Source organism: Triticum dicoccoides, chromosome 2B, assembly GCF_002162155.2.
Source record: "Triticum dicoccoides isolate Atlit2015 ecotype Zavitan chromosome 2B, WEW_v2.0, whole genome shotgun sequence".
NCBI classification, from domain to species: Eukaryota; Viridiplantae; Streptophyta; class Magnoliopsida; order Poales; family Poaceae; genus Triticum; species Triticum dicoccoides.
Window position 1 is genome coordinate 264,672,129 of NC_041383.1, and position 72,089 is coordinate 264,744,217.

The window sequence follows — 72,089 nt, forward strand, 5'->3', positions numbered from 1 at the left end:
TCTATAGGATTCCTTTGCACTGACGAAGGGCCGTTTCCCGGTCAAGCACATACGCGCCCCGAATTTGGGTGAGCGCGGTGCCCCTAGGGGCTATATAGTAGCCCCACTGTCAAACTCCTATGGCTAAGTGAAAGTGATAAAGCATTATAGTTCGGTTGCCTAGTTTGTTGCGCTACCACCTCCTTTATAGGACCAAGACGTTGGATCAAGTGTGAAAATGCGCCTTTTGCAAACACCCCCACATTATATGCGTGGGGGCTGAAGCCGAAGACTGCCATCTTTCAGGTTATATATACATATACATTAGCGGCCGCATAGGAGGTATTTTAATTCTTGAAAGGCACAAGTATAAAAAGCTTTTATATTCCATCGATACATTGTTTCACAATAATATATGTTATTCGAACATAATATCCTTCGAGCACTGCGTCTCTATTAAACGAGCGCCCTGCAGAACTTCCTGAAAATAGTACTTGATAGGTACTCGGCTTCCGTCTGAATCTTGGGATGCAACATCGGTGGCCTTCATCTCTGCCCAGTATGTCTTGACACGGGAAAGAGCCATCTGCGCACCCTCTATGCATGCCGACCTCCTCATTGCATTGATATGCGGCACCACACCAAGGAACTATTGCACCAAGCCAAAATAACTCTTCGGCTCGGGCCTTCTCGGCCACAAAAGACTCACGACATCCTTCATGGCAAGTCCGGATAACCTATTCAGCTCCTCCCATTCGGCCAAGCGATCGGTTAATGGAAGTGGGCGCTCTGGATTATGGAACTGCGACCAAAAAACCTTTTCCATTTTGTGATCTTTTGATCTCGGAAGTGTTCAGCCGCATCCGCGGCACTTGCCGCCAAGTCCAGATAAGCATCCTTCGCACTCCACAGCCGGTCCAACTGAGCATATTTAGGATCCACGAATTTCCTCCACAGCAGAAAGGGCTTTCCAGCCGCGATATCTCCGGCCTGACGCAGCTCCTCCTTCATAGCTCTCATTGCAGCGAGCATCCTTGGCCTCGGTAGTGGCCTTCTTCAGGTCCTCTTGCACCGCTCGATCTTCTTTTTCAAGAAGCTTGCAGCGGTCGGCAGCATTCTTCAACTTCACAGCCATTTCGGCCATTTCCTTCTTGCTTCGGCAGTAGGCAGCCTGTTCGGCTTTTAGCTCTTGGGCCGCGTTTAAGGCAGCCGCATCACTCTTTCTGGCCTGCTCCTTGGCTCGGGCGAGCTCCGCCCGAAGGTTCTCCATGGCAGCGGCACCATCTGCATCAAGCATACATGTTGTAAGGCACGGACATCAAGCTCCCTTACCAGGTGTCCGCGGAGAAATTGCATACCTTGTGACTCGTCAAGTCGCTTATTAACAAGCGCGATGTTGGCATCCGCCACGTCAAGTTGCCGCTTTAGTTCGGCAAATTCATCAGTCCGGCTAGCCACCGGACCCTTCGCCACCTACATAGGAAATGCGACACATTATACCTGGGATTATGATCCTCGGCGCGCTGTCACTTTTGACAAGACACCGAGCCTCAGGGGCTACTATCTACACAGGGCGCATTTTATATGCGAAACTATCAGAAGGTACATCATTTTGCGTACCTCAAAACCTGTCATTAAACTTATGAAGGCTTCGTGCAATCCGCTCTCAGCGGATGAAATCCTTTCAATCACCGTACCCATTAACGCACGGTGATCTTCTTAGATAGACGCTCGCCCGAGCAGATCCTTCAGCTCCTCCGATCGTACACCAGGTGGTGCCGGACTCATCCGATGGCTTTTTCCGAAGGCCGAACGCGGAGGGCTTTGAGGGGACATACGACTGCCTTCCGGCCCCGCCGGACTCAGAGAAACCCTCCGCGACGACACTCAGGGTCGCCCGCCTCGCAAGATGGTACGGCAGGGGGAGGCGTTTCGCTCTCCATCATCTCCGGACAAAGATCCCCCAAAGATGAGCTCTGTTGAGAAGGGCTGAGATCCGAACTACAAGGTAAAATTTCAGTTATCTTCATTAGAAATAGGGCAGGGATATCCTTTATTTAAAAAAAAACTCCCCTTTTTACTTACGGCTCGGTGGAGGGCGGATCCCCTTGGGGGCACAATGTGGCCGAGGCATCTCTCGGCGCAGGACCCTCTAACGAAGATTTCTTCCCCCGCTTTGAGACCATGGTCTCCGGGTCTTCAGAGGCAGTCCTCTTCTTCCTTGGATGGAGAGATTCTCGATCCCTCCTTTCTTGACAGCCTCCTTCGCGGAGGCGGTAGCTTCCTTCTTCCCCCCTTCACCTTCTTCCAAAGGCGCAACCTCCAGCATCCTAGTTAACACGGGATCCGGTGTGGTCTTAGGGAGGGGGCCGGACACCTGATTAACTTTGCTTTCTCTATCCACTTCTGTTCAAGGAACATCTCTTTTAAAGGGCAAGTTCATGATAAATATGGGATAGCGTGTCCGGGTACAGGGCTACTTACTTGAGTATCCGGGCGATTGCAGCTCAGACCTGCGTCCTCGGTCAAGTCCGGACACATCGCTTGTGATCCGAAGAAAAGCTTGTACATCTCCACGGGCGTCGCACCCATAAAATGTTGGAGAACTCATGGTCCCTCCGGGTTAAATTCCCACAGGCGGAGGGGGCGACGTTTGCAGGGCAGGGTGCGACGAATCAGCATGACCTGCGCTACTACTACCAGAGTGATCTCTCTCTCTCTAGGAGGTCTTGAATGCGGCCCTGCAACAAGGGCACGTTGAGGGAGTCTTGGATTAGGGGGTGTCCGGATAGCCGAACTATCATCTTCGGCCGGACTCCTGGACTATGAAGATACAAGATTGAAGACTTCGTCCCGTGTCCGGATGGGACTTTCCTTGGCGTGGAAGGAAAGCTTGGCGATACGGATATGTAGATCTCCTACCATTGTAACCGACTCTGTGTAACCCTAACCCTCTTTAGTGCCTATATAAACCGGAGGGTTTTAGTCCGTAGGACGAACAACAATCATACCATAGGCTAGCTTCTAGGGTTTAGCCTCTCTAATCTTGTGGTAGATCTACTCTTGTACTACCCATATCATCAATATCAATCAAGCAGGAGTAGGGTTTTACCTCCATTGAGAGGGCCCGAACCTGGGTAAAAACATCGTGTCCCTTGTCTCCTGTTACCATCCGCCTAGACTCACAGTTCGGGACCCCCTACCCATGATCCGCCGGTTTTGACACCGACATTGATGCTTTCATTGAGAGTTCCTCTATGTCGTCATCTTTAGGCCCGACGACTCCTCCGATCATCAACAACGATACGGTCCAGGGCAAGACTTTTCTCCCCGGATAGATCTTCGTATTCGGCGGCTTTGCACTGCGGGCCAATTCGCTTGGCCATCTGGAGCAGATCGAAAGCTATGCCCCTGGCCATCAGGTCAGATTTGGAAGTTTGAACTACACGACTGACGTCCGCGGAGACTTGATCTTCGATGGGTTCGAGCCAGAGCCAAGCATGCCACACTGTCACAAAGGGCATGATCTAGCTCTGCCGCCGGACAATGCCCTGGAGGCCGCACCAACATCCGCTCCGACCCTTAGCTCAGAGCTGACTGCGCCGATCGAGGACAGGTGGCTGGACACCGCCTCGGGGGCTGCTATCTCTATGGTGATTGAGCCGAACACCAACCATGTCCTTTGCGAAGCTCGTGACTCCAAGGTGCCGGACTCCGAACCTCCCACGCCCCTGCCCATCGAATCCGATTGGGCGCCGGTCATGGAGTTCATCGCCGCGGACATCTTTCAGCACTCGCCATTTGGTGACATCCTAAACTCACTAAAGTCTCTCTCTTTATCAGGAGAGCCCTGGACGGACTATGGTCAGGAAGGTTGGGATGCGGACGAAGAAGAAATTCAAAACCCACCCACCACCCACTTCGTAGCCACTGTCGATGATTTAACCTACATGCTCGACTTCGACTCCGAAGACATCGATGGTATGGATGACGATGCAGGAGACGACCAAGAACCAGCACCTACAGGGCACTGGAAGGCCACCTCGTCATACGACATTTACATGGTGGACATCCCAAATGATGAGAATGGCGTTGGAACAACGGAGGATGACCCCTCCAAGAAACAGCCTAAGCATCGGCGTCAGCGGCGCCGCTCTAAATCCCGGCACAGCAAAAACGGAGATTCCGGCACCGGAGACAATAACACACCGGACAGTGCCGAAGACAACCCCCTCCAGCAGGATTCAGCACAGGAGGACGGAGAAGCTAGCCCTCATGAGAGAGCGGCAGGCAGAGAGGTAGAGGACGATAATTACATGCCTCCCTCCGAAGACGAGGCAAGCCTAGATGATGACAAATTTGTCGTGCCTGAGGATCCTGTCGTACAAGAGCGTTTCAAACGCAGGCTTACGACCACAACAAGCAGCCTCAAGAAAAAGCAGCAATAGCTTAGAGCTGACCAAGACTTGCTAGCCGACAGATGGACTGAAGTCCTCGCGGTCGAAGAGTATGAACTCGAACGCCCCTCCAAGAGCTAGCCAAAACGCAGGTTGCTACCCCGATTAGAGGAGGAAGCACCTAAACCTACATCACTAGCGCATAATACGGCCGACCGGCCACCTCATGGCTGCGACAAAGAGGCCTCTCGGCCATCCACTCAAGCCGCACCCCGGCGCCGCTCAAAAAATACCAAGACGCGGGAGAATGCGCCAGACCTGCGGGATATACTGGAGGGCAAGGCAAGGCAAACAAGATCGATCTATGGATCGCGTGGGCACCCCACAATACGTGATGATAACCGTCACACCGGATATGGCAATTACGGCCGGGCCGAACACAATAGACAAAGCTCATTTGAGCTACGTCGTGACATAGCCCAATACAGAGGCGCTGCACACCCACTATGCTTCATAGACGAAGTAATGGATCATCAAATCCCTGAGGGTTTCAAACCCGTAAACATTGAATCATACGATGGCACAACAGATCCTGCGGTCTGGATCGAGGACTATCTCCTTCATATCCACATGGCCCGCGGTGATGATCTACATGCCATCAAATACCTCCCACTCATGCTTAAAGGACCAACTCGGCATTGGCTTAATAGCTTGCTAGCAGAGTCAATTGGTTGTTGGGAAGACCTGGAAGCCGCATTCCTTGACAACTTCCAGGGCACCTATGTGCGACCACCAGACGCTGATGACCTAAGCCACATAATTCAGCAGCCAGAAGAATCGGCCAGACAATTCTGGACACGGTTCCTAACCAAGAGAAATCAAATCGTTGACTGTCCGGATGCAGAGGCCCTTGCAGCCTTCAAACATAACATCCGCGACGAGTGGCTTGCCCGGCACCTAGGACAGGAAAAGCCGAAATCCATGGCAGCCCTCACAACACTCATGACCCGCTTTTGCGCGGGAGAGGACAGCTGGCTAGCTTGTAGTAACAACATCACCAAGAGCCCTGGTAGTTCAGATACCAAGGACAGCAATGGCAGGTCGCGTCGCAACAAACACAAGCGCCGCATTAATGGCGATAATGCTGAAGATACGGCAGTCAATGCCGGATTCAGAGGCTCTAAACCCGGTCAACGGGAAAAGCAATTCAAAAGAAATACTCCGGGCCCGTCCAATTTGGACCGAATACTCGATCGCTCGTGCCAGATGCACGGCACCCCCGAGAAGCCAGCCATCACACCAACAGGGATTGTTGGGTGTTCAAGCAGGTAGGCAAGTTAACTACCGAAAACAATGACAAGGGGCTGCATAGCGATGACGAGGAGGAGACCCGGCCGCCGAACAATAGAGGACAGAAGGGTTTCACCCCACAAGTGCGGACGGTGAACATGATATACACAACCCACATACCCAAAAGGGAGTGGAAGCGTGCACTAAGGGACGTATATGCGATGGAGCCAGTCGCCCCAAAGTTCAATCCGTGGTCCTCCCGCCCGATCACTTTTGATCGAAGGGACCACCCCACTAGCATCCGCCATGGCGGATTCGCCACATTGGTTCTAGACCCAATCGTTGACGGATTTCACCTCACTAGAGTCTTGATGGACGGCGGCAGCAGCCTGAACCTGCTTTATCAGGATACAGCGCGCAAGATGGGCATAGACCCCTCAAGGATTAAACCCACAAAGACGACCTTTAAAGGCGTCATACCAGGTGTAGAGGCCAACTGTACAGGCTCAGTTACACTTGAAGTGGTCTTCGGATCCCCGGATAACTTCCGAAGCGAGGAGTTAATCTTCGACATAGTCTCGTTCCGCATCGGCTATCACGCACTGCTCGGACGAACCGCATTTGCAAAGTTCAATGCGGTACCGCACTACGCATACCTCAAGCTCAAGATGCCAGGCCCTTGAGGAGTCATTATGGTCAACGGAAACACCGAACGCTCTCTCCGAATGGAGGAGCATACAGTGGCTCTCGCGGCGGAAGTACAAAGCAGCCTCCTAAGGCAATTCTCGAGTCCGGCTATTAAACGTCCGGACACCGTCAAGCGCGCCCGGAGTAACCTACAACAAGACCGCCTGGCACGTTCCGAGCATGTGTAGCAATGTGGCTCCAACACCAGCCCTCGCGAAATTGTGAAACCAGTCCTACGTGTGCATAACTACGCTCTGGAGATACCATGGGCATTGGGGGAGGGGCACGACCACGGCAGGCCCAGAATGCGGCTCAACCGCACAAGGGGCTCCCAATTGTGTCATTCTTCTTTTTTCTCTTACTTTCAGGACTCCTTTTTCAAGAAGCCCTGTCCGGTAGTAGAATTGCCGAACACACGATGCAAGAACCAGTGAAGCGGAAAGCTACGTCGAGTGTACAGGTGGTCTCTATAACGAGCAGTATACTTGTTTTACATATCATCCCGCAGCACGCTCTTGGAGGGAGACATGTCAAATAGTCCCGTCCCTTGCTTATCGCACTATTTTTATCGTTCTGCTTTTACCGCAACTTTTTTAATAAACAATGCACAGCTTTTGCCTATTATTCCATTCCTTTTTCTTATCTATATATGTTCACTTATGACATGTTGCATCCGTACGCTTTGGTACGCCCAAATAAACCAGGGGCTTAAGTACCCCAAAATATGGCGTCATAAGTCCGAACACTTTCACAAGTGCGGCACCCCGAACTTATAGCATTATATGCATCGGCTCTGAATCATGTCTTGAGTCAATAGTTGGGTTTTCCCGGCTCCCATGTTTTGGTACCTTATGTCCCGCTATATCGGCTAAGGTAGCGCTGGGAGAACCACTGCGATTGTACCCCGGTTGAGCTGGGTTGAGCACCTCAGTGGAGAAAGCTAAAACTGGCCGTCATGATAGGGCGAGAGTCGGTCGCTATTCGAGAGGTTTTTCGAGTCCCCAAAGACTTATGCCGCTTAGAGCGAGGAGTCGGCTTTGTCTGGCCCAGGCGTGGATAGCGCCCCGAATTCGGTCTTCCGAATACTAGGGGCTTCGCCGAAATTTCAAATTAGAGAATTCTATGGCTAAGTGGGAGTGTTCAAGCATTATAGTCTGGTTACCTTGTTCGTTGTGTTGAGCGCCTCCCTCGAAGGACCCAAGAATGGGAAAAAGAGCGCTCAAGTTTATCCCGAACACCCCAGCACTCGTGGCATGGGGGCAGAAGCTGACGACTCGCCATCTCTCAAATTTAATAAACGGCCACACAGAAGGTAATATTTTAAATTCACAAGCGTTGCTTAGCGCATATGAACAAGTTTTCAAGCGTACAGGATAACAAATGCGAGTTTACTCAAAAATTACATCTTTGGAGCATTCACCCGCTATAAGGCGGGCACCCTTCAGGACGCCCTGATAATACATCTCGGGCATGCGATACTCCCTACCCGGGGGTGGAGCGTCCGTCACAAGCTTCTCAGCGTCCATCTTGCCCCCAGTGCACTTTAGCACGGGCAAGGGCCCTACGGGCACCCTCGATGCAGACGGAGCGCTTGACGACTTCAATCCATGGACAAGCGTCCACCAGCCGCCTCACCAGCCCGAAGTAGCTCCCAGGCATGGCCTCCTTCGGCCACAGCCGAACTATGAGGCTCTTCATGGGTTGTTCGGCCACCTTATGGAGCTCGGCCAGCTGCTTCAGCTGGTCGCTCAAGGGCACCGGGTGTCCGGCCTCATCATACTGAGACCAGAACACCTTCTCCATCGAGCTCCCTTCCTCGGCCCGGTAGAATGCGGCAGCGTCAGACACACTGCGGGGCAGATCTGCGAATGCTCCTTGAGAGCTCCGGATTCGGGTAAGTAACAAGTAATTCACTTTCACGTGCTTGCTTTGCATGAAGAATGCCTTACCCGCCGCTATCTTCTTTATCGCCTCAATTTCCTGGAGGGCTTTTTGGGCTTCGGCCTTAGCGGCTTTGGCGCTCTCAAGAGCCAAGGCGAGCTCGAACTCTCGAGTCTTCGAGTCACGCTCCAAACTCTCATGTTTTTCCACGAGAGCCTGGAGCTCTTGCTGCACCTCCGCCACCCGCGCCTCCTGCTTCTCTCGCTCGGTGCGTTCCGCGGACGCATTGCTTTCCGCCTTGGACACCGCTTCCTTCAGGGTCGCCACCTCGTTCGTGGCCCCTGCAATTCTCACTTATTCCTGTAATTTTTGGCAACCACATCTTTTATATACTTCCATAAGGTATTACTTACCTTCCTTGTCCTCGAGCTGCTTCTTGGAAAGGCCGAGCTCGTTCTCGGACCACTCAAGGCTCTGCTTCAATGCATTGACCTCCGCAGTCAGTGTGGCAAAGGTCAGCAGCGTAGCGCAGCCTGTATATCTTTTTAGATCCTCAGTTCGGCTTTTCTTTTTGAACACCAAACTGAGCATCAGGGGCTACTGTCTATGCGGTAATATTTTTACATATCTTAACTACATACCTCAAAGCCTATTAGAAGGCTGGCAGAGGCTTCAGTCAGCACGCTCTTGGCGGACTGAACTTTCTGGATCACCGCACTCATAACAGTGCGGATCTCCTCGTCGATGGAGGCGCCGTTAAGCGCCTCCAGCAAATTATCCGCCGCCTCCGGTTGGACGGAGGTCACCGGTGTCGCAGTCTCACCCTTCTTACGAAGGGACCGCCCGCCGGACTCTGGAACCACTGAAGGTTCCGGTGCAGAGTCTGGCCCAGGGCCGAACTCAGAACCCTTCGGGGTTTGATCCCCCTCATGCCCAAAGTCCGGGAGGTTGCCTTGCGGCACCTCCGGGACCTCCTCCTCCTGGCTGGGCCCCTTTTGGGACCCCACCTCGGCGTCATCCGCAGCGCGAGGAGAGGAGACGGCCGGAAGTGAAGTGCTATTCACGTCCGATGATGCCAGGGAGCCGCTCGTTGAAGTGTCGATCCCGTCCTTGGGCGGGCTGCAGGGTTATGGTCGGCGTTAGGAGATTCTATGCGACAAACGAAACGCCATGAGTTATTCTGGTATCCGGACACTTACGATGTCGCCAGGGGCTTAGTCCTCGGTGGGCACTCCTCTTCGCCGTTGTCGGCGTTGGTGGAGTAGTCCGGAGGGAGGGTCCTTCCCTTCTTGGACCCTTCGGCCTCCCCCGTCGGGGCGGCCTTCCTTTTATTCTCTCCCCCTGCTAGGGGAGATGCCTCTTTTTCCTCCTCCTCGCCTTCGCGGGAGGACTCCGCCTCGGAGTCGTCGGACGATGAGTCCGACAACACCTAGCACAGGGAACTCTTTTGAGTTCCTGTGGCCTTTTTCTTGGCCTTCTTCTATGGCACCACGTAAGGTGCCGGAACCAGCAGCCCTGACAATGGGCGTCCGCTGGGTTTTCTGGCAAGGGAGCCGGACAGTTAACCTGACCGGACTTCTTTTGCCAGGCCTGTTAAAGGTAAGGGAGTTTAGATCTTGCATAGAGTCAAACTATGGAAAATAAGTGTCCTATGAAGGGTAAAATAGCTTACCTTGCCGGCTTGACACTGGGAGCTGAATCCGCGATCTTCAGTAACGGATGCGGGAGCCTCGGCGCCCTTGAACAACACCTTCCAGGCATCTTCGTACATAGTGTCGAAGAGCCTGCTCAAGGTTTGGTGCTGTACCGGATCAAACTCCGACAAGCTGGAGGCCCGTTGTTGGCATGGGAGGATCTGGCGGATGAGCATGACCTGGACTACGTTGACGAGCCTGATCTTCTTGTTCACAAGGTTTTGGACGCAGGTGTGGAGTCCGGTCAGCTCTTCTGAATTGCCCCACGTCAGGCCCTTCTCTTTCTAGGAGGTGAGCCGTGTGGGGATGCCAGATCGGAACTCGGGGGCTGCTGCCCATTCAGGGTCACGCGGCTTGGTGATGTAAAACCACCCCGATTGCCACCCTTTGATGGTTTCCACGAAGGAGCCCTCGAGCCATGTAACGTTGGGCATCTTGCCCACCATGGCGCCTCCACACTCCGCTTGCTGGGCCCCCACTACCTTCGGCTTGACATTGAAGGTCTTCAGCCATAAGCCGAAGTGGGGCTTGATGCAGAGGAAGGCCTCGCACACGACGATGAACGCCAAGATGTTGAGGACGAAATTCGGGGCCAGATCGTGGAAATCCAGGCCGTAGTAGAACATGAGCCTCCGGACAAACGGGTGAAGTGGAAAACCTAGTCCACGGAGGAAGTGGGTGAGGAACACCACCCTCTCATGGGGCCCGGGGGTGGGGATGAGCTACCCCTTGTCGGGAAGCCGATGCGCGGTGTCGCTGGACAAGTATCCGGCCTTCCGCAGCCTTTTGATGTGCCCCTCCATGACGAAGGAGGCCATCCACTTGCCTCCCGCTCCGGACATGGCTGGGGAAGGTTGAGGCGAGATGTGCGGACTTGGGCGCTAGAGCTCGAGTGCGCGGAAATGGATAAGCAAAGGAGGAAGAAGGTATAGGTAAAAAGGTGGATCCTTATCCCCTTATATGGGCGGACGAAACTATGCATCCCCACCAGCCTGGTAAAACTCGCTTATCTCCCAAGCGCCGTAATTAATGGCGCGGTTGGGTTACCCACACCCGTATTGATGAGAATCTCGGAATAAGGGGACACGATCTCTGCTTTGACAAGACGTGCCAAGGAAACCGCCTCGCTAAACAAGCTGAGGTGGAACAGTAAAAACGATTCGAATAAAGGCTTGGCCGTAGTGTGATGTCACGCCATGAAATACGTCAGCAGATTGAACTTGTGTAAATATTATTCTCTCTACGGTGGTATGTGGAACTTATTTTGTAGAGCGGGACACTAACCTTGTGTTCAAAATCTTCTATGAAGTATTCAGAGGAGGAACCCGCCTTGCAATGCCGAAGACAATATGCGCGCCGGACTCGTTGTTATTGAAGCCTGGTTCAGGGGCTACCGAGGGAGTCCTGGATTAGGGGGTGTCCGTATAGCCGAACTATCATCTTCGGCCGGACTCCTGGACTATGAAGATACAAGATTGAAGACTTCGTCCCGTGTCCGGATGGGACTTTCCTTGGCGTGGAAGGCAAGCTTGGTGATACGGATATGTAGATCTCCTACCATTGTAACCGACTCTATGTAACCCTAACCCACTTTGGTGCCTATATAAACCGGAGGGTTTTAGTCCGTAGGACGAACAACAATCATACCATAGGCTAGCTTCTAGGGTTTAGCCTCTCTGATCTCATGGTAGATCTACTCTTGTACTACCCATATCATCAATATCAATCAAGCAGGAGTAGGGTATTACCTCCATCGAGAGGGCCCGAACCTAGGTAAAAACATCGTGTCCCTTGTCTCCTGTTACCATCCGCCTAGGCTCATAGTTCGGGACCCCCTACCCGAGATCCGCCGGTTTTGACACCGACACACGTCCTTGGACGGCCCCTAGTCAAGTCCTTTATTAACACATGATGCCAGCCGTGATGGAGGACCCAAGCGAAAGGCCTGTGGCGCCACCCATTTGGTGCCCCTGGGAGCTGTGATATAAAACCACTCTTGTTTCCATAGGCTGAGCTCCTCTTGAGAAGAGCCCTCGGGCCATGGAGCATCAGCATTCTTGCTTATAACAGCCCCTCCGCACTCTGCCTGCTGCCCCTTGATCATCTTCGGCTCCACTTTGAAGGTCTTGAGCCACAATCCGAAGTGAGGGGTAATGCGGAGGAAGGCTTCGCATACGACAATGAACGATGAGATGTGGAGGATGGACTCCGGATCCAAGTCATGAAATTCCAACCCATAGTAAAACATGAGCCCCCTCACGAAGGGGTCCGTCGGGAATCCTAGCCCCCGAAGAAAGTGAGACGCGAACACCACACTTTCACCAGGCTTGGGAGTGGGAATAACCTGCCCTTGGGCAGGCAGCCTATGCGAAATTTCGCCGGTTAGATACCTGGCATCTCTTAGCTTTAGCACGTCTTCTTCCGTAACGGAGGAAGGCATCCACCGGCCTTGCAAGTCTGAGCCGGACATCATCGAAGGTCCAAAGCGCCTGAATCTAGAGCTTTGGGTGTTGGAACTCAAGGCGAGGGGCGGATTCGATTGAGATTGAAAGAAAGGAGTGGAGCCTTGGTCTCTTTATAAAGAGGTTGAATACCAAGAGCCTTACCCGTGACCGTTCAGGAGTCGCCTTCGATAGAGAAGACGTGCCAACGGGCACGACTGGGTTACCCATGCCCGTATTAATGAGAATCCCGGAATAAGGGGACACGATCTCTGCTTTGACAAGACATGCCAAGGAAACCGCCTCGCTAAACGCGCTGAGGTGGGATAGTAAAACGATTCGAATAAAGGCTTGGCCGTGGTGTGATGTCACGCCACGGAATACGTCAGCAGATTGAATTTGTGTAAATAATATTCTCTCTATGGTGGTATGTGGAACTTATTTTGCAGAGCCGGACACTATCCTTGTGTTCAAAATCTTCTATGAAGTATTCGGAGGAGGAACCCGCCTTGCAATGCCGAAGAAAATATGCACACCGGACTCGTCGTCATTGAAGCCTGGTTCAGGGGCTACTGAGGGAGTCCTGGATTAGGAGGTGTCCGGATAGCCGAACTATCACCTTTGGCCGGACTCCTAGACTATGAAGATACAAGATTGAAGACTTCGTCCCGTGTTCGGATGGGACTTTCCTTGGCGTGGAAGGCAAGCTTGGCGATACGGATATGTAGATCCCCTACCATTGTAACCGACTCTGTGTAACCCTAACCCTCTTCGGTGCCTATATAAACTGGAGGGTTTTAGTCCGTAGGACGAACAACAATCATACCATAGGCTAGCTTCTAGGGTTTAGCCTCTCTGATCTCGTGGTAGATCTACTCTTGCACTACCCATATCATCAATATTAATCAAGCAGGAGTAGGGTTTTACCTCCATCGAGAGGGCCCGAACCTGGGTAAAAACATCGTGTCCCTTGTCTTCTGTTACCATCCGCCTAGATGCACAGTTCGGGACCCCCTACCCGAGATCCGCCGGTTTTGACACCGACAGTCGCACTGGTGGCGCGGAGAGAGGCCGATGAAGAGGCAGCGGCAGCGGCGGAGTCAACAGATGGTGAACCGGAACCCTCCCCTGCAGGGCTCGTTCCCGGCAAGACTGAGTCCTCGGCGGACACTAACGCCAGTGTCATAGGGCCCGCGCGACTGGGTGAAGTGGCACAGAAGAAGAAAATGATGCAGCTCCCAGTTTACTTCGTTAGCTCCCTCTTGCAGGGGGCTAGTTCGAGGTACTCAGGTGTGCAAAAATTGCTCTTCGGCCTCCGTATGGCCTTGAGGAAGCTGCATCATTACTTCCAAGTGCACGAGATCACCATGGTTACCCGCCTCCTGTTGCAACGGATATTGCATAACCTAGGTTCAACGAGGAGGATCGTGGAATGGGCCCTGGAGCTGTCAAGTTTCGGTTTAAAGTTCGAAAGCACCTCGACGATTCAGAGCAGAGTCTTGGCGGAGTTCGTTGCAGAATGGACCTCGACGCCTGACGAAGAGGTACATGAGACCACTCTCCCCGGCAAGGAAACAAGCCGCAACTGGATCATGTACTTTGATGGCGCTTTTTCGCTGCAAGGCACCGGTGCTGGTGTGCTGCTTGTCGCACCCACCGGAGAGCACCTCGAGTATGTCATCCAAATGCACTTTCCCCGGGAGATGTCAATTAACAACACCGCCGAGTATGAGGGTTTGCTTTTCGGTCCAAGGATCGCGGTGGACCTCGGAGTCAAAAAGCTCATCGTCAGGGGTGATTCACAGCTCGTCGTCAAGCAGATCAACAAAGATTATCAAAGCTCGTTGATGGAAGCTTACATGGATGAAGTGAGGAAACTGGAGGAGCGCTTTGACGGTATACAAGAAGAGCATGTCCCCCGGACGGAAAACGACATTGCCGACTACCTGTCAAAGCTTGCTGCCCTCAAGCTACCTGTGGAACCAGGTACTTTTGTGCTTCAGTTAACTCAATCATCCGTCGAACCATCAACCGGGCAGAACAAGCAGAGGAAGCTAGGCCCGGCAAGTACTTCCCCACCGATCTCCCCGGAGCCGCTGGCAAAGATGTTGCCGTGGATGTCGATCCTGCCGCGGGGCAACCAACTCCGGCAGGGCCTCAGTCCATGGCCGTAGAGACGGCCGCTCCCGTGGCGGAAGAGATGCCTTTGGTCCTTGTCATCAAGCCACGGGCTCCGGCATGGGCACAACACACCGTCTGATTCCTCCAAAAAGGAGAGCTTCCTGAGGAGCAGGAAGAGGCAGAGAGAGTAGCCCGCCGGTCCGCTCTGTACCAATTCGTTGACAACGTCTTGTACAGAAAAAGACCGAATGGGGTGAAATTGAAGTGCATCTCCTGGGAGGAAGGACTAGAGCTGTTGGCAGAGATACATGGAGGCCTATGTGGGTCCCACATAGGGTCAAGGGCCCTTGCCGGCAAGGCTTTCCGGCAAGGTTTCTTCTGGCCCACTGCCCTCCAGGATGCGACGACACTAGTAACCAAGTGTGAAGCATGCTAGTTCCATTCAAAGAATCTTCATCAACCAGCTCAAGCCCTTCAAACCATCCCTCTCTCCTGGCCCTTCACGATCTGGGGGCTTGACATATTGGGCCCTTTCCCTCGTGTCGTCGGGGGCTTTGAGTACTTGTACGTTGCAATCGACATGTTCACAAAGTGGCCAGAGGTGGAAGCAATGAGGAAGGTGACAGCGCAGTCAGCCATCAAGTTCTTCAAGGGACTAGTTTGCCGTTTTGGTGTACCCAACAGGATCATCACCGACAACGGCACACAGTTCACAAGCCATGCCTTCATGCAATACATTGAGGATCTCGGTAGCAAGGTTTGTTTTGCTTCCATGGCACACCCACGGAGCAACGGCCAAGCAGAGAGAGCAAACGCTGAAGTTCTGTGAGGCTTAAGAACGAAGACTTTTGACAGGCTGGGCAAGAGTGGAAGGCACTGGATTGACGAGTTGTCGGTGGTTCTTTGGTCGATCAGAATGACGCCAAATCGAGCCACTGGCCAGACACCCTTTGCCCTAGTCTATGAGGCAGAAGCAGTTCTCCCAATGGAACTCATATATGGGTCACCTCGAGTGCTCGCTTATGATGAGCTTGAGCAAGAGCGATTGCGGCAAGATGATGCAACGCTCCTTCAGTAAGATCGTCTCTGGGCGGCTGTGAGAGCAGCATGCTACCAGCAAGCCTTGTGCCGCTACCATAGCCGCCAGGTTCATGCCTGAAGCTTTGAGGAAGGTGACCTCGTTCTTCGGCATGTTCAGTCGGCCAAGAATTCCAACAAGTTGACGCCGAAGAGGGAAGGCCCTTATCGGACAACATGAGTCACCAGGCCCGGCGCAGTCCGCCTGGAGACCAAAGATGCCATTCCAGTGAGCAACTCCTGGAACATCGAGCATCTTCGCAAGTTTTACCCATAAGGCGCGGCTGCCGGGCCTCCCGGCAAGCCACCTTTTGTACAAGCCTTGCCGACAAGGCATGTAACCCTTTGTACAAAGCCAGGCGCAGACCCTGAGCATAAATAAACGAAGCGTTGGCGCCCTAAGTTATAGCATGCATGCTAGGTCGAGTCTCTTCCTTGGTTAGTGTTGATAGTGCTTAGCGGCGGCTAACCCCTAGCTTAGAGGTCGAGTGCACGTCTCTCTGTTCTTTTCTGTCCTCTTTGGTTCGCAGGGCACATGAGCACTTCTGCCGAGCTATTTGGAAGAAAAGGAACAGACCGGCGTCTCGACCCCGATAGACCAAAGTTGTCGGGGCTTGCAAGTACAAGGATCCAACCGCGGCAAGCCAAGGTTGCCGGGGGCTGCAGATCCAGATAAGTCTTTTATCCTCTATCATGCATTTCGATATGGAACTGGGATATGTGAAACCTTGTATTATTTCTAGGATACTGTGCTCCCCTTTTCCTGTACCCAAGGATTATCTCCTGGGTCCGGATTTGGTTGTAGTCGCGGCAGCAAGGAAATGGAACGGGGAGCCTAAGCCTGCTTCATCCCTGCCTCTGCCAAGGGCGCGAGAAAGGTCGAGCAAAGTGGGGGGGCGGCAAGGCCTGTTATCGGGCGAAAAACGTTTATCTTAAATAATAACGAGGATTCCCTCCTTGTCGCGGGTTTCACCCACGAACGAAAAACCCGGCAAACATCCCTTTTTCACTAAAAACATCCCGTACAGGTACAGTTCATACGGAGTGAAAAACATGAGCAAGAGGATTACAAGTTCTAAATTTAATGTAGGCCCGAAGGGTTACAAGTTGAAAAAAGATAAGGTGCCCTTAATCCCTTTCTTGTCCCTCTCCTCAGGAAATAAAACAAGAAAGCAGAAGGGCAAAAGGGGCGCCTAGGCAAGGTACGAGCAGCAGAAGGCGCCAAGAGAACATGTTGGCGGTCGCCCAGGAGAGGGTTGGCGGTGGTGGCACCGGAGGAAGAGCTGGAAGATGAGGCAGCGGTCCTTCAATACGCTATGAAGGCGTCGGTGCCCGCATACTATGACTTGACGGCCTGCCACCCGCCTTCTTCGCCTTCTCTGGCCTCCCTATGCCAGCTGCCCAAGGAGGCGACCCCAAGAAGTTCAAGGAGCCGGCGACACAAATGATGGGGTCGCCGGTGCCGCCCGGAACGGCGCCCGACGCTTAGTCGGACCCGTCATCCTGCCGCCCGCTACCCTGCTCGTCGCTGCCGCTGTCCTCCTCGCCACTCTCGCTCGAGGAGGAATCTTCATCGTCAGAGGAGCTCTCCATGCAGCACCTTACGCAAGTCCCGAAGTGCCCAAAGACCTTGACGGAGAGGAGGCCGCTCTCCATTAATTTGAAATAGAGAGTGAGCCCCTCTGCCAGGCTGTGGATGTGGGAAAAAGTATTCCACCCTTGGCAAAGATACATGACGTGAGGGGCGGGGAACTCGACGTCGACCCATGTGCCGCTGTTCCCACAGCCCCTCATATGCAGCCGCAGCGCCTGCGGCGGGTCCAGCTCCATCTCCCGCACAAATGGAGTCGAGAGGTGAAGACGATGACACGGCGGCTGGCACAACCTGATGAAGAACTCGTAAGGGTTATCCCCGACGTGGCCCTCCACCGGGGGAGGAGCCACTGGCGGAGGCGAGGCCGATCTGCCGCCCGTCCTCCTCTTCCTCGAGCGCCACGACGGCCTCGGCCTCGCCCCCTCCCCCTTCCTCTAACGGCTGGCTCTGCCGCCACGAGCTCTTGGGGAGGAGTGATGCGTTGTCTAGCCAAGACCGTCGCCACCATCGATGAAGCGTCGCCACACCCCCTCGCCATGGCAGAAGGAAGGAAGGAGCAGGGATGGGGAGAGGTGGATGATGAGGGACTGAGAGGCGCCGTTCCTCCCGCTCCCCTCTTTATAAAGAGATGGGGGCGGGGCTCGGCCGCCCCTCTCGACCAATCCGGCTCATTAAAGGTGACAGCGGGCGAGGCCGTCGATCTCCCTCCCTGCCCAATTGAAGGCACGTGGGAATCGACCCACGCGCGTGTGACTCCCCGTATCCCACGCACCTGTCATTCGCTCTGCGTCATGCATGCAGAAAACATGGCGCGAGAGACGGGCGCAATGGGACGCGTGGAGTGACGGTTCCCAAGTAAGGGCAGTAAATGGGCGGTGGCCCTGCGGTCTCAAGGGGACACGCAAGCCGCCTCTTTACTATCCACCACAAGATGACGCCAGCGTGCTTCGGTCACGCACGCACAAGACCCCCATGTCGCGCATTCAACGCGGGTCGTGGGGAAGCGCAGTGGACGAAATTTTTTACTGCGGTAAAAACTGCCCGCCTGCCCGCGCACCGTTCTGGGCCTGGCCCAACAACGTGTTGCGCCTATGTGTGGCCCAGGCCCCGGGGCTCTTGTTGGTGTACTAAAGTAGGGGCACTCCTTTGTACCCCTTACTTGTGCGCGGGAAGTCAGAGCCACGGGCCGAAGCCACACTTAGCAGAGCAAAAGGAAGGAGTCAAAGCCGCAAGATGATCAGTGTAACATCAAAGACTAAGACGAAAGAGAGCAGATGGACGAAGCAGGTTTCCCCGGCAAGACCCTTGCCGGGGCAGCCTCAGCAGCCCCGGCAAGCCCCTTGGCGGGGCGGCTCGCCCACACTAGCAGAGTGAGCCACCCTCGAACCCACGGTCTCCAACACCGTCAACCACGTTGGGCCCGGGCTCGGGAGGCACCTCCATGGTGGCATGCAGATCTTTGTGAAGACAAAGAATATTCAAGATCAGACGAGGATTGGAAGGCAACGATCCTCAACAAGATTCTTGCCGAGGAAACCCACAAGACCCCCTGCAAGATCCTTGCCGGGGACGACAACGCGCCACGGCAAGACCCTTGTCGGGCCACCCGGCAAGACCCTTGCCAAGGGCGTCAGCAGGGCCACTGCCAGGCCCGCACCAACCAAGTCTCCACCGCCATTCGCATGCAGTTGCCAGCCCAACCAGATGGGTAGGCACCTACATGGCAACATGCAGCCTCCAGGCCAACTCAGCACACGCCTGCGTGGCGGCATGCAGATCTTCATGAAGGCTCCACCACCGTGCCACCTCAGCTGCTTGCCTGCCTACATGGTGCTGCATGCATCGCTGGCCAGGGTGCGTGTCGAAATGAGGAGGAGCGGCGACGGACAGGATGGGCCTCACTCCCGTCCCCAATAAAGCAAGAGGACACCTAAGCTACGCATTAAATGCGTCTTGTCCTGTAATACGAGCGATAAGCTCATAGCGCTGTAGGCCTTTCCACCTCCTGTGTGCCACTGTGGCAGCCCCTTTCGACTATAAAAGGCGGCCCATGGCGTACTAGAGGGAGATTCGGCTCTTTTGAACCACGCAGCCACTGCAGCTAGTTCAGGGGCTCAAGAACACTCAATACATCCACCAAAGCAGGACTAGGGTTTTACACATCCTCGCGGCCCGAACCTGGGTAAACGATCCTTGTGCTGGTTACTAATCCTGCTCTTCTCACAATCCCGCGCCCCGCAACCGCAGAAGTGATCCTCGTGATCCCATAGGTGTCGTTTCCCAATGACAGAAATCTACGAGCAAATATTTCCTATTTGCAACAATAAGAACATCATTAATCCTTCCCATAGTTTTTTCTTAATAGTGGAATCGCAAGATGCAAATTTAAAGAACAAACATCAAATTCACGGAAACCTAGCACGTCACACAAAGTTTTTGGAATCGTGGAAACACTAGCACCCAAATCACACAAAGCATAGCATTCATAATCTTGAATATTAATTTTAATAGTAGGTTCCCACTCATCATAAAGTATTCTAGGGATAGAAACTTCTAGTTCAAGCTTTTCTTCATAAGATTGCATCAAAGCATCAACGATATGTTTAGTAAAAGCTTTATTTTTATTATAAGCATGAGGGGAATTTAACACGAATTGCAACAAGGAAATACAATCTATCAAAGAGCAATTATCATAATTAAATCCCTTGAAATCCAAAATAGTGGGTTCATTGCTATGTAAAGTTTTGACCTCTTCAATCCCACTTTTATAATTTTTTGCATCTAGATCTAAAAACTCTGAATCATTGGGACACCTTTTAACTAAAGTTGACTCATCTCCAGTCCCATCTTTATCAAGATTCATATTGGAAAACTAAAATTTAGTAGGAGTCACATCAATCACTTTTAGATCTTCATCATTATTATCATGAAAACCAGACGAACATGCTTTCATAAAGCAATCTTTTTTAGCACGCATCCTAGCGGTTCTTTCTTTGCACTCATCAATGGAAATTCTCATGGCTTTGAGAGACTCATTGATATCATGCTTAGGTGGAATAGATCTAAGTTTCAAAGGATCAACATCAAGAGAAATTCTATCCACATTTATAGCCAACTCATCAATCTTAAGCAATTTTTCTTCAATCAAAGCATTGAAATTCTTTTGCGAACTCATAAATTCTTTAACACTATTCTCAAAATTAGAGGGCATCTTATTAAAATTTCCATAAGAGCTGTTGTACGAATTGCCATAATTATTAGAGGAATTACTACGAAATGACCTAGAATTAAAATTGCCTCTATACGCGTTGTTTACCAAAATTGTTCCTACCAACAAAATTCACATCCATAGATTCATTATTATTCTCAATCAGAGTGGAAAAAGGCATATCATTAGGATCAGAAGAAACACTTTTATTAGCAAAAAAATTCATAAGTTCATCCATCTTTCCACTCAAAACATTAATCTCTTCAATCGCATGAACCTTTTTACAAGTGGATCTTTCGGTGTGCCATTGAGAATAATTAACCATATTATTATCTAGGAGTTTAGTAGCTTCTCCTAAAGTGATTTCCATAAAAGTGCCCCCCGCGGCCGAATCTAAATGATTTCTAGAAGACAAATTCAATCTGGCATAAAAAATTTGTACAATCATCCACAAGTTCAAACCATGTGTAGGGCAATTACGTATCATTAATTTCATCCTCTCCTAAGCTTGTGCAACATGCTCATGATCAAGTTTCTTAAAATTCATAATATCATTCCTAAGAGAGATGATCTTAGCGGGAGGAAAATACTTAGAGATAAAAGCATCTTTGCACTTACTCCATGAATCAATACTATTTTTAGGCAAAGAAGACAACCAAGTTTTAGCACGATCTCTAAGTGAAAATGTAAAGAGCTTCAATTTAACAATATCATTATCCACATCTTTCTTCTTTTGCATATCACACAAATCAATGAAGTTGTTTAGATGGGTTGCGGCATCTTCACTAGGAAGGCCACAAAATTGATCTTTCATAACAAGATTCAACAAAGCGGTATTAATTTCACAAGATTCAACATCGGTAGTAGGAGAAATCGGAGTGCTAATAAAATCATTGTTGTTGGTATAGGAAAAGTCACACAATTTAGTATTATCTTGAGCCATTGTGACAAGCAATCAATCCAACACAAAAAGCACACAAGAAGCAAGCGAAAAGAGACGAATGGAAAGAGGGCGAAGAAAAGGCAAAGGTTTTTGAAAATCGTTTAGAAGTGGGGGAGAGGAAAACGAGAGGTGAATGGCAAATAATGTAATGCGAGGGAGAAGAGTTTATGATGGGTACTTGGTATGTCTTGACTTGGCGTAGATCTCCCCGGCAATAGCGCCAGAAATCCTTCTTGCTACCTCTTGGGCATGTGTTGGTTTTCCCTTGAAGAGGAAAGGGTGATGCAACAAAGTAGCGTAAGTATTTACCTCAGTTTTGAGAACCAAGGTATCAATCCAGTAGGAGACGACACACAAGTCACCTAGTACCTGTGCAAACAATCAAGAACCATGCAACCAACGCGATAAAGGGGTTGTCAATCCCTTCATTGTCACTCGCAAAAGTGAGATCTAATAAAGATAGTAAAGTAAATATTTTTGGTATTTTTGTTGTATAGATTGGAAAGTAAAGATTGCAAAATAGTAAACGAGGTGTGATGGAAATAAAAGAGATGTAATATAATAGAAAAGAGACCCGGGGGCCATAGGTTTCACTAGTAGCTTCTCTCAAGATAGCATGTATTATGGTGGGTGAACAAATTACTGCCGAGCAATTGATAGAAAAGCGCATAATTATGAAGACATCTAAGGCAATGATCATGAACATAGGCATCACGTCTGTGTCAAGTAGACCGAAATGATTCTGCATCTACTACAATTACTCCACACATCGACCGCTATCCAGCATGCATCTAGAGTATTAAGTTCATAAGAACGGAGTAACGCATTATGCAAGATGACATGATGTAGAGGGATAAACTCAAGCAATATGATATATACCGCTCTTTTTATCCTCGATGGCAACAATACAATACGTGCTTTGCTGCCCCTACTTTCACTGGGAAAGGACACCGCAAGATTGAACCCAACACTACTAGGGAAAACCTTACACACAGAAGTTTATCAGTAGAACGGTTTAAAAACGGGCGCTACTACTAATTAGTAGTAGCGAGGGGTATAAAAACCGCGCTACTACTAAGTTGATAGTAGTAGTGAGGGGTATAAACCTGCGCTGCTACTAAATGGTCTCCAACAATGCCCCCGGGATAGGCCATAGTAGTAGCGAGGGGTATAAAACCGGTGCTACTACTAAGTAAGTAGTAGTAGCGCAGGTAAGACCCCACGCTACTACCATGCGTGTCCAGCCGGCCCGATCCACACTCCCACCCCACCACCACCTCCCACCAACCATCCCACACCACCCACTACCCCTCGTCTGTCTAAAGAAACACCACGCAGCCCGATCCAGATCCCCAACCTCCTCGCCTCTCCCAACCCACTCGCCGCCGGCCTCCCTTCCACCTCCTCTCCTCTGTTCGTCCACCCCCATGCCCCCCTCCGCGTGCGCCATGTCGGCGGCCGCGCGCCCGCCGCTCCACGTCTCGCGCAGCTGCACGCCTCTGCCGTCGGTTCGTCACCCCCGCGCTCCACTCGACACACTCCGATTCGGACAGCCGCTGCTGGCACTCCAACAGATCCGCCCGGCTGGCCGGCGGAGGCGAAGCGGCGACCATGGAGGAGGAGCTGCATGCGCTGCTCCGCGACCTTGACACGCTCAAGAAGCTCCCCGACCCGGTCTCCATCGACCGGGTAAGCCGCCGTCCGCTCCCTCCCTCCCCAGATCTTGATCCCTTCCTCCAATCACAGCCCCCACATCTTCCTCTCCCATGTTGCCAGATGCGAGATCACGTGGTGAAGATGATGGCCTGTCCGGCGCCGCTGCTGCCACCTGATCGAAGATCAAGGTACGATCCGATGGCGCTTGACAGTACTTCTAGGTGGAGAATTGGATTTGTGTGTTTGTGGAATTGACTGTGGCTTGCGGATTGGGGTTGCGTGGCGCAGGACATGAGCGCGGAGGCTGTGGACAGCGAAACCTATAGCAGGCTCATGGCACTGCAGCGAATGGGGATCGTCGAGAACTACGAGTGCATCCACGACAACTCTGTCACCATTGTGGTAAGCATCTCACTCTTATCTGGCTGTGAGGCGTTACTTAGAAAGCAATTCGAGTTGGCAATTGGCATTGAGCAGACCTGTAACTTTCCTCTTTGAGTAGAGGACGTTAGTTGGTATACTGTGAAGTTCTCAGATGGAAATCATGGATCAAGCAAATATGTAAAGGGTAGTGAGTAGATGGAGTGTAGATGATTACTCTTCACTTGTGTCTTTGCATACTAGGATTTCCTTGATGAAATATCATGGTCAACAACATGTACGCAACCCCACAGGAGTTTGATGTCAATGCAGTAATTGCCACATAATCAGATAATACCTGTACAAGGTTGGGGAGGCACGGTCAGCGTTGGTGTTCTAGTGCAGGTCGCCGGAGCCAGAAGAGAGGAGATGTCGTCACGTAGAGCTCATGGGGATAGGGCAGCCACCACTATCGCCTCCCGCGACGACAGAGCAAAGGTGAGGATGCTTGACTTTCGAAACTGAAAATTGAGATCTGCTTGTGAAACTGAACAACTGAGATCTCCTTGTAAACATAGCTTGAAGATCAAGGCTATTATTGTGAAGTTCTCAAGGTGATGAGCTTACTCGAGTGCTTTCCCTGGAGACTTTGCATTTCCAGCTGACTTCTTGGAGATTTTGAAACTGCTTGTACTGTCATAATTTTCAGTTTGTAAAACCAAGAAGTGTATTTTTTCCATTTTGAAACAAAGATCTGCTTGCACTATCATACAGTAATTTTCAGTTTGTAAAGCTGAGAAATGTATTTTCTATTTGGAAACTGAGATCTTCTTGTACTGTCATAGTTTTCAGTTTGTAAAATTGGAGTACTGCAGATTTTACTACCAAAACTGTATCCACTATAAAAACTAAAATAAAATAAGCACTGTCACTGTGATGCTTTGACTAAAATAAAATAAGGTTTATCACTATCAAAATTTTCTAAATGGCCATCAAGCAATGAAATTTGGCTGGTCTCACAGATTTATGGGATCTCCACAGCTTCTGTAGCTTCTGCAGACTTGATTCACTAAATTCACTAAAGCATGGAGTAGAGATTTATGTGCATCTTCTTTGTTGGCATCTTCTTTGCTTATGGAAGGATGTACAGTATGGAGTATGGAGTACTTCATTTCTGTGAATGCAAGGCTTGGCAGTAGAGATTTGTGCAACTTTTTCAGTACAGTGTAGGAGTAAGATTTTTCTATTCATCTTTTAATAGGAGTACTTCAATGCACTTCATCCAAGGACGATGCAAGCCATTTACCAGAAAGCAGAAGTAGATTTTGGTAGCTAAAGAAAACCTTTGCCTGCTTCCAGATTTGTGTATACATCTACTGAAGCAAACAAATGTAGTACTAGTGCTAGTGCTTCCAAAATTTGAGTACACCAGTGCATATTCACTCCTATAGACAAAAGACTGTTGTAGACTCCAATTTTAAGTGTGTTTTTGGTAAGTAAATAAAATCTTTGCCTGCTTCCAGATTTGGAGTACAAAGACAAAAGACTACTATAAGTACATGCACATTCTTCGGTTCCTCTTCCATGATATACATATCGATAAATGAAGTGATTGTGCTCCAACTTTGTAAGAAGATGTTCAGAGACCCATGTAGAATGATGTTTACATTACTCCTATAGACAGAGAGTGATGTACTCCTTGTATTCATGTCTACAGTAAGAAGCAGATAATGCACCTTGCCAGCTGCTCTTTCCTTTGCTTTACCCTACATTTTCTTTTCTTGGCTATGACTATAAATTGAAAGTGTCATTGCCAACTAACCAAAGCCAGCCATGTTTAAAGAATAAATGTAAGCTTAACACACAACCAAAGCAAGCCATGTTTAATTAGCCATATTTGGATGACTGATGGAAAATGTGGGCTGCAGGCTACACTTGCCTCCTTTATTTGTCTCTTTTATTTCAGTTGAGTCCTAAATTTGAAATTCTAGTGATTCCTCAAATTCTGCTATACTGTTTAACTGAATCAATCTTGTGTTGTTAATTTCTGTAATTTGAGGTGAGGAGTACCTGCCTGGAGTGGTGTGTGCTGCAATGACCAGGCGCGGGGGCAACGACGATCTGTCTGGGCAGCGGGGAAGGACGCTAGGGCCACGGCGACAAGACTGGGGCGGAGGAGGTTGGGCCTGCTGCTGGCGACGGGGATGAGCAACTGGACAACAGGGAGGAGCCTGGTGGAGGTCCTGTTGGTGGAGGGTGGAGGAGGGGCCTGCTACTGATGACAGGGATGAGCAGCTGGACGACAGGGAGGAGCCTGGCGGAGGCTCCGGCTGGTGGAGGGCGGCGGAGGAGGAGGAGGATGGGCTTGCCGCTGGTCTGGACGAGCAGCTGGAGGAGGAGGAGGGGCCTGCTGCTGGCCTGGATGCGTTGCCCTGGAGGAAGACAACGAGGAAGACGATGATCTGATTTCAAGTTAGGGGTAGTTCTGTACTTTCGTTCGTTCTCACCTGGTCGGAGATTTCTCCTAGCGATAATTATTTCGGAACACAGGGAGTAGTTGCTTATGTAAATGTGCGATAGAATGAAATTATACATGAGTTGCTGCTACAATGAGCAACTGGAGAAGATACAACACGTGATATAATGAATTTGGTTGATTTTATTTTTTTTTAATTCCTAATAAGTTAGTAGTGGCGTGGGGATAAAATGGCACGCTACTAGTATTTAGGATACTAGTAGCGTTGGGACTATAGACACGCTACTACTATTTCATTAGTAGTAGCGCGGTTCATAAAAGCAGTAGCGCGGATTGAACCCTCGCTGCTACTAACAAAGTTAGTAGTAGCACGGGTTCGACCCACGCTACTACTAACTTTTAGCTGTAGCGCGATACTAGTAGCGCGAGTACCCGCGCTACTAGTAGCCATTTTACCCGCGCTGGTAGTAGCCTTTTCCCTAGTATTGCAAAGCTAAGCACTTCTCCCATTGCAAGAAAGATCAATCTAGTAGGCCAAACTAAACCGATAATTCGAAGAGACCTGCAAAGATATCAAATCATGCATATAAGAATTTAGAGAAGAACCAAATAATATTAATAGATAATCAAGTTCATAAATCCACATTTCATCGGATATCGACAAACACACCGCAAAAGAATATTACATCGAATAGATCTCCAAGAACATCAAGGAGAACTTTGTATTGAGAATCAAAGAGAGAGAAGAAGCCATCTAGCTAATAACTATGGACCCAAAGGTCTGTGGTTAACTACTCACGCTTCATCGAAGAGGCAATGGTGTTGATGTAGAAGCCCTCCGTGACTGATTCCCCCTCCGGAAGATCGCCGGAAAAGGCCCCAAGATGGGATCTCATGGGGACAGAAGGTTGCAGCGGTGGAAAAGTGGTTTCGTGGCTCCCCTTGATGTTTATAGGTTATAAGAGTATATTTAGGCGAAAGAAGTACGTCGATGGAGCTACGAGGGGCCCACGAGGGTGGGGGTGCGCCTACCCCCCCCTGGGCGCGCCCTCCTGCCTCGTGGCCTCCTCGTAGAGTCCCAGATTTCAACTCCAAGTCTTCTGGATTGCTTTTGGTCCAAGAAAGGTCCTCGTGAAGGTTTCATTCCATTTGGACTCCGTTTGATATTCCTTTTGTGCAAAACTCTAAAATAGGCAAAAAAAACTGAAACTGGCACTGGGCCTTCGGTTAATAGTTTAGTCCCAAAAATAATATAAAAGAGCATATTAAAGCCCATTAAACATCCAAAACAGATAAAATAATAGCATGGAACAATAAAAAATTATAGATACGTTGGAGACGTATCAGGTCCTCCCGAAGTGGCGCCCCCTGCCATATTTAACCGAGGGAGAAGGAAAGAGGGAGGGGGAGAGGGAAGGAAGTGGGAATCCTAATCCACACTTTCCTTTCCCTTCTCCCCATTCCTTCCCCTCCTTAGGACGGCCCATATGGGGGGCGCATAAGCCCCTTGTGGCTGGTGTGTTCCCCTCTTGGCCCATAAGGCCCATATCTTTTGTCGGGGGTGCCCGGAACCCCTCCCGGTGACCCGATAAGTACCCGGTATCCCTCGAAACACTTCCAGTGTCCGAATATCATCGTCCTATATATCAATCTTTACCTCTCGAACATTTCAAGACTCCTCATCATGTCTGTGATCTCATCCGGGACTCCAAACAACATTCGGTCACTGAGGGAGTCCCGGATTAGGGGGTGTCCGGATAGCCGGACTACCATCATCGGCCGAACTATCATCGGCCAGACTATCATCATCGACCGGACTCCAAGACTATGAAGATACAAGATTGAAGACTTCGTCCCGTGTCCGGATGGGACTTTCCTTGGCGTGGAAGGCAAGCTTGGCGATACGGATATGTAGATCTCCTACTATTGTAACCGACTCTATGTAACCCTAGCCCTCTCTTGTGTCTATATAAACCGGATGGCTCTAGTCCGTAGAACAACAATGAAAACAACCATTACAATCATACCATAGGCTAGCTTCTAGGGTTTAGCCTCCTTGATCTCGTGGTAGATCCACTCTTGTAAACATCCACAATATCAATATCAATCAAGCAGGACGTAGGGTTTTACCTCCATCAAGAGGGCCCGAACCTGGCTAAAACATCGTGTCCCTTGTCTCCTGTTACCATCCGCCTAGACGCACAGTTCGGGACCCCCTACCCGAGATCCGCCGGTTTTGACACCGACAGTCACCAAATCACATAACTCATATAATACTATATCATCAACGAACGTTAAGCGTGCGGACCCTACGGATTCGAGAACTATGTAGACATGATTGAGACACCTCTCCGGTCAATAACCAATAGCGGAACCTGGATGCCCATATTGGCTCCTACATATTCTATGAAGATCTTTATCGGTCGAACCGTTATGACAACATACGTAGTTCCCTTTGTCCATCGGTATGTTACTTGCCCGAGATTCGATCGTCGGTATCTTCATACCTAGTTCAATCTCATTACTGGCAAGTCTCTTTACTTGTTCCGTAATACATCACTTTGTGACCAACTCCTTAGTCATTTCTTGCAAGCTTATGATGTGTATTACCGAGAGGGCCCAGAGATACCTCTCCGAAACTCGGAGTGACAAATCCTAATCTTGATCTATGCCAACTCAACAAACACCTTTGGAGATACCTGTAGAGCATCTTTATGATCACCCAGTTATGTTGTGACATTTGATATCACACAAGGTATTATCGTGGATGTCGCCTAGAGGGGGGTGAATAGGCGCTTTAAAATAATTACGGTTTAGGCTTGAACAAATGCGGAATAAACCTAGCGGTTAATTTGTCAAGCACAAAACCTAAAACAACTAGGCTCACCTATGTGCACCAACAACTTATGCTAGGCAAGATAAGTAACTATGTGATAGCAAGATATATGACAAAGAACAATAAGGCTATCACAAAGTAAAGTGCATAAGTAAAGGGCTCGGGTAAGAGATAACCGAGGCACGCGGAGACGATGATGTATCACGAAGTTCACACCCTTGCAGGTGCTAATCTCCGTTTGGAGAGGTGTGGAGGCACAGTGCTCCCCAAGAATCCACTAGGTCCACCGTAATCTCCTCACGCCCTCGCACAATGCAAGATGCCGTGATTCCACTAAGGGACCCTTGAGGGCGGTCACCGAACCCGTACAAATGACAACCCTTGGGGGTGGTCACCGGACCCGTACACTTTGGCAACCCTTGGGGGCGGTCACCGGTACCCTTCAAATTGCTCGGGGAGATCTCCACAACCTAATTGGAGACCCCGACACTTGCCCGGAGCTTTACACCACAATGATTGAGCTCCGAACACCACCAACCGTCTAGGGCGCCCAAGCACCCAAGAGGAAGAAGCTCAAGGGCACCAAGCACCCAAGAGTAATAAGCTTCTCAACTTGTAACTTCCACATATCGCGTGGAGAACTCAAACCGATGCATCAAATGCAATGGCAAGGGCATACGGAGTGCCCAAGTCCTCCTCTCCCAAATCCCACCAAAGCAACTAATGCTAGGGAGGAAAACGAGAGGAAGAACGAAAGAAGAACACGAAGAACTCCAAGATCTAGATCCAAGGGGTTCCCCTCACTTAGAGGAGGAAGTGATTGGTGGAAATGTGGATCTAGATCTCCTCTCTCTCTTTTCCCTCAAAAACTAGCAAGAATCCATGGAGGGATTGAGAGTTAGCAAGCTCGAAGAAGGTCAACAATGGGGGAAGAACACGAGATCAAAGGATAAGGTTCAATGGGGAAGAAGACCCCCTTTTATAGGAGGGGGAAAATCCAACCGTTATGTGCTCAGCCCACAAACAAGCGGTACTACCACTCCACGAGCGGTACTACCGCTCGAGCGGAAGAAGCAGGGAAACGGAGCAACAAAACAAGAACCTTGGGGCGGTAGTACTGCATATAAGCGGTACTACCGCTCACCCCAATGGTACTACCGCTCCTACTGCCGCTACTACTGCCGCTGAACCCGACACGAGAAAACCACGTCTCGAGTCGAGGCGGTACCAGCGCGGAACTGGAGCCGTACTACTGCTTATGGCCATGGGCGGTACTACTGCTGTGGGACAGCGGTACTACCACTTGTGGCGATAAGCGGTACTGCCGCTCCGGCCCAGCGGTACTACCACTGGCGCCATCCTTAGGCCACTACCGCGAAAACAAAGTATACTCCAAGGAAACCAGAACTTGCAAAACTTCTGCAAATGAGCTCCGAATTGAGCAAACTCAAGCTTGTTTTAAACAAGACAACGAGTAGCATCAAAATAGAGAAGGGGCAGGGGAGGTATGCTTAGCAAACAAAGGAGTGACACCTTCAACAGAGAAGAACCGACATACCCTCCAACATCGAAAACATCATAGAAGATGCATGTGAACTCCATTTTCGATGAACTCGAGCTTGTCATGAAAATGACCAAAAGCTCCAAATCTCACAAGGAGAAGAACCAAACAAGAACCAATAAAGATGATGAAAGGATTCAATGGTTTGAGATCTCTACGAATGATACGATCAAGCAACTCATCGAGAGCCCCCCTTGATAGTACGACAATCGATCCTAAAAACCCGGTCTCCCAACTACCACTATGAGACCGGTAAAATAGAAGACCTATCAAGGGCAAACCTCTGCCTTGCACAAAGTCCACTTGAGCTAGATGATGACGATCTACTCCTCCTCAAGATGGACCACCTTTCTTGATTGCGTTGGCTCGATGAAGACTAGTTGATTGCTCCCCCATACTCCACTATGGGTGAGCCACTCTTCCACTCATCTTCACAAGTCCATTGTCACCACAATGGATGGCAAGCTTCAAGCACTTGATCTCTTCATGATGCATCACCTGAACTTGCACACCGCAATCTAACCCCACAAAGAACTCCCACGAAGACCATGGGTTAGCACACAAAGCGTAATGGACAATGCTTACCATACCATGGGATCACTTGATCCCTCGGTACATCTTGTGTGCTTTGTGTTTTGAATCTTTCCAACTCTTTTCATTTGGATGATGTCTTGAAGGTGGACATGAATGACCACACAAGCTTCTTCTTCAAGACATGCTTGCAATAAGCTCAACACTCACATGACCGGTCTTTGGATAATTCCTTAATAGCACCATGGTCGTCACAAACTCTCCTTGAAACCAACAAATGGACTCCAAGAAAAGCCTATGGACAAACCCTTCAAATATAACTCACGGCAACCATTAGTCCATAGAGATTTTCATCAATTACCAAAACCAAACATGGGGGCACCGCATGTTCTTTCACTCTGGTATCTGGGAGTTGCATAATCTCATAGTCGAAGGAATATGTATTTGACATGAAGAAAGCAATAGCAATAAACTGTACGATCATTATGCTAAGCCAACAGATGGGTCTTGTCCATCACATCATTCTCCTAATGATGTGATCCTGTTATCAAATGACAACACATGTCTATGGTTAGGAAACCTTAACCATCTTTGATCAACGAGCTAGTCTAGTAGAGGCTCACTAGGGACACGGTATTTGTTTATGTATTCACACATGTATTTAAGTTTCCGATCAATACAATTCTAGCATGAATAATAAACCTTTATCATGAATAAGGAAATATAAAATAAAAACTTTATTATTGCCTCTAGGGCATATTTCCTTTAGTCTCCCACTTGCACTAGAGTCAATAATCTAGTTCACATCGCCATGTGACTAACACCCATAGTTCACATCACCATGTACCCAAAGAGTTTACTAGAGTCAATAATCTAGTTCACATCGTCACGTGATTAACACCCAAAGAGTAATAAGGTGTGATCATGTTTTGCTTGTGAGAGAGGTTTAGTCAACGGGTCTGCCATATTCAGATCTATATGTATTTTGCAGATTTCTATGTCTACACTGCTTTGCTTGGAGCTACTCTAGCTAATTGCTCCCACTTTCAACATGTATCTAGAATGAGACTCAGAGTCATCTGAATCAGTGTCAAAGCTTGCATCGACGTAACCTTTTACGAGAACTCTTTATCACCTCCATAACCGAGAAACATTTCCTTAGTCCTCTTAGGTGACTAAGGATAATTTTGACCGCTCTCCAGTGATCTCCTCTTGGATCACTATTGTTCCCCCTTTCCAAACTCATGGCAAGGCACACAACAGGTCTGGTACACAGCATGACATACTTTATAGAACCTATGGCTGAGGCATAGGGAATGACTTTCATTCTCTCTTTGTCTTCTACCGTGGTCGGGCTTTGAGTCTTACTCAACTTCACACCTTGCAACACAGGAAAGAACTCTTTCTTTGACTGATCTATTTTGAACTTCTTCAAAACTTTGCCAAGGTATGTACTTTGTGAAAGTCCTACTAAGTGTCTCGATATATCCCTATAGATCTTGATACCCAATATATAAGCAGCTCCACCGAGGTCTTTCATTGAAAAAAGTGTCTTATTCAAGTATCCTTTTATGCTATCCAGAAATTCTATATCATTTCCAATCAACAATATGTCATCCACACATATATATATATATATATATATATATATATATATATATATTAGAAATGCTACACAATCCCACTCACTTTCTTGTAAATACAGGCTTCAACGTAAGTCTGTAAAAAAAACATATGCTTTGATCATCTCATCAAAGCGTATATTCCAACTCTTAGATGCTTGCACCAGTCCATAGATGGATCGCTGGAGCTTGCACACTTTGTTAGCACCTTTAGGATCGACAAAACCTTCTGGTTGCATCATATACAACTCTACTTTAAGAAATCCATTAAGGAATGCAGTTTTGACATCCATTTGCCAGATTTCATAATCATAAAATGCAGCAATTGCTAACATGATTCGGACAGACTTAAGCATCACTACGGGTGAGAAAGTCTCATCGTAGTCAACCCCTTGAACTCGTCGAAAACCTTTTGCGACAAGTTGAGCATTATAGACGGTAACATTACCATCAGCCGCAGTCTTCTTCTTGAAGATCCATTTATTCTGTATGGCTTGCCGATCATCGGGCAAGTCCACCAAACTCCACACTTTGTTCTCATACATGGATCCTATCTCAGATTTCATGGCCTCAAGCCATCTGTCGGAATCTGGGCTCATCATAGCTTCTTCATAGTTCGAAGGTTTGCCTTGGTCTAGTAACATGACCTCCAGGACAGAATTACCGTACAACTCTGGTGCCGATCGTGTTCTGGTTGACCTACGAGGTACAATAGCAACTTGATCTGAAGTTTCATGATCACTATCATTATCTTCCTCTCTAGTTGGTGTAGTCATCATGGGAACGGTTTTCTATGATGTGCTATTTTATAATTCGAGAGAAGGTACAATTACCTCATCAAGTTCTACTTTCCTCCCACTCACTTCTTTCGAGAGAAACTTCTTGTCTAGAAAGTACCCATTCTTAGCAACAAAGATATTGCCTTCGGATTTGTGGTAGAAGGTGTACCCAATTGTTTCCTTAGGGCATCCTATGAAGACACACTTCTCTGATTTGGGTTCAAGCTTATCAGGCTGAAGCCTTTTGACATAAGTGTCTGTCGGTGTACTAGAGTAGGGGTACCCTAGTATCCCGAACTTGTGCACGGGCAGTTGGAGCACCCCGCGGCAAGGCTTGCCGGGCGACCGCCAAGGTCCTCCGTGGTTCCTTTGGAGCCATTCAAGAACAAAGTATTTAAGCCAAGGAGACAAGGCCCCGGCAAGAGGAGCTTGCCAGGAAGGCCAACCAAGGCATCTCAAGGAACTTGCCGCGACGCGCCACGCGTCCCGGCAAGGCCTGGTGAGCGACAAGCTTCCGGGCGTGACAAGACAACGACCGCGGCAAGGCACTTGCCGCGGCAAGCTACCACTCTGTACCCGTGCTCCAACACATCCACAAACGTGTCGCCCTGAGGCCTTTCCAGGCGCGCATGGCAAGAGTCTGTGCAGCCAGCGATGTGAGGTGGCAAGCGACGCTGACAAGATTACCATCATGGCGAACGGTGGCGTCCCTGACGGTCCTTTTCTGCACTGTTTGGGCGACACAGACGGGCATTTAATGCCTTTGTCCCCTGCCGTCAGGGTTAGGTAGGATACACTGTACAAGTAGTTGTACCAACCGCAACTCCTTTTACGTTTTTACCCTTTTCTGCATTGCCACCTGTCGGTGACCCCTTGAGCATATAAAAGGAGGCCCATGCGCAATGTAGAAGGGGTTCGAAAGCCAGAGAAACACACACGCTCAGTCTCGTTAGCAGCTAGAGTGTACTGTAGCACTCAGCGCTCCTGAGCAAGAACTCAATACAATCCAACAAGCAGCAGTAGGAGTATTATCTCTCCGGAGAGCTCCGAAGCTGGGTAAACTGCTCGTGTGCTTCGTCTTGATCCGCTCTTCGTGCGATCTCCGCCCCCCGCCGAACCGAAAGGGGCACGGTCCGCCGGTCCCATAGGTGTTCGTGGATCAGTTTCCCCGACATCTTTGGCACGCCAGGTAGGGGGCGTCGAGATTGCGTGAACCTGATCCGGCGTTCACACGAGCTAGATCTTCATTTTCTTCATCGACATGCCACCGCAGAAGAAGGCTTCGGCGGCAGCTACTCCGTCCACGTCGATCTCACCACCACCGGAGCAAACGGGTGGTGGGGTAGACGCCGGCGGAAGAACGGACGTCGACGAGGGAGCTCACGGTGCTGTCGGGTCCAAGGACAAGGCTGCGCAGACCTCGGCGTCCGTACATGTACCGCGTCCATCTCAGGAGGCGCAGGACCGACAGCGTCATGGTATTCGCAGTACCATACGTTCGTTGGAACAAGATCAAGCTGGTGGATCTCGGGGTGCTCAAGACCAGCATTCACGCCAACGTGCTGGCACGAGCGCAACACGGTCGCCTGGACGGGATACTGCTCCTTCTAACATAGTTAGAAGTCCGAGCATATCCCGCTCCTCACACCGTTCGCCACTGCCGCCCACCACTCGAGCAGAAGCTTTGGCGCGAGCTCAATTGCTCCTGGATTACCCAAGACAAGATCGACAGATGGAGGGCCACCATTCAGAGTCTCATCGGCTTCGCCAACGGCGACACTCCGCGGCAGCCAAGTACATCGCGGCCACGGCAGGACTGCCAGGCACGAGCCGGTGGCGACGAAACCGGTGGGGGTGCAACCACCATACACTCTCCACCCCGAAGGCCAAGATCGCCGACTCGCCGGATCCACCTCGACAGCGACTCTACAGCATCATCAGATCCACGAGCTCATCGCGATCAGCGCCAAGTTCTTCATGAACGACAGCAAGAAGACGCTCGTACTCGCATCGAGCGCCGAAGAGAAGCGCGACGTCAATCCGACAAGCGCGCTGGGCCCTCTGTTGACATGCATGCGCCAGGGGAACCAGGCGACTTTCCGTACCGGTAGGTTGCCCTGCGTTCACTCGTGAGCTGAGGCAAGTCCAGTGGCCCAGCACGAAGAATTTCAAGGCAGACGTACCAGAGAAGTACGACGGCAAGTCGCATCTGTCGGAGTTCCTCAGCATCTACACCATCACGGTGCAAGCTGCCGGGGGACAGGACGACAAGATCCTTGCCAACTACTTCCCGCTGGTGCTCAAGCCCAATGTCAGATCCTGGCTCATGCACTTGCCGGACAACTCCATATCCTCTTGGGCAGACCTATGCCATCAGTTTGTCAGCGCCTTTACAGGCGGCCACAAGCCTCATGGCCAAGAGAGCGACCTTCATCTGCTCGCCCAGAAGGAAGGAGAGCCCCTGCGCAAGTACATTCAGAGATTCAGCCGCATGCAGCACAACATCCCAGATGTCCACCCTGCCGCGGTAATCAGCGTGTTCCATCAGAACGTGCGGAACCGTAGGATGCGGGAGGAGATGGCGATGTGCAAGATCAGAGACGTCAGTGAGCTATATGCCCTGGCCGACAAGTGTGCACGTGCTGAGGAAGGGAGGAAACTCCCCGGAGAGAACACAGGAGCAGGAGGATCTGATAGTGAGGAGGCCGCCCCGGCAAAGAAAAACCGGCGGCAGAACAACAGGAAGAAGAAAGGCAGAGATGTGCTAGTCGTTGAGCAGTCCGGCAATGGAGGTGGCGCCAAGAAAGCCAAAGCTGGTAGCTCCGGCAAGGAGGTTGCCGCGAGCACCAACTACCAGGCTGCGGCGGTCGCCGACAAGCAGGACGGCGCCAACAAGTAGTACTGCAAGATCCACCGCACCAAGGGCCATGACCTCCAGAGCTGCAAGAAGGTTGAGCAGCTTGTCGAGCAGCAAAAGGCTGAATACGAGCGACGCGACAAGGAGAAAGCCCAGGAAGGTGCTGGAGGAGCCAGCAAGAAACGCCCCGGCTGAGGGGGACGTCGCGACAAGGCCAAGTAGCGGCAAGGAGACAGACCTCCCCGCGGCTGCGACAAGGATGAAGATGACGACGACGATGAAGATATGGAGGATGACGAGACCGATGAGCAGGAGTTCCAGAAAGCCACAGAGGTCCTGTGCGTTGACGGCGGTGCTTCTCTGCATACTTCACACCGCCAGCTCAAGCAGTGGGTGCGGGAAGTCAATGCGGCAAAACCACCCGTCGAGTCATGCAAGCCTCTGAAATGGTCCAGCACGCCTATCATCTTTGATATTGAGGACCACCCTGATCGCATAACTGCGGTCGGGTGCTTGCCGATGTTGGTTTCACCAACTATCCGCAACCTCAAGGTCACTAAGATGCTAGTTGACGGCGGGGCCGGCTTGAACCTGATCTCCTCCGCGGTACTTCAGAAACTCCAGATCCCTGATGGCGAGCTCGAAGAGACCGACACATTCCAAGGGATCAATCCGGGAAGGAGCAAGCCTAAGGGAAAGATCACGTTGCCGGTAACATTTGGCAGCGAGTTGAACTTCAGGACTGAGAGGGTCACTTTTGACGTCGCTGACTTTCCATTGCCTTACAATGGGATACTAGGCCGTCCATCACTCGCCAAGTTCATGGCAGCCTCTCACTATGCATACAACATGCTAAAGATGCCAGGCGTGATAAGTGTCATCTCTGTCCCTGGCGACAAGAAGGATGCCCTTATCTGCGCCGACAAGATCTACCGGGAAGCAGCAGCCGCAACAGATCGCAAGTCACTTGCCATTGAAGCTCCCGGGGGGAAGAAGAAGACCAAGTCCGGCAAGAGTTCTGATGCCCACTCCAGCAAGCGCACCTCTTCGGAGTGCTGCGCTGCCGTCGAGGATGCACCACCGAGCTCCACCGGCAAGTGTAAGAAGACAATGGTAGCTCCACCAGAGACCAAGAAGGTGTCCGCCAAGGAGGACGGAACTGGTGGTACCTTCACCATCAGTGCCACTCTCAACCCTAAATAGGAAAGCGCGCTTGTTGCTTTCCTGCAGGCGAATGTCGACGTATTTGCGTGGCAACCGTCTGACATCCCCGGTGTTCCCAGGAAAGTAATCGAGCACCATCTTGCCGTCTGTCCTCATGCGCGGCCCGTCAAGTAGAAAGTCAGAAAACAGGCAGTGGAGCGCCAAGAATTCATAGCAGAAGAAATCAAGAAGTTGGGAGCAGCAGGCCTTGTCAGAGGAGTGCTCCATCCTACGTGGTTGGCCAATCCTGTAGTCGTGCGCAAGGCAAACGGGAAATGGAGGCTTTGTATCGACTTTACCGATGTCAATAAAGCTTGTCCCAAAGACCCATTTCCCTTGCCGCGCATCGACCAGATTGTTGACTCCGCGGCCGGATGTGACTTGCTTTCATTTCTTGATGCATACTCAGGATACCATCAGATCTTCATGGCAGAAGAGGATGAGGAGAAGACCGCATTCATCACCCCATGTGGCACGTACTGTTTCATACGGATGCCTTTCGGTTTATAGAATGCTGGTTCAACATTTGCAAGGGTTGTCCATCACGCTTTTGAGCCGCAAATGCACAGAAATGTGGAAGCCTACATGGATGACATAGTGGTCAAGAGCAAGGACAAGGCGACCCTGATTCAAGATTTAGACGAAACCTTTGCAAATCTGCGCAAGATCAACCTCAAGCTTAACCCCGAGAAGTGTGTGTTTGGAGTCCCCTCCGGCAAGCTTCTCGGGTTCTTCGTGTCTCAGCGGGGAATTGAAGCCAATCCCGACAAGATCAAGGCCATTGAGCATATTGAAGCACCAAAGCGCGTCAAGGATGTAGAAAGACTTGCCGCTTGCGTAGCTGCTCTCAGCAGGTTTATCTCTAGGTCCGCTGAGCGCGCCCTGCCATTTTTCAAAATATTGAAAAAGGCGGGTCCAATGAAATGGACTCCGGAAGCGGAGGCTGCGCTACAAGACTTAAAGAGATACCTGTCCTCCACTCCAACACTTGTCGCACCTAAGCCACAAGAGAAGTTGCTGCTATATATAGCAGCAACCAATCAAGTGGTTAGTGCTGCGTTAGTGGCGGAGAGAGAGGTGGATGATGAGCCGGCAACCACGGCAAGTGCATCCAGCAACAAGCAAGGGACTTCATCGACAAGCTCTAGTCCCGACAAGGATGGATCTGCGCAGACGCATGAGAAGATGCAGAAAAGAATGGTGCAGCGCCCAGTTTAGTTTGTCAGTTCCCTTCTGCAGGGGGCTAGGTCAAGGTACTCTGGGGTGCAGAAATTGCTTTTCGGCCTTCTCATGGCCTCGAGAAAGCTGCGCCATTACTTCCAAGCACATGAGATCACAGTCGTCACTCGTTTTCCGCTAAAGAGGATACTGCAAAATCCAGAAGCAACAGGCAGGATTGTCGACTGGGCGCTGGAACTGTCAAGCTTTGGCCTCAAGTTTGAAAGCACTTCAACTATCCAAAGCAGAGCATTGGCAGAGTTCATAGCAGAATGGACGCCAACACAAGATGAAGAAATTCCAGAAACTAGCATCCCCGTCAAGGAAGCAAGCAAAGAATGGCTGATGTACTTTGATGGTGCCTTCTTGCTGCAAGGCGCCGGTGCGGGCGTGCTACTTGTCGCACCCACCAGAGAGCACCTCAAGTACGTAGTCCAGATGCACTTTCCCAAGGAGCAAGCAACGAACAATACTGCAGAGTATGAAGGATTGCTTGCCGGTGTCAGGATCGCGGCAGACCTTGGGATCAAGAAGCTCATTGTCAGGGGTGATTCACAGCTTGTCGTCCGCCAAGTGAACAAGAATTATCAGAGTCCGTTGATGGAAGCTTACGTTGATGAAGTGAGAAAGCTAGAAGAGCACTTTGACGGCCTATAGATGGAACATGTTCCAAGAGCTCAGAACGACGTTGCTGATGGCCTGTCGAAGTGCGCTGCACTTAAGTTACCTGTGGAACCAGGGATCTTTGTGCTCAAGCTGACTCAACCGTTCGTAACACCATCAACTGGACAGAGCAAGAAGAGGAAGTTGATTTCTGGTGACTATTTTCCGGCCGAGATCCCCGAAGCCACCGCCAAGAAGGTCCTCAAGATCAACACCAAGGATGCTGAGGAGCAGTCTACTCCGGCAAGCCCTAGGGTTTGTTCCGTTGAAGCAGACGCTCCTGACAAGATTTGCTCCGGCAAGCTTGCCGGGGAACATCAAGCTCCGGCTGAGCCGCAAGTTCTCGCCGTAGAAGCGGATGTTCCCGCAGCAGCAGATGTGCCTTTAGTCCTTGTTGTCGAGCTGCAAGCTCCAACATGGGCACAGCAGATTGTCCATTTCCTTCAGACGGGAGAACTTCCCGAAGAGCAAGAAGAAGCGGAAAGAGTATCCCGGCAGTCAAGTATGTACCAGTTTGTTGACAACACACTATACAGAAGAAGACTCAACGGGGTGAAATGGAAGTGTATTCACCGGGAAGACGGACAAAAGCTGTTGGCAGAGATACATGGAGGCATATGTGGCCACCACATTGGCGCAAGAGCACTTGCCGGCAAAGCGTTCCGGCAAGGTTTCTTTTGGCCGACAGCCCTCCAGGATGCAACTGCACAAGTAACCAAGTGTGAAGCGTGCCAGTTCCATTCCAAACAGATACACCAGCCAGCTCAAGCTCTCCAGACGATCCCTTTATCCTGGCCATTTTCGGTCTGGGGGCTCGACATCCTCGGCCCCTTTCCCCGAGCTGTCGGGGGCTTTGAGTACTTGTACGTTGCAATCGACAAGTTCACAAAGTGGCCGGAAGTGGAAGCAGTGAGGAAGGTGACAGCACAGTCAGCAGTCAAGTTCTTCAGGTCGATTGTTTGTCGTTTCGGGATCCCTAACATGATCATCACCGACAATGACACGCAATTCACGAGTCGCACCTTCATGCAATACGTCCAAGATCTTGGCGCCAAGGTCTGCTTCGCTTCTGTTGCTCATCCGAGAAGCAATGGTCAAGTGGAGAGGGCAAATGCTGAAGTGCTGTGTGGGCTCAAGACCAGGACTTTCGACAGGCTGCACAAGTGCGGAAAGAACTGGATCGAGGAGCTGCCGGTGGTTCTTTGGTCGATCAGGACGACGCCAAATCGAGCCACTAGCCAGACACCTTTCGCTCTAGTCTATGGAGCAGAGGCAGTTCTCCCCACGGAACTCGTATACGGGTCACCTCGAGTGCTCGCTTGTGATGAGCTTGAGCAAGAGCAGCAGCGACAAGATGACGCGCTGCTCCTTGAGGAGGACCGTCTTCAGGCTACTGTACGAGCTGCTCGATACCAGCAAGCTTTGCGCCGCTACCATAGCCGCAAAGTTAATGCCAAAAGTCTCGAGGAAGGCGACCTTGTTCTTCGGCGCGTACAGTCCGCCAAGAATTCCAACAAGTTGACGCCAAAGTGGGAAGGCCCTTATCGGGTGAAACGAGTCACTAGGCCTGGCACTGTCCACCTTGAGACCGAAGATGGCGTTCCGGTGAGCAACTCCTGGAACATTGAGCATCTTCGTAAGTTTTACCCGTAGGGCGCGGTTGCCGGAACCTGTTCCGGCAACCACCTTTTGTACAAGTCTTGCCGATGTTGCATGTAATCCTTTGTACAAATCCGGGCGCAGATCCCGTGCATAAGTAAAGCTCATGTGCTCCGCACATCTTGTCAATTTCATGCTTTCTACTTTGTATTTGCATGCATTATCTGACACTTTGTGCAGCACCTACCCCCGGTAAGCAATAACGAGCCGTAAGGCTCCATATCTTTATTTTCTCTTCTTTCTTTTTCTCAAAAAGGAAAGGAAGGTTCCCTCGCACACAAGTTTGCCAGGGGGAATGGAGAAGATAATGGTGTGGACCAGGCATCGTTCAAGGAAGTTTCGCCTTACCGGAAAGCAAACGACAGAAAAGCTAAGTTGCCAAAGTTTGAGCAATCAGTTTTAAATTTTTTTAAGTTATCTTCCTTGAACGACCGTGCTTTGTATGGAAAACCCGTGCGCGGAGGAACCAACTCGTAGCTAGTTGCGCCCTTACTTTGTTTCGAGTCCGCTCAACAATTTAAGTGAGCTGCGACTAGTTGCGACAAGGTTTCTTGTCGGTAGCAGCACCGCCAGCAGGCTGCTGACGTCCCGCACTCAGCGCTCGCGGCTAAGGTGCCTGCGTCGGCAAGTTCCCTAAAAGCATAGGGCAAAAAACATACAAAGGAAGGAATCAAGTAAAGGGACTAACATAGCAAATCTCTACCCAAAATAGAGTTATATTACAAGATAGCTTGTCGCAGCTCTAACAGATTGTTCTCATGACATGACTAGCAGCGACAAAGAAAAAGAGAAAACGGGCGGCCTAATCTACATGATCGCCCTCAACCCTCTTGATTCCGCTCACCTTGTCCACAATGGGTGCGACAAGGGCCTTGAGCGCTTCCAGGTCAGCATCCGGCGGCAAGGACATGAGGACGTTGGTGAAGTTGAGGCCTGGGTTGCGGAAGGCCACCTTCATCAGCACCTTCTAGAGAGCTCCTACGCAAATCTTGCGCGACTCGTCGGCCAGCTGCTTTGGGATCTTCTCCCGGATTCGCTGGAGGGCCGTCGCCACGCCTTTGAAGAACAAGCTGAGCTTGGCGCTGGGTTGGAGGTGCTCGTCGGAGGGGTACCCGAGATCCTCCATCCCCAGTTGTGCCAGCTCCCCATCGATGGCGGCGGCAAGATCCACAAGACCCTCAGTCCAGTGCTCCATAGTCTCCCTAAAAGCGTCGTGGGCGGCACCAGCAGCGCCTCGTCGGCCTTGATTTTCTCCAATAAGGCCACCTCCCGCTCCCTGGCGCCGTCCAGCGTCTGAGTCAAAGTAGCCAGCTTCAACTCGAGATCTGCATTGGAATCCTTGGCGGCGCTGAGCTCCTTGCTCCTCTCAGCGAGAAGACCCTGCAGCTCACCATGAGCAGCAGCGTCCTTCTCGCGCTCACGCTTGAGCACGGCAAGCTCCTCGTCGCTCGCCTTGAGATCGGCCTCCAGCTGCGCCACCTTCGTCTCCAGCTCCTTCTTGGCGGCCTCGGCAGCTGCGGCAGCATCCTTTGCTTCCTTGAGAGCCCCGCCAATTGCTTGCTCCCGCGCGGCAAGCTCCTCCTCGTGGCTGTCAAGGTTGACCTTGCGCTACGCCAGCTCTCCTTCCTGCGCAAATAGACTTTCGGCAACAAGCCGTTGTTGCTCTTCAACCTTAGCCTTCGCGAGGAGGAAGGCTTTTCGCTCCTCGACGACTTGCTCCCGCTCCTCTCCCAGAGACCGGAGAGCTTCCTGCCTGAGACTCCGGAGCTCCTCCGCGCGCTTCTTAATGTCCACTCCCGCCTTCGCGACAAGCGCTTCTCGGGATGCCAGCTTGGCCTGTCGGGCGCGGTAGAGCGACAGCAGCTTCCGCAGCAGCCGCTCCTCCTCAGGCTCGTCGCTGCTGCTGCTTGGCGCGTCGACCAGCGTCAGCCCAGCGGAGGCGAGCACCTCTTCGTCAAAAGTTTCTCCTTCGACCGGAGCCCTGGAGCTCGACGCCGAGGGGAGCTTGATGAAGACGCCATCGCCGGCCTTGAAATAGGCGCCGGGCTGGGGCTCTTCGGAGCCTGGCGCTGCAGCAGCGGCAGAGGGATCGGCGGTCGGTGCAGCGCCTGGCGCTCCTGCGACCTCGGGGCCGTCAGTGCGATCGCCGGATTCCTCGCCAGCTTCTGCGGCGGCAGCCTTGGCGGCCTCTTCGCCGGCGGGATCATCAGCACCGGCCTCTTCTTCGGTGGCGGCGGTGTCGTTGTTGTTGCCGCGCGTGTTCTCCTTGCTGGCAGCCTCGGTTTCCATCGGCTCCGTGGCGGGTGGATCTGACGACCGAAGAGGGGAGAAAGGTCAAGCAAATATTCAAAAAGGAAATCAGAAGAAGAAGAACCCAAGGGAAGTTTTCAGGCAAAAGGGTTACCTGTGCTAGGGTCTGCAGTCATGGTCTCAACCACAGGAGGATCACTGGCGCTGTCCCTTGCCGGAGAACTGCGCCTTGCCGGAGAATTCTCCCTTGCCGGAGAATGCTCCCTTGCCCGGGAATCCTCCCTCGGCGGTGTAGTCGAAGCAGATGGCACTTCGGGAGCGGCCTCCGGGCCCTCCTGGTGAGGCTGCTCTGCTCCTACACAAACCAACAGACAGATATCAGCAAAAGAAGAGCACCAATGCGTGCCTGACAGCATGAAGTAAACCATATACTTACGTGGGGGGCTGCGCTGGGGGCTACTTTGAGGAATGGTTGCCGGGTCCGACAAGGTGGTCTCGGACATGTCCTCTGCCGTCGTGGTGGGGTCGTCCTCGATGACAATCACCGGGGCCTGGGCCAGAGTCCTGAAAAGGAACAGGTTCAGAGTAAAGCAAATCAGACACAAGACAAGACAGCAAGAATTGAAGAATTACAAGTACAGCGAAGGATCTTACTCTTCTTCTTCGTCGTCGGAGCTGAGCGCGGAGAGATCAAAGTCCGGCTCGCCTCCGGTGCGGCGAGGCGGAGGAGTAGGCTCCCTTGTCCGCTTGGCAGGTGCAGTAGCGGTGGACCGGGAAGACCCCGCTCCAGTTGCCGCAGCGGCGTGAGGTGCTCCCGCAGCAACAGTGCATGCCGCGGTCGAGCGCGTCGCGCGGTGCGGCGGCTGCTGACCCGTCTGCCGCCCCGCTACGTCCCCGGCCTTGCGGAGATGCCTTCCTGCCGGAGCTGGGGGCTCCGCTTGCGGCGAGCTGGCTGAAGGTGGGGAGGAGGACGAGCCGATTTGCAACGGGTCACCCGCGCCCTCGGCGGGCTCGCTCGACTCAGATTCAGGCCCGACAAGCCCTTCCTCGCCGGCAAACTCCTCGTGCTCGGCAAGGCTTGCCGCCTCTGCTGCCTCTGCCTCCTCCACGGTGAATCCAAACTCACCCGCGGCAGCGGCTGCCGCCGCCTCTTCCAAGCTGGTGGCGATGCGCTGCATCTCCGCATCGGTGGTGTCGCGAGTGAGGCTCTTCTGCTCGTCGGAGCGGACCGGCACTTCAACCAAGCTGTCGAAGAACTCCTGCACAACATCGTCTGCAGGCTCTTGCCAAGTTGGGACGATCCCATGCAAGTCGCACAACAACATCATTGCGCGGATGCGGTCGAGCGAGGAGTTGTTGCACAACGGAACGACACTCCTCGGCAACATGAATGGATGTTGAGGATCGCGCTTGAACAGCTCCAGGAGCATCGCGTCCAGCTCCAGAATAGTGAAGTTGAAGTTGAGGCCCGGGCGCAGCCTCATGATATCCACCGAGTTTTGGAACTCCCAGGCGGGTCTCCTCTCCTGCAGGGGGGCGATGCGGCGGCGAAGAAAATCTGTGCCAACGGCGCCTACGGTGAGCCCGGCAAGCCTAAGGCGAAGGATCCGGGTGACGGCAATCTTCAGCCTATCATCTTCCGAAGCCACGTTGCTCCAATCGTTGCCACGCACTATTGGGGCTTGGCGCAGGGCAGTAAATGGCTGCGGGTTCTCCTCGACGATCCAGCACCACTCTGCTCTCCATTCCTCCCACTTGCCGCGGAGCTCTCCCTCCAGATAGGCTTCCTTCTTGCCGACTCTCGAGATCCAAGCGATTCCGCCGGCAAGGGGCTCCCCTCTCTCAACCCGGGGCATAAAGAAGTGGCGGAAGAGAGCTACATTTGGATGGATTCCGACAAAGTTTTAGCAGAGATGTGCGAAAACTGCCATGGTCAGAACGGCGTTGGGGGTGAAGTCAAGGAGGCGGAACCCGTAGGTGTTCATGATATCACAAAAAAATTCATAGAAGGGGGCGGATGTTCCGCCCTTCCGAATAGAGAAACCACCCATGATGTCTCCCACGATGCCGCATTCAACGCGTGCCATTCGGGGAGGGCGCGGTGGATACGGAGTGAGATACGGCGTAACCCGGGCCGCGCGTGCCCGTGCCCTGTTTTGGGCCTGGCCCAACAGCACTCAGCACCGTGTGTGGCCCAGGCCCGGGGGCTCCTGTCGGTGTACTAGAGTAGGGGTACCCTAGTATCCCGAACTTGTGCATGGGCAGTTGCAGCACCCCGCGGCAAGGCTTGCCGGGCGACCGCCAAGGTCCTCCGTGGTTCCTTTGGAGCCATTCAAGAACAAAGTATTTAAGCCAAGGAGACAAGGCCCCAGCAAGAGGAGCTTGCCGGGAAGGCCAACCAAGGCATCTCAAGGAACTTGCCGCGACGCGCCACGCGTCCCGGCAAGGCCTGGTGAGTGACAAGCTTCCAGGCGCGACAAGACAACGACCGCGGCAAGGCACTTGCCGTGGCAAGCTACCACTCTGTACCCGCGCTCCAGCACATCCACAAACGTGTCGCCCTGAGGCCTTTCCAGGCGCGCGTGGCAAGAGTCTGTGCAGCCAGCGGTGCGAGGTGGCAAGCGACGCTGACAAGATTACCATTGTGGCGAACGGTGGCGTCCCTGACGGTCCTTTTCTGCACTGTTTGGGCGACACAGACGGGCATTTAATGCCTTTGTCCCCTGCCATCAGGGTTAGGTAGGATACACTGTACAAGTAGTTGTACCAACCGCAACTCCTTTTACGTTTTTACCCTTGTCTGTGTTGCCACCTGTCGGTGACCCCTTGAGCATATAAAAGGAGGCCCATGCGCAACGTAGAAGGGGTTCGAAAGCCAGAGAAACACACACGCTCAGTCTCGTTAGCAGCTAGAGTGTACTGTAGCACTCAGCGCTCCTGAGCAAGAACTCAATACAATCCAACAAGCAGCAATAGGAGTATTATCTCTCCAGAGAGCTCCGAAGCTGGGTGAACTGCTCGTGTGCTTCGCCTTGATCCGCTCTTCGTGCGATCTCCGCCCCCCGCCGAACCGAAAGGGGCACGGTCCGCCGGTCCCATAGGTGTTCGTGGATCAGTTTCCCCGACAGTGTCACAACCCCAAACTATAAGAAATGACAGCTTAGGTTTCTTGCAAAACCATAGTTCATACGGTGTCGTCTCAAAGGATTTAGATGGTGCCCTATTTAAAGTGAATGTAGTTGTCTCTAATGCATAACCCCAAAATGATAGTGGTAAATTAGTAAGATAAATCATAGAACGCACCATATCAAATAAAGTATGGTTATGACGTTCGGACACACCATTACGCTGTGGTGTTCTGGCTGGCGTGAGTTGTGAAACAATTCCACACTGTTTTTGATACGTCTCCAACGTATCTATAATTTTTTATTGTTCCATGCTATTATATTATCTATTTTAGATGTTTAATGGGAATTAATATGCTCTTCTATATTATTTTTGGGACTAACCTATTAATCGAGGGCTTAGTGCCAGTTTCTACTTTTAAACCTATTTTAGAGTTTTGCAGAAAAGGAATACCAAACGGAGTCCAAGCAGAATGAAACCTTCATGGTGATCTTTCTTGGACCGAAAGCAAACCAGAAGACTTGGAGATGAAGTCGGAGATACAACAAGGAAGCCACGAGGCAGGAGGGCTAGCCCAGGGGGTAGGTGCTCCCCCCACCCTTGTGGGCCCCTCGAGCTCCCCTGACCTAATTCCTTCACCTATATATACTCTTATACACTAAAAACATTAGGAGGAGCCATGAAACCACTTTTCCACCGCCGCAACCTTCTGTACCCGTGAAATCCCATCTTGGGGCCTTTTCCGGTGTCCTACCGGAGGGGGATTCGATCACGGAGGACTTCTACATCAACACCATTACCTCTCCGATGAAGCGTGAGTAGTTTACCACAGACCTTCAGGTCCATAGCTATTAGCTAGATGGCTTCTTCTCTCTCTTTGATTCTCAATACCATGTTCTCCTCGATGTTCTTGGAGATCTATTCAATGTAATACTCTTTTGCGGTGTGTTTGCCGAGATCCAATAAATTGTGGATTTATGATCAAGATTATCTATGAATATTATTTGGTTCTTCTCTGAATTCTTATATGCATGATTTGATATCTTTGCAAGTCTCTCCCAATTATCGGTTTAGTTTGGCCTACTAGATTGATCTTTCTTGCAATGGGAGAAGTGCTTAGCTTTGGGTTCAATCTTGCGGTGTTCTTTCCCAGTGACAGTAGGGGCAGCAAGGCACATATTGTATTATTGCCATCGAGGATAAAAAGATGGGGTTTTCATCATATTGCTTGAGTTAATTCCTCTACATCATGTTATCTTTCTTAATGCGTTACTCCATTCTTTATGAACTTAATACTCTAGATGCATGCTGGATAGCGATCGATGTGTGGAGTAATAGTACTAGATGCAGGCAGGAGTCGGTCTACTTGACATAGACGTGATGCCTATGTTCATGATCATGGTCTTAGATGTCATCATGATTATGCGCTTTTCTATTAATTGCTCGGCAGTAATTTGTTCACCCACCATAATCTATGCTATCTTGAGAGAAGCCACTAGTGAAACCTATGGCCCCCGGGTCTCTTTTCCATTATATTGAGTCTCGTTTACATCTTGCTAGTTTACGATCTACTATTTTGCAATCTTTACTTTCCAATCTATAAAACAAAAACACCAAAAATATTTACTTTACAGTTTATCTATCTCTATCAGATCTCACTTTTGCGAGTGATCGTGAAGGGATTGACAACCCCTTTATCGCATTGGTTGCAAGTTGTTGATTGTTGGTGTAGGTATTCGGTGACTTGTGCGTCGTCTCCTACTGGATTGATACCTTGGTACTCAAAACTGAGGGAAATACTTACGCTACTTTGCTGCATCACCCTTTCCTTTTCAAGGGAAAACCAACGCAAGCTCAAGAGGTAGCAAGAAGGATTTCTGGCGCCGTTGCCGGGGAGATCTACGCCAAGTCAAGCCATACGAATTACCCATCATAAACTCTTCTCCCTTGCATTACATTATTCGCCATTTGCCTCTCGTTTTCCTCTCCCCCACTTCTAAAACGGTTTTCAAAAACCTTTACCTTTTCTTCGCCCCTCTTCCGTCGTCTCCTTTCGATTGCTTCTTGTGTGCTCGTTTGTTAGATTGGTTTTTTGCCGTCATGTCTGAAACTGGGGAGGTTATCATTGAAAATCTTGAAGGAACACTTGAGTCTTGTTCTTTGAATCATGAAACTGAAACTCCACCTAATTACAAAACAAAAATCTTTCGTGTGGGGGATGCTAATATTATTGGAAAAGTGCTATTCAAGAATTCTTTGATTGCATAGGATCCATGCCTATTAATAAAAAATCTATTCTTCTTTAGACCAATTGCTATGCAGATGCCATTGTTATGCTCATTGCGAAATTAGAAAGAAAATTTGTGCATATCCATCCTGCTTTGCAAAAGGTGTTTTATGAACTTCCCAATATTAATCACCCAATAGCTAAAAAGATTGCCACTATTGTCCTTATGCGTGAATTTGATATTATAATAGCTTTCTACAAAAAGGATGTTGAACACCCTCCGATTATAGATATTCTTTATAATAAAGAAACCATGCGTAGTTTGGAAGCTAGAGATTATCAATCCTATAATGAAAATCTTAGGAAAAGAGTTCCCTCTCCCGAAATATCTCAATCTTTGTACCTTGAGGCTTTTGAAGAGTTTGATTGGATTACTAGAGGAATTTCTTTAGGATTCAATAGGGATTGGTTGAATAAAATGATGAAGGAGCCCATTAGAAATGAACTATGCATTTTATATGATGATATATACGGTGATGATCCCGACTATGGGTTTATGAATGTTTAAATTATAAATCAAAGTCCTTTCCATGATTTAAGTTCTTCTTCTAAAAGGGAAATAAGGGAAAGGATATATTTGCTAAGATGAGTTTTGGAGGATTTGATGAGGAAAGAATTGCATGCCGGAGATGACAATAGCTAGATCTATTCGTGTTTTTATGCCTAGCTAGGGGCGTTAAACGATAGCGCTTGTTGGGAGGCAACCCAATTTTATTTTTGTTCCTTACTTTTTGATCCTGTTTAGTAATAAATAACCTATTTAGCCTCTGGTTAGATGTGGTTTTAAGTTTTAATTAGTGATTGTGCCAAGTAGAACCTTTGGGAAGACTTGGGTGAAAGTTAATTTGATCTTGCTGAAAAACTAAAACTTTTGCGCTCACGAGATTAGCTGTCATTTTTTACAGAAGAGCGATTTTAGGTTGATTCTTTTCGAAGAATATTAAAAGACAAATTACTCACGTCCACCTATTTATTTTAGAATTTTTGGAGATACAGAAGTATTCGAGAGTTATAGACTACTACATACTGTTCTGTTTTTACAGATTCTGTTTTTCGCGTGTTGTTTGCTTATTTTGATGAATCTATGAGTAGTATTGATGTATACTACACAACCTTCTTCTTGTAGACGTTGTTGGGCCTCCAAGTGCAGAGTTTTATAGGACAGTAGCAAATTTCCCTCAAGTGGATGACCTAAGGTTTATCAATCCGTGGGAGGCGTAGGATGAAGATGGTCTCTCTCAAACAACCCTGCAACCAAATAACAAAGAGTCTCTTGTGTCCCCAAGACACCCAATACAATGGTAAATCGTATAGGTTCACTAGTTCAGCGAAGGGTTGGTGATACAAGTGCAATATGGATGGTAGATATAGGTTTTTGTAATCTGAAAATATAAAAACAGCAAGGTAACTAATGATAAAAGTGAGCGTAAACGGTATTGCAATGCTAGGAAACAAGGCCTAGGGTTCATACTTTCATTAGTGCAAGTTCTCTAAACAATAATAACATAACTAGATCATATAACTATCCCTCAACATGCAACAAAGAGTCACTCCAAAGTCACTAATAGCGGAGAACAAACGAAGAGATTATTGTAGGGTACGAAACCACCTCAAAGTTATCCTTTTTGATCGATCTATTCAAGAGTCTGTAGTAAAATAACACGAAGCTATTCTTTCCATTCAATCTATCATATAGTTCGTACTAGAATAACACCTTAAGACACAAATCAACAAAAACCCTAATGTCACCTAGATACTCCAATGTCACCTCAAGTATCCGTGGGCATGATTATATATGCGTCACACAATCTCAGATTCATTTATTCAACCAACACAAAGAACTTCAAAGAGTGCCCCAAATTTTCTACCGGAAAGTCAAGACGAAAACGTGTGCGAACCCCTATGCATAAGTTCATTGAACCCGCAAGTTGATCACCAAAACATACATCAAGTAGATCACGTGAATATCCCATTGTCACCACAGATAAGCACGACAAGACATACATCAAGTGTTCTCAAATCCTTAAAAACTCAATCCGACAAAACAACTTCAAGGGTAAAACTCAATTCATCACCAGAAAGTAGAGGGGGAGAAACATCATAAGATCCAACTATAATAGCAAAGCTCGCGATACATCAAGATCGTATCACCTCAAGAACACAAGAGAGAGAGAGAGATCAAACACATAGCTACTGGTACATACCCTCAACCCCGAGGGTGAACTACTCCCTCCTCGTCATGGAGAGTGCTGGGATGATGAAGATGGCCACCGGTGAGGGATCCCCCCTCCGGCAGGGTGCCGGAACAGGGTCTTGATTGGTTTTTGGTGGCTACAGAGGCTTGGGGTGGCAGAACTCCCGATCTATTGTGCTCTCCGATGTTCTTAGGGTATATGGACATATATAGGCGAAAGAAGTCGGTCAGGGGAGCCACGAGGGGCCCATGAGGGTGGGGAGCGCGCCCAAGGGGGTAGGGCGTGCCTCCCTGCCTAGTGGCCACCTCGAAGCTTCCCTGACTTCCACTCCAAGTCTCCTGGATTGCTTCCGTTCCAAAAGTAACTCTCTCGAAGGTTTCATTCCGTTTGGACTCCGTTTGATATTCCTTTTCTTCGAAGCACTGAAATAGGCAAGAAAACAACAATTTGTGCTGGGCCTCCGGTTAATAGATTAGTCCCAAAAATAATATAAAAGTGTATAATAAAGCCCATAAACATCCAGAACAGATAATATAATAGCATGAATACTTCATAAATCATAGATACGTTGGAGACGTATCAAGTATCGGGGTTTGAACCATGGAGAAGCTGGAATAAATTAGATTTTACACCAATATAAATAAAGAATGAGTTCACAACAGTACCTTAAAGTGGTGATTTATTTTCCTATACTAACAGAGCTCATGAGATTTTTTGTTGAGTTTTCTGTTTTGAGTTTTCAAGTTTTGGGTAAGAATTTGATGGACTTTGGAATAAGGAGTGGCAAGAGCCTAAGCTTGAGGATTCCCAAGGAACCCCAAGGTAAAATTCAAGGACAACCAAATGCCTAAGCTTGGGGATGCCCCACAAGGCATCCCCTCTTTCGTCTTCGTCTTCGTCTATCGATAACTTTACTTGAGGCTATATTTTTATTCACCACATGAGCTTGGAGCGTCTTGTATGATTTGAGTCTTTGATTTTTAGTTTACCACAATCATCCTTGTTGTACACACCTTTTGGGAGAGACACACATGAATCATGATTTATTAGAATACTCTATGTGCTTCACTTATATTTTTTGAGCTAGACAATATTGCTCTAGTGCTTCACTTATATCTTTTTAGAGCACGGCGGTGGTTTTATTTTATAGAAATTCTTGATCTCTCATGCTTCACTTCTATTATTTTTAGTCTTTCAGACCAGCATGGTAATTTGCTTTGGTTATAAAATAAGTCCTAATATGATGGGCATCCAAGATGGGTATAATAAAAACTTCCATATGAAGTGCATTGAATACTATGAGAAGTTTGATTCTTTATGATTGTTTTGAGATATGAAGATTGTGATATTAGAGTCATGCTAGTAGAGTAGTTGTGAATTTGAGAGGTACTTGTGTTAAAGTTTGTGATTCCCGTAGCATGCACGTATGGTGAACCGTTATGTGATGAAGTTGGAGCATGATTTATTTATTGATTGTCTTCCTTATGAGTGGCAGTCAGGGATGAGCGATGGTCTTTTCCTACCAAGCGATCCCCCTAGGAGCATGCGCGTAGTCCTTCGTTTCAATAACTAATAGATTTTTGCAATAAGTATTTGAGTTCTTTATGACTAATGTTGAGTCCATGGATTATATGCACTCTCACCCTTCCACCTTTGCTAGCCTCTCTTGTGTCGTGCAATTTTTGCTGGTACCATACACCCACCATATACCTTCCTCAAAACAGCCACCATACCTACCTATTATGGCATTTCCATAGCCATTCCGAGATATATTGCCATGCAACTTTCCACTGTTCCGTTTATTATGACACGCTCCATCATTGTCATATTGCTTTGCATGATCATGTAGTTGACATCGTATTTGTGGCAAAGCCACCGTTCAAAATTTTTCATACATGTCGCTCTTGATTCATTACACATCCCGGTACACCGCCAGTTCACATAGAGTCATATTTTGTTATAAGTATTGAGTTGTAATTCTTGAGTTGTAAGTAAATAAAAGTGTAATGATCTTCATTATTAGAGCATTTTCCCATGTGAGGAAAGGATGATGGAGACTATGATTCCCCCACAAGTCGGGATGAGACTCTGGACAAAAATAAAAATAAAAACGAAAAAAGAAAGGCAATGTTACTATTCTTTTTCCACACTTGTGCTTCAAAGTAGCACCATGATCTTCATGATAGAGAGTCTCCTATGTTGTCACTTTCATATACTAGTGGGAATTTTCATTATAGAACTTGGCTTGTATATTCCAATGATGGGCTTCCTCAAAGTGCCCTAGGTCTTTGTGAGCAAGCAAGTTGGATGCACACCCACTTAGTTTCTTTTTGAGCTTTCATACACTTATAGCTCTAGTGCATCCATTGCATGGCAATCCCTACTCACTCACATTGATATCTATTGATGGGCATCTCCATAGCCCATTGATACGCCTAGTTGATATGAGACTATCTTCTCCTTTTTGTCTTCTCCACAACCACCATTCCATTCCACCTATAGTGCTATATACACTGCTCACGCTCATGTATTACGTGATGATTGAAAAAGTATGAAATAATTGCTTGGCCTGTCATCGGGGTTGTGCATGATTAAATATTTTGTGTGATGAAGATAGAGCATAGCCAGACTATATGATTTTGTAGGGATAACTTTGTTTGGCCATGTTATTTTGAGAAGACATGATTGCTTTGTTAGTATGCTTGAAGTATTATTATTTTTATGTCAGTACTATAGTTTTGTATTGAATCTTTCGGATCTGAACATTCATGCCACAATAAAGAAAATTACATGGATAAATATATTAGGTAGCATTCCACGTCAAAAATTCTGTTTTTATCATTTACCTACTTGAGGACGAGCATGAATTAAGCTTGGGATGCTTGATACGTCTCCAACGTATCTATCATTTTTCAGTGTTCAAGGCTATTATATTATTTGTTTTGGATGTTTAATGGGAAATAATATGCTCTTTTATATTATTTTTGGACTAACCTATTAACCGAGGGGCCAGTGCGAGTTTCTGCTTTTTTCTATTTTAGAGTTTTGTATAAAAGGAATACCAAACGGAGTCCAAACGGATTGAAACCTTCACGATGATCTTTATTGGATCGAAAGCAAACCAGAAGATTTGGAGATGAAGTCAGAGACGCAACAAGGAAGCCACGAGGCAGGAGGGCGTGCCCAGAAGGGGGGGTAGGCCCTCCTCCCACCCTCATGGGCCCCTCGTAGCTCCCCTGACCTAGTTCATTCGCCTATATATACTGTTATACCCTAAAAACATTAGGGGGAGCACCGAAACCACCTTTGCACCGCCGTAACCTTCTATACCCTTGAGATCCCATCTTGGGGCCTTTTACGGCATCCTGCCGGAGGTGGATTCGATCATGGAGGGCTTCTACATCAACACCATTACATCTCCGATGAAGCGTGAGTAGTTTACCACAGACCTTCGGGTCAATAGTTATTAGCTAGATGGCTTCTTCTCTCTCTTTGATTCTCAAAACCATGTTCTCCTCGATGTTCTTGGAGATCTATTCGATGTAATACTCTTTTGCGGTGTGTTTGCCGATATCCGATGAATTGTGGATTTATGATCAAGATTATCTGTGAATATTATTTGGTTCTTCTCTGAATTCTTATATGCATTATTTGATATCTTTGCAAGTCTCTTCGAATTATCGGTTTAGTTTGGCCTACTAGATTGATCTTTCTTGCAATGGGAGAAGTGCTTAGCTTTGGGTTCAATCTTGCGGTGTCCTTTCCCTGTGACAGTAGGGGCAGCAAGGCACGTATTGTATTATTTCCATCGAGGATAAAAAGATGGGGTTTTCATCATACTGCTTGAGTTAATTCCTCTACATCATGTTATCTTTCTTAATGCGTTACTCCATTCTTTATGAACTTAATACTCTAGATGCATGCTGGATAGCGATCGATGTGTGGAGTAATAGTAGTAGATGCAGGCAGGAGTCGGTCTACTTGACACAGACGTGATGCCTATGTTCATGATCATTGCCTTAGATGTCGTCATAATTATGCATTTTTCTATCAATTGCTCGGCAGTAATTTGTTAACCCACCCTAATCTATGCTATCTTGAGAGAAGCCAGTAGTGAAACCTATGGCCCCCGGGTCTCTTTTCCATTATATTGAATCTCGTTTACATCTTGCTAGTTTCCGATCTACTATTTGCAATCTTTACTTTCCAATCTATAAACCAAAAATACCAAAAATATTTACTTTACCGTTTATCTATCTCTATCAGATCTAACTTTTAAAAGTGACCGTGAAGGGATTGACAACCCCTTTATCGCGTTGGTTGCAAGTTGTTGATTGTTGGTGCAGGTATTCGGTGACTTGTGCGTCATCTCCTACTGGATTGATACCTTGGTTCTCAAAACTGAGGGAAATACTTACGCTACTTTGCTGCATCACCCTTTCCTCTTCAAGGGAAACCAACGCAAGCTCAAGAGGTAGCGGTTTTAAATGAAGTCCAAACTCGTATCTCAAATATTCGACTTCGTGATCAGATCGTAGAAACTTTATTCTCTTGTTACGATGATTCTCCACTTCACTCTAAAATTCTTTGAACTTTTCAAATGTTTCAGACTTGTGTTTCATCAAGTAGATATACCAATACCTACTCAAATCACCTGTGAAGGTTAGAAAATAATGATACCCACCACGTGCCTCAATACTCATCAGACCGCATACATCGATACGTATTATTTCCAATAAGTCATTCGCTCGCTCCATGCTACCTCTTGAGCACTGCGTTGGTTTTCCTTTGAAGAGGAAAGGGTGATGCAGCAAAGTTGCGTAAGTATTTCCCTCAGTTTTTTATAACCAAGGTATCAATCCAGTAGGAGGATCCTCAAAACTCCCACGCACCTACACAAACAAACAAGAACCTCGCAACCAACGCGATAAAGGGGTTGTCAATCCCTTCACGGAAACTTGCGAAAGTGAGATCTGATAGAGATAATAAGATAAGATAAATATTTTTGGTATTTTTATGATATAGATTGGAAAGTAAAAGATGCAAATAAAAGATAGATGGAAAACTTATATGATAAAAGATAGACCCGGGGGGCATAGGTTTCACTAGTGGCTTCTCTCAAGAAAGCATAAGTATTACGGTGGGTGAACAAATTACTATTAAGCAATTGATAGAAAAGCGCATAGTTATGAGATTATCTAGGCATGGTCATGTATATAGGCATCACGTCCGTGACAAGTAGATCGAAACGATTCTGTATCTACTAATATTACTCCACACATCGACCGACTCCTGCCTGCATCTAGAGTATTAAGTTCATAAGAACAGAGTAACGCATTAATAAAGATGACATGATGTAGAGGGATAAACTCATGCAATATGATATAAAACCCATCTTTTTATCCTCGATGGCAACAATACAATACGTGCCTTGTTGCCCCTGCTGTAACTGGGAAAGGACACCGCAAGATTGAACCCAAAGCTAGGCACTTCTCCCATTGCAAGAAAGATCAATCTAGTAGGCCAAACCAAACTGATAATTGGAAGAGACTTGCAAAGATAACCAATCATACATAAAAGAATTCAGAGGAGATTCAAATATTTCTCATAGATAAACTTGATCATAAACCCACAATTCATCGGATCTCGACAAACACACCGCAAAAAGAGTTACATCGAATAGATCTCCAAGAAGATCGAGGAGAACTTGGTATTGAGATCCAAAGAGAGAGAAGAAGCCATCTAGCTAATAATTATGGACCCGAAGGTCTATGGTAAACTACTCACAACTCATCGGAGAGGCCTTGGAGATGATGTAGAGGCCCTCGATTGTCGATTCCCCCTCTGGCGGAGCACCAACAAAGGCTCCAAGATTGGATCTCGCGGATACAGAAGGTTGCGGCGGTGGAATTAGGTTTTCGTGGTGCTCCTCGATGTTTTCAGGGTACGGGAGTATATATATAGAAGAAATAAGTACGTCGGTGGTGCTCCTCGATGTTTTCCTCACTTGGTACAATGCTCTAATAATGAAGATCATCACACTTTTATTTACATACAACTCAAGATTACAACTTGATACTTAGAACAAGATATAACTCTATATGAATTCCTCCGGCGGTGTACCGAGATATGCAATGAACCAAGAGTGACATGTATGGAAATTATGAAGGTGGCTTTGCCACAAATACGATGTCAACTACATGATCATGCAAGAGCAATATGACAATTATGATGCGTGTCATAATAAATGAAACAGTGGAAGGTTGCATGGCAATATATCTTGGAATGGCTATGGAAATGCCATAATAGGTAGGTATGGTGGCTATTTTGAGGAAGGTATATGGTGGGTGTATGGTACCGGCAAAATTTGCGCGGCACAAGAGAGGCTAGCAATGGTGGAAGGGTGGGAGTGCGTATAATCCATGGACTCAACATTAGTCATAAAGAACTCATGTACTTATTGCAAAAATCTACAAGTTATTGAAAACAAAGTACTACGCGCATGCTCCTAGGGGGATAGATTGGTAGGAAAATACCATCGCTCGTCCCCGACCACCACTCATAAGGAATACAATGAATAAATAAATTGTGCTTCAACTTCATCACAAAGAGGTTCACCATACGTGCATGCTACGGGAATCACAAACTTCAACACAAGTATTCCTCAAATTCATAATCACCCCACTAGCATGACTCCAATATCACCATCCTCATATCTCAAAACAATTATCAAGCATCAAATTGATCATAGCATCCAATTCACTTTCTATGATAGTTTTTATTATACCCAACTTGGATGCCCATCATTCTAGGACCAATTTTATAACCATAGCAAATACCATGCTGTTCTAAAAGACTCCCAAAATAATTTAAGTAAAGAATTAGAGATCAACAATTTCTACAAAATTAAACCACCATCGTGCTCTAAAAGATATAAGCGAAGCACTAGAGCAAAACTATGTAGCTCAAAAGATATAAGTGAAGCACATAGAGTATTCTAATAAATTCCAAATCAAGTGGATCTCTCCCAAAAGGTGTGTACATCAAGGATGATTGTGTTAAACTAAAAATCAAAGACTAATATCATACAAGACGCTCCAAGCAAAACACATATCATGTGGTAAAGAAAAATATAGCTCCCAGTAAAGTTACCGATAAACGAAGACGAAAGAGGGGATGCCTTCCGGGGCATCCCCAAGCTTAGGCTTTTGGTTGCCTTGGATATCTTGGGGTGCCATGGGCATCCCCAAGCTTGGGATCTTGCCACTCCTTATTCCATAGTCCATCAAATCTTTACCCAAAACTTGAAAACTTCACAACACAAAACTCAACAGGAAATCTCATAAGCTCAGTTAGTGCAAGAAAGAAAAACCACCACATAAGGTACTGTAATGAAATCATTATTTATTTATATTTGTGTTAAACCTAGTGTATTCCAACTTCTCTATGGCTCATAACCCCAGATAATAGCCATAGAGCCATCAAAATAAGCAAACAACACACGAAAAACAGAATGGTCTGTAGCAATCTGTAACTTTCGAATACATCTGGAACTCTAAAACTACTACCAAAATAGGAAGTCCTGGGAAATATTTCTATTGATCTACAACAAAAAGAATCAACACAAAATCACGTCTATGTAATTTACTAAAATTATTCTCGTGCGCGCAAAAGTTTCTGTTTTTGAGCAAAATCAAATTAACTATCGCCGTAGGTTATCCTATAGGTTCTACTTGGCACAAACACTAATTAAAACATAAAACCACATCTAAATAGAAGATATATGAATTATTTATTACTAAACAGAAGCAAAAATCAAGGAACAAAAATAAAATTGGGTTGCCTCCCAACAAGCGCTATCGTTTAACGCCCCTAGCTAGGCATAAAAGCGAGAATAGATCTAAGTATTGCCATCTTTGGCATTCAATTCATAAGTGGCTCCTATGATAGATTCATAAGGTAATTTGACTTTCTTTCTTGGAAAGTGCTCCATGCCTTCCCTTAATGGAAATTGGAATCTAATATTCCCTTCCTTCATATCAATAATTGCACCAATCATTCTAAGGAAAGGTCTACCAAGAATAATAGGACGTGGAAGATTGCAATCTATATCAAGAATAATAAAATCTATGGGAACATAATTCCTATTTGCAACAATAAGAACATCATTAATCCTTCCCATAGGTTTCTTAATAGTGGAATCCGCAAGGTGCAAGTTTAAATAGCAATCATCAAAATCATGGAAACCTAGAATATCACATAGAGTTTTCGGAATTGTGGAAACACTAGCACCAAAATCACACAAAGCATAGCATTCATGATCTTTAATTTTAATTTTTATAGTAGGTTCCCACTCATCATAAAGTTTTCTAGGTATAGAAACTTCCAAATTAAGTTTTTCTTCATAAGATTGCATCAAGGCATTAACGATTTGTTTGGTAAAAGCATTATTTTGACTAGAAGCATGAGGAGAATTCAACACGGATTGTAACAAGGAAATACAATCTATTAAAGAACAATTATCATAATTAAATTCCTTGAAATCCATAATAGTGTGTTCAACGCTATTTAAGGTTTTGACCTCTCTAATCCCACCTTTACCAAATCTAGCATCAAGATCTAGAAACTTCGAATTATTGGGACGCCTTTTAACTAAAGTTGAATCATATCCAGTCCCATCATTATCAAGATTCATATTGCAAAAAAAGATTTAATAGGGGACACATCAATAACTTTTAGATCTTCATCATTATTTTCATGGAAACTAGAAGAACACGCTTTTATAAAGCAATCATTCTTAGCATGCATCCTAGCGGTTCTTTCTTTGCACTCATCAATGGAAATTCTCATAGCCTTAAGAGACTCACTGATATCATGCTTAGGTGGAATAGATCTAAGTTTCAAAGAATCTACATCAAGCAAAAGTGAATCGACGTTCCTAGCCAAATCGTCAACTTTAAGCATTTTTTCTTCAAGCAAAGCATTGAAATTCTTTTGGGAGATCATAAATTCTTTAACACTATTCTCAAAATCAGAGGGCATCTTATTAAAATTTCCATAAGATTTGTTGTAGGAATTTCCATAATTATTAGAGGACTTATTAGGAAACGGTCTGTTGGGGAGAACTGATCCACGAACACCTATGGGGCCGGCGGACCGGGCCCCTTTCGGTTCGGCGAGGGGTGGAGGTCGCACGAAGAGCAGATCGAGGCGAGGCACACGAGCAGTTTACCCAGCTTCGGAGCTCTCCAGAGAGATAACACTCCTACTGCTGCTTGTCTGGTTGTATTATCTGGTGTTCTTGCTCTCGAGCGAGAGAGTGTGATGTTTTCTGGGCTACGAATGAATCGAAGCCAAAGGTCCGAGGCTCCGAACCCCAACCCCCTCTACGTTGCGCATGGGCCTCCTTTTATACGCTAAAGGGGTCACCGACAGGTGGCAACACAGAGGAGGGTAAAAACATAAAAAGCGAGGTAGTTGATACAGTTGCTTGTACAGTGTACCCTACCTAACCCTGACGGCAGGGGACAAGGGCATTAAATGCCCGTCTGAGTCGCCCGAACAGTGCAGAAAAGGACCGTTAGGGGCGCCACCGTTCGCCACGAGGGCGATCTTGTCAGCTTCGCATGCCACTGCGCACCGCTGGCTGCACAGCCTCCCGCCACGCGCGCCCGGAGAGGCCCCCAGAGCGACACGTTGGTGGATGCGCTGGAGCATGGACGCAGAGTGGCCGCCTGCCGCGGCAAGCGCCTTGCCACTGTCGTTATCTTCGCCGGGCCCAGAAGCTCGTCGCTCACCGGGCCTCGGTGTACCTTGTTTAGTCTTCCCGGCAAGCTCCTCTTGCCGGGGCCTTGCTGCCTTGCGGGAGTGCGTGGCGCGTCGCGGCAAGTTCCTTGGAGCGCCTTGGTTGGCCTTCCCGGCAAGCTCCTCTTGCCGGGGTCTTGTCTCCTTAGCTTAAATACTTTGTTCTTGGATGGCTCCAAGGGAACCTTGGGGGATCTTGGCGTTCGCCCGGCAAGCCTTTGTCGCGGGGTGCTGCAACTGCCCGTGCACAAGTTCGGGGTACTACGGTACCCCTATTCTAGTACAACGACAGGAGCCCCCGGGCCTGGGCCAGATACGGTGCCGAGCGCTGTTGGGCCAGGCCCAAGACAGGGCACGGGCACACGCGGCTGGGCCATGCCAAATCTTGTTCCGTATCCATCGCACTCTCCCATAACGGCACGCGTTGAATGCGGCATCGTGGGAGAGATCGTGGGTGGTTGTTTATTTGGAAGGACGAAACGTCCGCCCCGTCCCTCTTTATAAGCAGAGGAAACAGGGGCAGTTCGTTCCCCCTCGCTGGTTGCTGCTACTCCTTCTTCACAAACTCCGCCGCTCCCCCCTTCTTCTCGAAGCCGAGAGAGCAGCGTTCCGCCCCCCCCCCCATTGCCACCAGCATCACCACGCCGTCGACCTTCCCCACCACCTCCGCCATGGCCCCGAAAGCCGACAAGGGAAAGGGTGTGAAGTCGGCCGAGGCGCAGCGGCTCGCGGCGCTGCGGAAGGAGCGGGCGATCTTCACCCCCCAGCTCGGCGCGCAGGAGCTGAGGGAGTACTTCCACCTCTTTTGGGCGACGGAGACGCGTGCGCATCCGTGCATGAGGGTACTCCCAGCCGCTGCCTCGGAGTTGGCTTCAAACGGGTACCCGTTCTTCCCGCTATTCTTCTACTGCGGGCTCTGCCCGCCCTTCTCAGAGTTCTTTTGTGACATTATGAACACATATGGCTTCCGCCTCCTTGACTTCACCCCCAATGTTGTCCTGACTATGGCAGTTTTCGCACACTTGTGCGAAAACTTTGTCGGAGTCCACCCTAGTGTTGCCCTTTTCCGCCACTTCTTCATACCTCGGGTAGAGAGAGGAGAGCCGCTTGCCGGAGGGATTGCCTGGGTCTCGAGAGTCAGCAAGAAAGAGGCGTACTTGGAGGGTGAGCTCCGCAGCAAGTGGGAGGAGTGGAGAGCGGAGTGGTGCTGGATCGTTGAGGAGAATCCGCAGCCCTTCACCGCCGTGCGCCAAACTCCAATAGTGCGCGGCAACGACTGGAGCAATGTGGCCCCGGAAGACGAGAGGCTGAAGATCGCCATCACTAGGATTCTTCGCCTCAGGCTTGCCGGGCTCACCGTAGGTGCTGTCGGGGCAGATTTCCTCCATCGCCGCATTGCCCCCCTGCAGGAGAGGGGGAGGCCCGCCTGGGAATTCAAGAATTCGGCGGACATCATGAGGCTGCGGCCGGGCCTCAACTACAACTTCACCGTCTTGGAGTTGGACGCAATGCTCTTGGAATTATTCAAACGCGACCCCCAGCACCCATTCACACTACCGAGGGGCGTAGTTCCTTTGTGCAATAACTCTTCGCTTGACCGGATCCGCGCCATGATGCTGTTGTGCGATTCACACGGCATCGTCCCAACTTGGCAAGAGCCTGCGGATGACGTTGTGCGAGCGTTCTTCGACACCTTGGAGGAAGTGCCAGTCCGCGCTGACGAGCAGAAGAGCCTCACCCGTGACACCACCGACGAGGAGCTGCAGCTCATTGCTACTAGGGCGGAAGAGGCTGCGGCCGCAGCTGCTGTGGGTGTGTTTGGGTTTACTGTGGAGGAGGCGGAGGCTGCAGAGGCGGCAAACCTTGCCGAACGAGCGGAGTTCATGGGCAAGGAGGAGCCTGCCGGTTCCGAAGCCGAGCCGAGCGAGGCCGGCGAGGAGGAGGCTGAGCCTTCAGAGAACTTGCCGCAGGCGGAGCCCCCGGCCCCGCCAAGGAGGCGCCTTCGCAGGGCCGGGGACGCAGTGGGGCGGCAGCCGGCTCCACAGCCACCGAGCCGCGCGACGCGCTCTACCGCGGCAAGCAATGTTGCCGCGGGAGCGCCTCACGCAACAGCGGCAACTGGAGCGGGATCTTCCCGGGCCACTGCCACTGCCTCCGCCAAGCGGGCAAGGGATCCTACTCCTCCACCTCGCCGCACCGGAGGAGGGCCGGACTTCGATCTTTCCGCGCTCAGCTCCGACGAGGAGGAAGAAGAGTGAGTTTCTTTGGCGCTCTTATAATCCTTCAATCTTGCTGTTTATATCTTGTATCTAGCTTGCTCCAATCTGGACTCCTTTCTTTTCAGAACACTGGCCCAGAGAGCGGCAAAGAGGGCCAAGGCCGCGGTGATCGTCATCGAGGATGACCCCATCGTGCCAGCAGGAGGTGGGCCCGAGACCACCTTGACGGACCCGGCAATCACCCCTCAGAGCAGCCCCCAGCGTAAGTTCATAGTTTAGCCTTCTGCTGTCGGGCGCGCTTGAGTGCTTTTTCCTTTGTTGATATCTTGCTTGTTGACTTGTGCAGGAGCAGAGCAGCCTCATCAGGAGCGCCCGGAGGCCGGTCCCGAAGTGCCACCTGCTTCGACTGCGCCGCCAAGGGAGGAGTCCTCGGCAAGGGAGCGCTCTCCGGCAAGGGGGGACTCTCCGGCAAGGGGCGGCACTGCTGATCCTGCGGCGACCGAGGCCGCAACTGAAGATCTTGGCGCAGGTAATCCACTTGCCCAGAAACTTTCCCTTGGGTTCTGCTTCTTCCGTTTTTCCTTTCTTGGATTTTTGATTGATTTTCCTCCCTTCTTCGTTCTTCAGACCCATCTACGGCTGAGCCAATGGAGACAGAGGGCGCCGGCGAGGAAGGTGCCGGTGCTGATGAGACCGCCGGCGAGGAGGCCGCCGGGGCTGCTGCTACGGAAGCCAGCCAGGGGTCGGGCGATCGCACTGACGACCCTGAGGCCGCAGGAGCGCCGGGCGCTGCGTCGACCGCCGAACCCTCTGCTGCTTCTGCAGAGCCAGGCTCCGAGGAGCCCCAGCCCGGCACCTACTTGAAGGCCGGTGACAATATCTTCATCAAGCTACCCTGGGCGTCGGCCTCCAGGGCGCCGGTCGAGGGGGAGACTTTTGACGGGGAGGTGCTCGCCTCTGCTGGACTGTCATTGGTAGACGCGCCCGGCAGCAGCAATGGCGAGCCTGAGGAGGAGCAGCTACTGGGGAAGCTGCTGTCACTCTACCGCACCCGGCAAGCCAAGCTGGCTTCCCGGGAAGCGCTTGTCGCGAAGGCGGGAGTTGACATGGAAAAGCGCGCGGAGGAGCTCCGGGGCCAAAATCAAGAAGCTTTCCGGTCCCTGGCATAGGAGCGGGAGCGAGTCGACGAGGAGCGCACGGCCTTTCTTCTCGAGAAGGCCAAGGCTGAGGAGGAACAAAGGCTGGCTACCAAGAAGCAGACCGCGCGGGAAGGTGAACTGGTGCAGCGGAAGGCCCACCTCGACAGCTACGAGGAAGAGCTCGCCGAGCGTGAGCGAGCACTTGGCGGGGCGCTCAAGGAGGCAAAGGATGCCGCGGCAACTGCAGAGGCCGCCAAAAAAGAGCTAGAAGAGAAGGTGGCGCAGCTGGAGGCCGATATTGGGAAGAGCGGCGAGGAGCTTGCCGCGCTCAAGCGTGAGCGTGAGAAGGATGCTGCCGCCCATGGTGAGCTGCAAGGCCTTCTCGCTAAGAAGGGCAAGGAGCTCAGCGCCGCCAAGGATTCCAAAGCAGGCTTGGAGCTGAAGTTGGCCACGCTGACACAGACGCTGGAGGCAGCCAAGGAGCTGGAAAAGACCTTGTCGGAGAAGGTCAAGGCTGACGCGGCGCTGCTGGAGAGCATTGCAGTTACCCAGAACTCGTTCAAAGACACAGTGGAGCACTGGACTGAGGGTCTGGTGAACATTGCCGCAGTCATCAACGAGGAGCTGGCGCAGCTGGGGATGGAGGACTTTGGGTATCCTTCCGACGAGAGTCTTCAACCCAGCGCCAAGCTCAGCCTATTCTTCAAGGGCGTGGCGACGGCACTCCAGCGGCTCCGGGAGAGGATCCCGAAGCAGCTGGCCGATGAGTCGCGCAAAATCTGCGCCGGGGTTCTCCAGAAGGTGCTGATGAAGGTAGCCTTCCGCAATCCAGGCCTCAGCTTCACCAACGTCCTTAGGTCCTTGCCTCCTGACGCCGATCTGGATGCACTCAAGGCCCTTATCGCACCCATTGTGTACAAGGTGAGTGAGATCAAGAGAGTCGAGGGCGGACGCGTAGATTAGGCTGCCCATTCCTTCTTTTCCCTTGTCATTGCTGATCATGTTATGAAAACAGTCTGTTAGAGCTGCGACAAGTTATCTTTGTAATATAACTTTATTTCTGTCTATCAATTGCAATGTTATTTCCTCTACTAGATTCCTTCCTTTGTATGTTATTACCCTACGCTTCTAGGGAACTTGTCGGCGCAGGCGCCCGAGCCGCGAGCACTGAGTGCGGAACTTCAGCAGCCTGCTAGCGGCGCTGCTTCTGACAAGAAACCTTGTCGCGACTAGATGCATCACGCTTAAGTTGTTGAGCGGACTCGAAACAAAGTAAGGGCGCAACTAGCCATGAGTTGGTTCCTCCGCGCACAGGTTTTCCATACAAAGCAGGGTCGTTCGAGGAAGATAACTCAAAAATTTTAAAAGGTGATTGCTCAAACTTTGGCAACTTAGCTTTTCTGTTATTTGCTTCCCGGTAAGGCAAGTCTTTGCTTGAATGACGCCTGGCCCATACCACAATCTTCTCCTCCCCCCCGGCAAACTTGTGTGCGAGAGAACCTTCTTTTCCTTTAAAAGAAAAAGAAAGAAGAGAAAATAATAATATGGAGCTCTTCGGCTCGTTACTGCTTACTGGATGTAGGTGCTGCACAAAGTGTCAGATAATCGCATGCATGAAAGGAACTAACGCATGAAATGGACAAGCTGTGCGGAGCACATGGGGTTTTACTTATGCACGGGATCTGCGCCCGGCTTTGTACAAAGGATTACATGCAACAGCGGCAAGACTTGTACAAAAAGTGGTTGTCGGAATAGGTTCCGGCAACCGCGCCTTATGGGAAAAATTTACGAAGATGTTCTATGTTCCAGGAGTTGCTCACCGGAATGCCATCTTCGGTCTCAAGGCGGACAGCGCCAGGCCTTGTGACTCGTCTCACCCGATAAGGGCCTTCCCACTTCGGCGTCAACTTGTTGGAATTCTTGGCGGACTGAACGCACCGAAGAACAAGGTCGCCTTCCTCGAAGCTTCTGGCTTTAACTTTGCGGCTATGATAGCGGCGCAAAGCTTGCTGGTATCGAGCAGCTCGTACAGCAGCCTGAAGACGATCTTCCTCAAGGAGCAGCGCGTCGTCTTGCCGCAGCTGCTCTTGCTCAAGCTCATCATAATCGAGCACTCGAGGTGATCTGTATACGAGTTCCGTGGGGAGAACTGCCTCTGCTCCATAGACTAGAGCGAAAGGTGTCTGGCGAGTGGCTCGATTTGGCGTCGTTCTGATCGACCAAAGAACCACCGGCAGCTCCTCGATCCAGTTCCTTCCGCATCTGTGCAGCCTGTCGAAAGTTCTGGTCTTGAGCCCGCGCAGCACTTCAGCATTTGCCCTCTCTGCTTGACCGTTGCTTCTTGGATTAGCAACAGAAGCGAAGCAGACCTTGGCGCCAAGGTCTTGGACGTACTGCATGAAGGTGCGGCTCGTGAATTGCGTGTCGTTGTCGGTGATGATCCTGTTAGGGATCCCGAAACGGCAAACAATCGACCTGAAGAACTTGACTGCTGACTGTGCTGTCACCTTCCTCACTGGCTGCACTTCCGGCCACTTTGTGAACTTGTCGATTGCGACGTACAAGTACTCAAAGCCCCCGACAGCTCGGGGGAAGGGGCCGAGGATATCGAGCCCCCAGACCGAAAATGGCTAGGATAAAGGGATCATCTGGAGAGCTTGAGCTGGCTGGTGTATCTGTTTGGAGTGGAACTGGCACGCTTCACACTTGGTTACTTGTGCAGTTGCATCCTGGAGGGCTGTCGGCCAAAAGAAACCTTGCCGGAAAGCTTTGCCGGCAAGTACTCTTGCGCCAATGTGGTGGCCACATATGCCTCCATGTATCTCCGCCAACAGCTTTTGTCCATCTTCCCGGCGAATACACTTCAATTTCACGCCGTTGAGTCTTCTTCTGTACAGTAAGCTATCGACAAACTGGTACATACTTGACTGACGGGCTACTCTTTCCGCTTCTTCTTGTTCTTCGGAAGTTCTCCTGTCTGAAGGAAGTGGACAATCTGCTGTGCCCATGCTGGAGCTTGTGGCTCGACAACAAGGACTAAAGGCGCATCTGCTGCTGCGGGAACATCCGCTTCTACGGCAAGGACTTGTGGTCCTGCCGGAGCTTGATGTTCCCCGGCAAGCTTGCTGGAGCAAAACTTGTCGGGAGCGTCTGCTTCAACGGAACAAACCATAAGGCTTGCTGGAGCGGACTACCCCTCAGCTTCCTTGGTGTTGATCTTGGGGACTTTCTTGGCGGCGGCTTCGGGGAGCTCTGCTGGAAAGTAGTCACCGGAAATCAACTTCCTCTTCTTGCTTTGTCCAGTTGATGGTGTTACGGATGGTTGAGTCAACTTAAGCACAAAGATCCCTGGTTCCACAGGTAACTTTAGTGCGGCGCATTTTGACAAGCCGTCAGCAATATCATTCTAAGCTCTTGGGATATGCTCCATTTATAGGCCGTCAAAGTGCTCTTCTAGCTTCCTCACTTCATCAACATACGCTTCCATCAACGGACTCTCGTAGTTCTTGTTCACTTGTTGGATGACAAGCTGTGAGTCACCCCTGACAATGAGCTTCTTGATCCCAAGGTCTGCTGCGATTCTGAGACCGGCAAGCAATCCTTCATACTCTGCAGTATTGTTGGTTGCTTGCTCTTTGGGAAAGTGCATCTGGACTACGTACTTGAGGTGCTCTCCGGTGGGTGCGACAAGCAGCACGCCTGCACCGGCGCCTTGCAGCGAGAAGGCACCATCAAAGTACATCAGCCACTCTTTGCTTGCCTCTTTGACGGGGATGCTCGTTTCTAGAATTTCTTCATCTGGGGTTGGCATCCACTCTGCTATGAACTCTGCCAATGCTCTGCTTTGGATAGTTGAGGTGCTCTCAAACTTGAGGCCAAAGCTTGACAGTTCCAGCGCCCACTCGACAATCCTGCCTGTTGCTTCTGGATTTTGCAGTATCCTCTTCAGCGGAAAGCGAGTGACGACTGTGATCTCATGTGCTTGGAAGTAATGGCGCAGCTTTCTTGAGGCCATGAGGAGGCCGAAAAGCAACTTCTGCACACCAGAGTACCTTGATCTAGCCCCCTGCAGAAGAGAACTGACAAAGTAAACTTGGCGCTGCACCATTCTCCTTGGCAGCTTATCATGCTCCTGCACAAACCCATGTTTGTCGGGACCAGAGCTTGTCGGCGAAGCCCCCTGCTTGTCGCTGGATGGGTCTGCCGTGGTTGCTGGCTCATCATCCGCCTCCCTCTCTGTCGTGGATTTGTCACGGCAGATGTCCTAGCGAAAGGACTTAGTCGTGGAGCCATCGCTACGAGTTTACTTGAAGGGGTTAAAGCGGACACAAAGACACGTGGGTTTATACTAGTTCGGCCCCTTCGATGAAGGTAAAAGCCTACGTCTAGTTGTGATAGAATTGATGCGGTCTCGATGGCTAGAGAGCAAACAAGCTTCGCCTAGGCCCGAGTTGTGGTTGTCCCCTGAACCGCCGTCGGGTCGTCCCCTTATATACACGGGTGACGCCCGTCGGTCCATAGAGTCCCAGCCGGTTCATATTCGTATCCCGGTCGGTATCTCTCTATTCCTAACTTACAATACAAGCTATACATCAGGTCGGTTTTACTGATACAGATTCTAAACCGACTATAGGCCTTGGGCCTTCACCTGCTTATACCACTATGACGTTAACCCGGCCCAACTAAGCCGGTTTACGCCCAGTGGTAATATCCCCAACATTAGGCCCCAGATTGATTTGAACTGGTTCATGTCAATCCTTCACACCATCTTGCGTCTTGGATGTCTTCTGTTAATTGGCAAATCTCCATGTCGTCATCATTTTTGGTCACTGTAAACCGGCATGACGTCATCAGTTTTGGCTACTATAAACCGGCATGACGTCATTATGAAATTCATAACACCCTCTTAATGACAGCTCTTGGATTCGCGCGTTTGACCTAGCTCAGTTGCCTTATAAATAAGACCGAAGGGTCATTTCCTTCTTCTTCCCCTTCGTCCCTTCTTCTTCTTCTTCCTTACGTCGCCGGCCTTGGAGCTCCGCCACCACCGTCGACCTCTGCCTCGTCTCAGGCCGCTGCATCAACCTGCACGTACCAGAGTGTCGCGGTGTCTTTCCGCATCTATCCACTCAATGGTTCACTTCTGTTTCCGTCTTAGTCTTCAAAATACTTCCTGGTTTTTTATGAGCTTGCTGTAGATCCGTGGCTGTAACATAACTTTGTGAAACTTGTTTCTGCATAACTAGTTATCCATAGTTTCGATTGCTTCCGATACTTAGGCCAGGCGGTTTAACTTCACCATAGAGAAAAAATAGCTAGACCAGTATATATATCATTAGTCCCCTGGTTGAACCGCCAGAATCCATCTGATGCTACGTTGTAGAAGACCGGTTTATGGTACTGCCTCCGGTTTACCGTAATTAGATCACCACCGTTTTATCCGGCATATGCTTGAACCGAATCATTTATTCCTTGTAGATCTTGTCATGGCCAAACAAGTGTACGAGTGCAATTGGGTTCCCTCCCGTGTCACAGAATCACAGCTGAACGACCTAGTCCTGATTGGTGCTTTGGATAGCAAAGACACGATTTATTGGAGGGTTCCTGGAGATGAATGTCCTCCTACACCCCAGGAAGGAGAGGTCGTGGTCTTCACAGATCATATGGCCCGGGGCTTCAAACCGCCCGGCTCGAAATTTTATCGGGACGTGTTAGCCAACTTTCAACTCCGTCCACAGGATATTGGCCCCAACTCCGTCACCAACCTATGTCACTTTCAAGTACTTTCTGAGGCATACCTTCAAGAGGAGCCTTCCGTCGAGTTATTCAGAGACCTCTTTCATCTGAACCGTCGTACTGAATTCACTGACGGCCCTAATACCGAACTAGGCAGTATGGCCATTCAGAAGAGGAAAGAAATCACCTACCCTCACGTCAAACTCCATACTCACCCCAAGGAATGGAACGTAACTTGGTTTTATTGCAAGGATACATCTCCTGACAACGAAAATCCCTTGCCTGGCTTCCGTCCGGAACGGCTCAGCAACACTCACCCCTTTCCACAAAGGCTAAACGCCAAGGAGAGAATTAAATATGCTCCTCAACTGTCCAAGCTCCGGGCCTTCATGGCCAACGGTTTAACAGGAATAGACCTTGCATGCTGCTGGATATCATGGAGTATTTTGCCTCTAAGCCGGCGCCCAAATTTGATGTGTGAGTATACTGATAGTGTCAATGACCCACTCCGACACACTAAAATCCAACTCTCTGAGGATGAAGTCACAGAATCTGTGAAGAAGATGCTGAATGAATCGGAGCACCTCTGTGCTCAAACCGGTCTGCTTCCGTATTGCAGCACCAACAAACAGCCAGCGGTAATATTTCAATTGCTTTATTGTTGATCCGAGTTACTATTTTATATGTTCAACATTTTAATTGCTGCTGATCCAGGGTGATAATCCGTTCTGGAGTAAGAAACTTCCTCAAGACAAAACGAAAAAGGCAGGACGGCCAACCCGGCCCAAGACCAAGGTTGTCAAGAAACCAGCTTATAAGAGAAAAACCACCGCTTCGTCTGACCCGGCCATTGATGATGATGTGGGTAAACCGGATCTTGAGACAGAACTTGATTCACTTGGCTTACTTTTTACATGCCTTATTGATGATGATGTTTGTCAGGATGATGCTGAAGCCAGCAATGCGGCTTTCGTTGAGGTAACCATTCTCTCTTCTGATTCAGAAATCTTGCCTTTGCCAAAATTTCGCCGGGCAAACGGAAAGTTAAATTTTCTCATCCTCTTGCTTATCTGGATTCCCAATTTCTTATGAAGAACCTGCAACACGAAGCTCGCCGCACAACCCGGCACAGTGGCCAGGTAGTTATCTCTGCCGGTTTACCAAACAGTCCGGTTCGAAAACGCCGCTCCGAGGTCTCCGACCTTTTTATTGATTTAAATTGTAAAGCGGGTTTCTTCCGTCAACCTCTTAATCCATCCGACTCCGATTATCAGGTCACTTCTCATTCCTCATCTGGTGAATCGTCAGCCACCCAGCTACCACCTTTGAAAACAGTTGCTGGGTAAGTTCAACCAATCATATGCTTCCAGTATGCTGCGCAATGGTTTACACTTTTCCTTAATTTTTATCTTTTCTTCCAGGGCTAAACCGAAACCAAGCAAGAAAGCCCGCCTGGATAAAGCGGCTGAAGAAAATGTGGCCCCGGAACATGACCAAGCGCCGGATCATGAAGTGTTTATTTCTGAAGATATCCCCAATGATCCTCCTCTGCAAGATGACATTATCCCTGAAGAAGGTCTTACTAATGCTCCAGCGTCTGCTGATCCGCCTGCCAGTTCTGTCCAGATAGAAAAATCCCACACTCCTGCTGACAAAACGGCCGCACCAACCCAAACCGGCGAATCAAAAGATGATGAGGTTGTGATTACCGGTGTAGGCCGTTCTGAACCCGGGAATCCTGCCACTCTTACCAGGCATACCATCAAAGAGGATTCTTCCTCTTTGAATAAAGGAAAATGGGATGTCGAATTGGAAACATATGCCGCTCTGAATGTGCAAGATCTTCATTCTGGCTATTTAAACCGGCTTTACACTAGCCGTGACTGTGAAGCTGGCCTGGTCAAAATGATGAGGGATAAATTTGAGGTAAATTCCTTCTTTCTCTTCTGCTCTTGCATTCATCCCGGTAGCCCCCAAGGGCCGGTTTGTGACCTTGGTCAAACCGGGACTTGATCCTGAATATATAATTATTGAAATCCATCGGTATAACCCTCGAGGGCCGGTTTAGCATAATCAAACCGGGGCTAAAAAGCTGTCCTTAAAGCAGAACTTGATCAAATAGCCATTAGCCCCCAAGTGCCAAGTTGAATACTTGTATTGAGCTTGGGACTTTGTAGTTGAGCAATAAAAAAATTGAAGATACATTAGCCCCCAAGTATCAGGCATATAACTTTGTTTATGTGGTTGGTACTTCAATTTCTTGTCTTGACTGTGAAAAATTTTAAAATGTCATCTGTATGCAGGCTGAGATTAAAATCAAGGAGGACCGAATTGCCGATTTGCAGGAGGCCCTGAAGACCCAGCAAGCTGAAACAGATAAAGCCAAGGAAGAATTAACCAGCGCTTTGAACACTGCTGAACGGCTGAAGAAAAATTTCAAGAAAGAGCGAGCTGACTGGGCCACTGATAAGGCCGGTTTAACCAAAAGAGCAGAAAATGCTGAAGCGGCCCTTAAACCGGTGGTAGATGAACTGACGGCCGTACAGCGGCAAATACACTCCATGACTGCTGCTATCTTTGGTAAGCTCCTTATAACTTCT

The 72,089-nt window shown here is 49.4% G+C and overlaps 1 long non-coding RNA gene across 3 annotated transcripts; it reads left to right on the forward strand.

The window, feature by feature from the left end:
- The first annotated feature begins 22,587 nt into the window (after positions 1 to 22,587).
- LOC119363446 lies at positions 22,588 to 25,990 on the forward strand. Of its 3 annotated transcripts, none has more exons than XR_005173961.1 (4): positions 22,588 to 23,001; positions 23,089 to 23,156; positions 23,257 to 23,826; positions 23,907 to 25,990. It is a non-coding gene; the product is annotated as an uncharacterized LOC119363446 (long non-coding RNA). The 3 variants fall into 3 exon arrangements; XR_005173962.1 differs by having other exon boundaries at positions 22,591 to 23,001; positions 23,257 to 23,370; positions 23,593 to 25,990; XR_005173960.1 differs by having other exon boundaries at positions 22,595 to 23,001; positions 23,257 to 25,990.
- Positions 25,991 to 72,089: the final 46,099 nt, after the last annotated feature.